We start from the raw sequence: 72,089 nt of genomic DNA, 5'->3' as shown, positions 1-72,089 counted from the left end.
AGACCATGTAAATTCTTCCTAAACTAATCGCATTCCTTTGAGTCCTTAAATTTTGCAATATTAGCTTTCCATTTTCCTTCATAATCGTTACTTTTTTTAAAAGATTTATTTATTTATTTATGCAAGCACTGGGTACAGTCAGAGGCGCTGGAGGGTGAGAGAATTCACCAGAGCCAGAGCGGGGAACAGAACAGGCAGAGTGACGAAGTACACTGCTGAGGGGAGCAGCGGGCAGCAGGAGAGGTCTGCGCGCTATGTGGGACCCTCGCCCGGTGGCCAGGGATGGAACTGGCACTGCAGAGGCTGTGGGCAGCTTCGCAACCAGCGCGCAATTGCTGCGCCACCAGGGAGGCCCATAATTGTTACTCTTCATGTTTGTGTCACTTCAACTAAAATACTGCTCTCACATTGAGGCATAGCTGAGTGCTTAAATTTAGGACGTTAACTGTTGGGTAAATGTAGGGGCAGGATGGGCACTGTGCAGGTTTTCTGATTCGTCAGACGGGTAAAGGAGAGTCTTGGAGCCCTCCGTGGCTTTCTCAGGCTTTTATTGAGCTTTACATGTAGTGTGGCAAACAGGTACATGGCAGGCAGGAGTGCCAGGGGGCCAGGAGGCTGGTAGGCCTCCAAGCCCCAGGCAAGTCTTCATCCTGGGCTTCTCTGGCTTCATTCACCCCTTCTATCTTCTGTCTCTTTCCTGCGCTGCTTCTCTCTGTGACTATCTCAGTACTCCTCCCATGGCCCACAGAAGTAAATAAGACAGTTTGCAACAATCTAACAACTGCAGGTGCCCATCAGGCAGGGCAATCCTAATGGTGGGAGGGCAGAAAAACCTGAAAAACCATTTACCCTACAGTAAAGTTCTTGTTTCAAATAGTCACATGAACCAGCTGCCTCTGTTCAAAATAAATTATTCAGGGACTGGCAGATACCTTGGTTAGATTACTCCTTTCAGCCTGTAGACGCTGCTGAGTAAGCATCGTAAAAGTCTCCCGATCCACAGCCATCATTTCTAAGTCAGTCTCCCCAGGAGCTGGAACAGCTGTGAAAGCACTTCATTGGACTTTTAAGCTTTTGAAACAAGTGGTAAGAGTCTGATTGGACAGTAATCCATATAGGTGGAGAAAACACAAGTGGTGAGACATGAAATGGCCCTTGGCCACAGCCTGCCCCTTCCAGGAAATTGTGAAACAATCATTTTTGAGGATATAGCTCCTTTTGTCTAAGTGTGGCACCTTTAGTCGGTCTACTGGGATAGGATGTTTAAACCAAATGTTCGGCTGCAACCTGTCAGCTCATGATTTAGTACACCTGTTTAAACAGGCTATTGGACAATTCCATGCTATCACTCAAAGTTTAATTCACCTACACTGTCTCATTACCCCCTGAGAGATTTCATCCTCAACTTTATGGGAACTTGGGACCAACGGGCTCTTCTTCTGCAGCTACTTCTTGCTGGACAGGGTTGTTGCCCCTGAATTCTGGAGGAGTGAAAATCTCTTGCTGACTGTTCTAGTGAGTGGTGGGATCAGCTGCCATCCTGAGTAGGGGTAGGTTGGAAGACTTCTGTAACCATCATCTTGATGTAGAACTGCTGCAATCTGGAAAAGATAAGCGGTTGAGCAGACATGACCCAAAGATCAGTAACAATAGGATTGCCACCAGTGGCCACAGCAGGGCAAAAAAAACCCTATTAGGGGTAAAAACCAATGGAAGGAATGGCTGATTTAATAGTATTCCAAATGGAAGTGGTAGAGGGGTTTGCCTACCTGATATGGTGAAGCCATTTGACTTGTTTATATATGGCCTTGATATTAACCTCCAATTTCCCTGTGCTATTTATCTAGTTGTGGCAATAAGTAACTGCACATACTTTCCCTTGTGCTGCCAGAAGATAATCCAGGCCAAGTCTATTGTTGGGGGCATATTAGCAAGGGTGTTGAGTAATTCATATAAACATGCTAGTGCCTGTCTAGCTTGCTCAGCAAGATTATTTGTTGGGGAAGATTCCTTAAAGTGACTTCATGGAAAACGAAACCTGACCACAGGGCAGCGAGTTTAACTACCAGCCCTACTCCTGCCTCCCTAATGCAGGATTACAGCATACTTCTCCCTATTCCTTTCACCCCCAGCATAGTGATATAGCAATCTCTCACACAGTGAACATTATCTATGCATTGGTAGGGGTTAACAAATGGCAGGTGTTAGAGAAGAGTAGCTGGTTGTCAGGAGGAGGGCAGGGTATGATCTCAGACATCACAGATGAAGATGTAGCCTTCAGGTGCACACACATTTGTGTAGAGGAATTCTGGAGTTTATCTATTCTGGCACTAGGATTAAGGAGGGGGAGACTGGTGAACAGTATGGGGATAGCCATTGATTCTTCTGAAATTGTTTCCCAATTTCCCTGGAGAACTTTCATACTGCCTGTCAGTGTGCCTCTTGCCATTAATCTGTCAGATTCCCATCCTGGTACCTGAGATGGAGGATGAATTGGAGACTCTGGGGTCTACTAAAGGTCATCCACCATTGAAAGGACCTATAAGAACACTCACTGGATCCATAAAAGAAGCCTCCCTGATTGTTGTATTCTTGGAGAGGGAGAGGACCCCAGTGAGTGAGGCTAGTCTGACAAGGGGTGCTTTATTAAATTTGAGACTTGGGGAAATAGAGTATTCTTAAATCTCAAAGACATTTGGGGGCAAAGGGTTCAGGGCTTTAAGAGAGCTGAGCAATCGAACAACTCAACAGTCATGGAGATTGGTTGGTTGCCTTACTCAGATTAAAAATGAAATATTGGGCCTCTCTGGTGGCGCAAGGGGTTAAGCACCGTACTATGAGGCTATCTGCAGCCAAGTTTGATCCCCGACTGGCCGGAGAGAAACCCACATGGCAAAGAAGACCTCTCCTGTCTCGCCCACTGCTCCCCTCAGCAGTGTGTTTCAGTCATTCTGCTTGTTCTGTTCCCCACACTGTCTCTGGTGAATCCTCTCACCCCCCCCCCAATCTTTGGCCTGTGCCCCAGCTCTTGTATGCATAATTAAATAAATCTTTAAAATAAAATAAAATAAAAGTGAAATGTTCTGGGTAGGGAAATTGATACCTTCATTGGTCTTGGTTGGAACATTCCCTTTTGGGTCATAAGGATCATAGAAAGGTTGGGGAGTGAGAATGCAGTAGGGAGGTGGGATTGATATGGGGGTTCTGATGGCAGACCCAGCAATTTCTGAAATTTTCTCCTAGGTTGATAATTTGAGAAAATTCTGGTTCCACACTGCTGAAACATGGAAGTTGCTCAGAGTCCACAGAAATCCTATTAAAAGAGATTGCCAGAGACTCATCTCAAAGACTCTCACACCTAGCAGGGACAAAGGAGCTATTTCCTGGTAGAAAGATGTTGAAAATTGTGGTGGAAGGTTACTAGAATGACTGTCACTGGTAGGGCAAATATCAGCTCCGCCCATCACATTACTTATCTTATTCCTGGTTGGTCCTTTTGAAAAGATGTTTGAGGTCCTCCCCCAGTCTGCAGGTATAGGATGCATCCTCCAGAAGTCCCTGTTGATCTTCAGAAGAGAGAAGATGTGCATCCAATTGGAGATTTCTTTGAGTTTTACCACAGTAGGGGTGATATGATGGCATCATATGGCCTCTTCCACTTTTCCAGGAGGTGATCTTCTAGTTATCCCTTCATCCATGTCTTAAGTAAGACCTGGTCTCCTGGCCTGAATTGTGTTGACCTGTTTTCATTTTTAGTAGGTTTTGATAGAATTTTATTTCCATAATTACATATTGCTTTATGAACTTGGCTCATATTGGTTACAATCTCTAAGTGTGGTTAAGTTCCCCATCTAACAAGAAGTCAGTATTGAGGCAGGGCTCCCCATATACCATCTCAAAGGGGCTGAGCTTTAGGTCACTCTTTGGCGCAACCCAGATCCTTAGGGGCATTTTTGGTAGTAACTTTGTCCAGGGTTCTCTTAAGAGTTTGGTTCATCTCTCTTCCACTCCCAAGGACTGCAGATGCTAAGAAGTGTGCAGTTGGTAAGTAATCCCTATGCTAGTTGAGAGGGTCTGGGTTACTTTAGCCATAAAGCAAGGCCCATTGTCATTCGGTATGAACCCAGGCAGCCCGAACCTTGGGACCACTTTCTTTAGCAAGCATTTGCAAACTTCTATTGCTTTTTACCAATGGGTGGGAAAAACCTCAATTCAAGAAGGTACTTGTAACCTAATTTGGGGTGGGGGCATTTGGTCGAAGCCCATCTGCCAATCCTTGCCAGGGGAAGGCCTGGTTTGCACAGGTTTTGTCAATAGCAGAGGGATGGGATAGGTCTGAGTGCTATTTTGGGTGCACGGTTCGCAGACCATAGAGGTCTACTTTATGGTTTTTCTGAGCCCTTTCCCAAAGAACATTTTCTGAGTCATGTTCCATGTGGTATCTCTCCTATAGTGAGTAGCCTCATGGAGGGCTTTGGTTAACTTCCACTGATGTGTCCCAGGGACAAAGACCTCACCTCCCTTGCTTAGGAGCCATCTTGGAATGTCTAGTATATACCCTCAACTCTCTGCCTCCTTCCTCTGATTGTGTGTATTGGGAGTGAGCTGGGATCAGTGTGTTCTGATCCATAGGGGCAGGATAAGTCTACAGTCCCATCACAGTATATAAGGATTCCCTTTTTTCCACATTCTTATCAATGTTTGCTTCTTGCCATTTTGATATAGGCCATTTTCACAGGTGTGAGGTAATTTCTCATTGTGATTTTGATTTGCATTTCTCTGACATAGTGATGATAAACATCTTCCATGTGCCTGTTGGGCATCTGTATGTCTTCTTTGGAAAAGTGGCTGTGTAGTGCTTCCACTCATTTTTTGATTGGGTATTTGTTTTCTTTTTGCTGAATTGTGTAAGATAGTTGTAGATATTGAATATCAGACCTTTGTGAGATGTATGATGTGCAAACATTTTCTCCAAGACAAATGGAGGAGGCAAAGGGGAGCACAGCCAGGAAAGTAAATTCCCTGGCATGTGGCATAGGCTAGGGATTGGCCATGGCACTTCAGGGTGTAGTTAATTTCCCTGGAGGGACTTTTCAAAAGGGCACTGCAGTAATGCACTAACACAAGTATGGCCTAGGTCACTGGGAGTTCCAAGGATGAGTGAGGAAAGCTCCCCTTTCACTCCTTCCCTCAGGCAGAGCCATGTCGTCATGAGCCATTGCAGTAGGAAGAACAGGTGTGAGAGATCTCGCTCTATCCTCGGAAAGAATTAAGGGCGCAGTGCCTACAGCCTGTGTTCTTGTGTGCAGGGTGAGGGCAGAAGTGGCAATAATGTTGACCATTGCTGTAGCCACCGGAAGGTAATGGAGTGTGAATGAAGAAGCATGTGCATACAAGGAACAGTAAAATTGTAACCCCAAAGTTAAATAGACACATAAACAACTTTATGAAGTAATGTAGCAATGATAAATGAGTGAATGAAAAATATGTGGTTTATATAGAGATGTAATACTGCTCAGCCATAAAAAAAAAAAAAAATCTTGCCAATACCAAGAACATTGATGAAATTGGAGGGGCTTATGCTAAATGAAATCAGAAGTAAAAAGATTATTCCACTGATTTGTAGACTATAAAAGGAACAAAACAAAGTAACAGACAAAACTAAAATGAAATAAACCCTTGAAATCTGCAGAATTGAGGCAATAGAAGGGGAGCATGGAGAGTGAGGAAGAATAGAGGGCATAGAGCGAGTGGACTGTGTTAGTGCATTATGGGTGCCTAGGTGGTGGGTGAGGTGTGAGAACATACATCTGAAGTGGTGTGAACCTATTCTCCTAAATCATATACAGTGTTGCGAACCAGTGTAACAAAATGATAAATAAAAAATATTATTTTTCATTTAAAATTTTTTTTTGAATTTTTTTTCTTGTTAAAGATGTATTTGTTTATGCATACAAGAATTGGGGTACAGGCCAGAGATGGGGGGGTGAGAGGATTCACCAGAGACAGATTGGGAAACAGAATAATAGGCAGATTGACTGAAGTACACCGCTGAGGGGAGCAGCGGTTGAGTCAGGAGAGGTCTGCTGCGCCATGTGGGTCACCTCCCTGGCTGGGGATGGAAATCAGTGCTGCAGTGGCTGCTAATAGCTTCATAGTGCTGACGCTTAACCCCTTGCGCCACCACGGAGGCCCTGAATGCTCCTTTAAAGGGCAGTGACACCAGTTTCAGATAAAAGAAACCTCCACTAGTCTTGTCCCCATGGAATCTCTACCAGTAAAGCTTGCCCCTTTCTGTCCCTTGTCAAGGCAGGAAATTTGGATGTTTATACTTTTCTTTCACTTAACATCTCCTGTAACTAATGTGGATAGATTTTAGGGGTCATATTGGTATCCCTTGTCATTTATGAGAGTAGAGAACACATTAAAAGTGCTATCTTGTTGCATTCAGTTTCCCACACGTAAGGAAAACATATTTACTTACACTACTAATTCTTCATCTTCTGCATCAACTTCTCTTTCCTCATTCCTTCTTGTTTCCCAACAAAGGCAAAATATCTTAAAACATTGGCCTCCTAATGTAGAGTCAATCTACACGTCTCAGTCAAAATGACAGTAGACTGCCTTATCGCTGATATAGAAACTATAATTAACACATTGTCTTTTCATTTTATCTGACATGGCCATGAATACAAAGTGTGAGTGTAAATTTTCATGATATTCAGAAATACTTCAATAAAAGACAATAAGATATCACTTTAATACTGCTAGAATTACAAGCATTACAAAATTGGATTATATCAAGTGTTACTGATATTAGAAAGGTGGGCTTTCTTGTATATATTAAAAGTCTTAACATTAAAGATATCAATAAGTAGCTTACTTTACTATAAAAACTACTCAGTGCCATATTTTGTTATTCTGTTCATTGTAATATTGATGTGATCATAAATGTACCAATACAAAGAATTTCCATTATGTTATGTATATGTAATTATAATATATGTAATATATAATACATTATACTCATTTATAATACATTTATATAAAATATGTAATATATATAAACAGACTATATATCATATATATTGTAGAAACTGGTGAGATATATATCTTTGCATATAGATATCTATATCTAGTTTCTATAATCAATGCTTGTTTTGTTTTTTGATTTTTAGAATTACTAATAGCATTAGAAAATATGTCCTTTGTTTATACATATGAAAATTTACAAAGGAAAGAAAACACCTATCCTCAACTATACTGTTTCTCTCCTTCCTTTGTGGCTGTCTGTGCTCTTTAGAAGAGATCAAGAAGATCCACACAAAGATGGTGTGTTGTCTTGGCCCAGAATTAAGACAAAAAGAAGGAAATAACCTTTTATTGAGCTCCACAGTGTATCAGGCATAAAGCTGGGTATTTTAAGTAGTCTTGTTGAATCTGTAATGTGTCATGAGGGCATAAGTAGTTATTGCTATTGCATTATATGGCTCAAGAAACATCCACAAATTCAGCAAGGTTAAATACTTTGTTGAAGGAGACAGGATTGAAATCCAGGTCTATCTGGGATGGTGTTTTTCTCATGACATTACTGTGAGAGACTGGGAGAACAGGTTGAAACTGGGAGGTAAAGGTGAAGAAACTTTAGGCAACACATATCACAAAATTTGACTGACATAATTATTTCTATAGTTGTATTTTCTCTCCTTACTAGGATGTCATATGTTGGCAATAGTCTTAGAGATGTAAATATAAATTGTGGTGAAATGAGTGACTCTAGAGCAAGAACTTTATATTCATTTCCATTAAGATAAAGGTGAACTGTAAATCTGGTTTTGCTTTGGTTTTGTCCTCACTATACATGATTATCTTTTAACTGGACTGAGATCTATAGACATCAAAATGTATCTCCGGTGGTAGAGTTTCAGGAATCAGTCAAAACAATCAAGGGTGGGGGGTGTTGTGTAGGTGTGAGGGGAGAGTTGCAGAGCTTCTTAATTCTCTAAATTATATCAAATACGAAATTGCCTTCTCTGCCTCCAAGTGCTAATCATTTTGATTGAAGGAAAAAGAACACTGTTCTTTGTTGATACACAGAGATTGTTTGGGAAATGAATTTATTATTGGAAGCTAACTTTGGGACAAATTTTTTAATTTTCTTGAAGAAACTATGAAATATTTATTAAGAGAGAAATTTAAACTAAATAACTCTTTTTCTTTATAAAAAAAGTCAAAATGGAAGGACCATTCTTTCAACAATGAGCATCACATGTGTGAAGGGATTTTTTTTCTTTATAATAACTCAGGCTGGGGCTGACAAGAATGATTTAGATTGCTTCCTGCCTCAACAACTTTGGCTCATTTTATTTTATCTTTTTAAAGATGCATTTATTTATGCACACAAGAACTGAGGTGCAGAGGGTGAGAAGATTCACCAGAAACAGAGTGGGGAACAGAACAGGAGGACTGACTGAAACACACTGCTGAGGGGAGCAGCAGGTGAGACAGGAGAGGTCTGCTGAGTCATGTCAGTCAGCTCCCTGGCCAGCCTGGGATCAAACTCGCACTGCAGTGGCTGCAGATAGCTTTATAGTGCTGCGACTTAACCCTGTGTGCCACGAAGGAGGCCCTGGCTAATTTTAATTGAAATTTCTTTGCTGCCTTTGGCAGAGACATATGGATTTAGTAAATGCACAACAGTATGAATTGGACATTCACCATGTGTTCTGCATTCATAAGCTCACCAACTTGACATGTCATTGGTGATATCCCTGGATACACTCCTCACCTCAACCTGACACAGAACCAAATTCAGATCCTTCCTCCCTTAGCTTCCCTAAGTCTGGAGGACTTGAGACAAGAATGGAATTCCCTTTGGAGGACTGAAGAGGGAGCCTTTTGGGGACGTGAAAACCTGACCCTTTTGAATTTAGTTGAAAATAAGATTCAAACTGTGACCAACTACTTTGTGGGATTGTCCACAAAGTAGACTTTGATCCTGAACCAAAATCAATTATCTCTATTCATAAAAAAGCCTTTTTCCCTCTTGTCAAATTGAAAGATTTAAGCTTATCTTGAAATTATATTACTAATTTCCCCAATATTCTTGAATTGGTCCAACAACTTCCACACCTGAAATACTTTGATCTTACCAATAGCAATATCGTCTCCTTGGACCACAGCCTCAGTTCATTGGTTTCCCTGACTCAGCTGAGCCTGCAGGGGAACAAGCTAATGAAATTAAATTTCTCTGCTTTGTCACTGCCTAATTTGACCACTCTAGATATCTCTCAAAACAGCCATCAAGTCATCCAAAATGTAGATCTGGAATCTCTGGCTCAGCTGAGAAGCCTGAATCTAAGTGAATCATTGGCGAAACTGAAGATGCTTCCAGCTGGAGCCTTGTATAATCTCAGGAAAATGGACCAGCGTAACCAGGAGTTTAGAGGAACTCACTTAAACTTGAGCATAGCACATCACTTTCTCAGAAATTTACCCATATCAGAGATTAGAGGGTTTGCTTTTTCAGAAAACCGCCACTGTGTAGAGGGCATCAAGGACCTTGCCAATAGTACCTGCCTTGAGTCAAAGGAATGATCTGGTTCACTTCAATGACAGTGAGTTTAATGCTATGCCCAGTCTCTGAAGGCTGAATCTAAATAAATGCCAACTTTCCTTTGTCAGCAAGATGACCTATAGTTCCCTCCAGGACTTGGCAGTCATAGACCTGAGACACAAAAGGTTTAAAAGCTTTCCAGATTTTGCATTTTCACCATTGAGACACCTACAATCTCTCTTTCTTTCTAGAAATCCCATTACAGAACTCAATAATATGACTTTCTATGGGCTATATTCATTGAAGGAGCTCAACCTGTCTGGGTGCTGAATAGTGAAAATTGAGATACTCCTTTGCTCAGTTTCCTAATTAAGAGAGTTTAGACCTGCAATACAATAATACTGGAACTCTGAAGCACAGGACTTTTCAAATTCTGATTCCTCCTAGAACCACCTGGAAGCTGTAGTGAAAAATGAGTTTTCTGACCTCAATTGCTTCAATAAACTTGTCCCTGCATATAATATTTGATGACATTTTCATACAAGCCTTTTCTTGGGACTTGAAAAATCTAGAAGTTTTGAATCTCAGTTTTAATATAATTACATGTAAAACCACTGCTTCCAGAGTCCGCCCCAGAGCTCACTAAGCTCTTCAGGGTGGGTTACCTTGGTGGGTCTGCTTCCAAGTCCCATCCTGGGGCTTGCTGAGCTCTGCTAAGTGCTTCTGCTGGTGGGGCTGCCTATAGGACTTGCCTTGGAGCTCGCTGAGGTATGTACTCATGTCTTTGGGGGTCTACTGTGGCAGGTTTGCTTCTGAGTCCTGTCCTGGCGCTTGCTGGGGTCTGCTGAGAGTTACAGTATAAGGTCCTTGCCACTTTCACTCTGCTGGTTACAGTATCTGCCAGGCCACAGGGGGTCACAGGGCCAAAGCGTCTCACCTTGTCCTCCTGAGCAGGTTACCTGCTTGGTCCATTCCATTGTTCACTGGAGTCCCATCCTCTACACCTTACGCCTAGCCTGTGCTATAATTGTGTTTTTTTCCTTTTTTATTTTTATTTATTTTTATTTTTTTAAGATTTATTTATTTTTATACAAGAACCGGGGTACAGGCCAGATGCGTGGGAGGGTGAGAGGATTCACCAGAGACAGAGCGGGGAACAGAACAGGCAGACTGAGGAAATACACTGTTGAGGGGAGCAGTGGGCGAGACACGAGAGGTCTGCCGCGCCATGTGGGCATCTTCCTGGCTGGCCGGCCAGGATCGAACCCACACTGCAGAGGCTGTGGACAGCTTCACAGTGTGGCGCTCAACCACCTGTGCCACCAAGGAGGCCCTTTTTTATTTTTAAAGCCACTTTTTTGAGGTATGATTGATGTACTGAAAGCTGCACATATTTAATACATACAATTTAATGAATTGGGAGATAAGTATAATTCCATGAAACTATGATTACAATCAATAGATCTATCCATCACCTCCAAAAGTCTCTTTCCACTGTTAGCAAAATTTTAAGTATACAATACAATGTAGTTAGCTATTCACTACAGCCTGCAGTGGATCTCTAGGATTTATTCACCTTGCATAACTGAAACTTTATAGACTTTTTCTTTTCTTTTCGTTTTTAAGATTTATTTATTTATTTATTTATTTATTTATACAAGCACTGGGTACAGTCAGAAGCACAGGAGGGTGAGAGAATTCACCAGAGCCTGAGCAGGAAGCAGAACAGGCAGACTAATGAAACACACTGCTGAAGGGAGCAGTGGGCACCGCAGGAGAGGTCTGCACCCCATGTGGGACCCTCACCCTGGGGCCAGGGATCTAAACGGCACTGCAGAGGCTGTGGGCAGCTTCACAGCACAGAGTTCAACCGCTGCGCCACCAGGGAGGCCCCTATAGCCTTTTTAAAGCAAATAAAAATTACTGTACTACAGCAGAGTGGTCTAGACTGCATTGCAATAAGAAGACAAAATAAATAGCTTTTCCCTTCACTCTGAATATTTCTTCATGTAAGATTAAAAAAAAGCTAATAAGCCTGTTTTCCTTTTCTTTTTTTCAAAAATTTTTATTTATGTATTTTTTACATCATTGTTCATATTTAAACAATGTTTGCTCTCCCCCTCCAGGTGTAGTCCCCATAGAATTTCCTTCACCAATTCGCCCATGCACCATCACCTCAGTCCCCTGTGCTCCTCCTTCCCTCCCTCCCTCTGATCCCTCTCCCTCCTCCACCCCTGCAGGATGTCTCTGGATTATAATTGTTTGTTTTTGTTTTGCTTTGTTGTGTTTTGTATTGTGATTATCTTTTTCCCCTGATGTCTTATATGGTTCCCCTATATTCCTCCTATAAGTAAAACTATCTGATATTTTTCTTTTTCCTTCTGACTTATTTCACTGAGCGTAATTCCTTGTAGCTCCATCCATGTTGCTGTGAATGGCGTGAGTTTATCCATTGTGTATATATACACCACATGTTGTTGATCCAGTCATCTGTTTTTGGGCATTTGGGTTGTTTCCGGATTTTACCTATTATAAACAGTGCTGCAATAACATAGGGATAAATTGTTTTTTCTCAAGGAGTTATTCGCTTTCTTCTGCTGCAAACTAGCTGTGAGTATGCGGAGGAGCACCTTCACTCTGTTGCCATCTTGCCCCATCCTTCTAGGGTTTTGATTTTTTAAAAAATATTTATTTATGCATACAAGAGCCGAGGTACAGGCCAGAGATGCGGGGGGTGAGAGGATTCACCAGAGACAGAGCGGGGAACAGAACAGGCAGACTGACTGAAACACACTGCTGAGGGGAGCAGCGGGCGAGACAAGAGAGATCCGCTTCGCCAAATGGGTTGCTCCCTGGCCGGCCGGGATTGAACTCGTGCCACAGAGGCTGCAGACTGCTTCATAGTGCGGTGCTTAATCCCTTGCACCACAAGGGAGGCCCTGGGGTTGTAATTATTAAAAGGATAAGTTGGGAATGATTATGTAGTTAATTTCATTTTTTTAGAATTTATTCATTTATTTTTGTGTAGAAGAACTGTGGTGTAGGCCAGAGATGCCAGGCATGAAAGGATTCACCAGAGACAGAGTGGGGAGCAGAACAGGCGTATCTACTGAAATACATTGCTGAGGGGAGCAGAGAGTGAGACAGGAGAGGTCTGCTGCACCATGTGGTCTAGCTCCCTGGCCAGGGATCAAGCTCAGGCTGCCTGAGAAGGCCATTGTGGTTGTAGCACTGAGACTTAACCCCTAGGCCACCAGGGAGGCCCCTATAGTTAATTTCTCTGTCAACCAATCTGAAGTATCAAAAGCTTTAAATTGGAACAGAAAAAAAATTAGATGAGAAAAACAAATTTTCTTGCCAGTAACAATAGAAATATTGATATATTAAGCTTAATTTATTTAAAAGATCTGAAGTTTTCATCTCTACAGATAGTGAAAAAAAGGGATAGAAATATTTCTGCTTAGAATTATTTATATGAGCCCACTTGAATGATTTTCAAGCTTATCTTCCAAAACAGAGCATCAGTGCCAGCTCTGTATTTGTAGGAAAGGGACAAGATCTACACCTTCTGAATACGTTTTATTGTTACCACACATTTATTTTCTCATGATAGTATTAGAAACTGAGCTTAAATGCCAGAGCCAAAATTATTTCTTGTCACTCAGTATGATCCACAGTCCAGAAGAAGTATGAGTATGACCTAGCAGCTTGTTGGAAATGCGGATTCTCAGGCCCTGCTCTGTAATTTTATAATTACAGACCTGCTGAACCATGTTAAGAAGGTCCCCAGGAGATTATTATGAACATTAAAGTTTGAGAATCACTGTGTGAAGCAATTACCTATATTAGGGAGGCTCTGGGAATATTCTCCATTCTCCAAGTACTAACTCCTCTTATGTGTGACATTGTGATCAAAATTTGTCATTAAATATTCTTTAGTTCTCTTTATATGACATTGCTTAAAATAATAACAGTAACAATAATATAATTTTATATGTGTGTAGTTGATTACTGTTTCCAAAGCACTTTCATACTTATGATTTCATTTCATATACCAATGTACCCTAATCATTCTACCAAAAAATATGAAGTTAGGTCAATACTGTATCACTTTTGCTTAAAGGACTTTAAAAACTCTAAGAATACTATAGTGGGTATCATTTTGCAATATATAAATGTATCAAATCAAAACATCAATACCTTAAATGTACACAATGTTATTATGTCAGTTATGTGAATACCTTCCACAAAAAATAGCAGACTAACAGACTAAAAATATTAAAATTTCAATAACATTTATGCTCTGGGTACACGTGAGAAATCCAGGAAATCTGTGTAGCTCTCTGAAATGTATGAAGCTCTCTCTTATTTAAACATTATAAGCTAAAGACAAAGGATGCCAGGGGCATGGGGAGGGCCAGTAATGTTGCTGCCTTCCTGAGTAAGAGATAAAGAGATTTGGTCATTCCCCTCTTCCCTGTACAGTAAGGGAGACACCTTTTGGAGTTTTCTCCTTTGCTATTTTGTAAAAATAACCAGCCCCAAATAATCTTTATGCCAAAAAGATTTTTTTTTTTGCTTTTTTCGGTTCTTTTTTTTCTTTTCATTTAAAAGACTTTTTTGTGGTGGCACGCTGTTCACCTTTAGACCAAATAATATGACTACAATCATCTTTGATTTTACCATGCTCTACCTTCAGGAGGAAAGTATGCCTATTAGAGGTGGCATATTGCATCCTAAATCATTTAGGAGGAACTGGGATAAAGCTATTGTGGACTATGGTAGCTCAAATTGTTATTTTATAATTTTCAAATAAAACTCTCAGTGAATCTTTCCAAATTAAAAATTTTAAGTAACACTGACAGCAGTTCTAAAGAGGGAGTATGAGGAACAGTGAGGAACAAATCCTGAGCCAGGGGGTGGCACTCATAGCCAACTAGATGGTAAAAGACAGAACTCTCCAGATTCCAACCCTTGACTTTCTGAACAGGAACTCCAGGGAACTAGGGGCAGAGCAGAGGTGCCATGTGGACATTAAAAAGATGGAGGGTCGGGACCACTCTTTTACTTCTGTCTGCTTTCTAATTGCACCCTGGTCTCTGCTCAGCTGACATTATCTACAAGTAGAACAGATAGATGGCTTCTGGCCACGAGCTGGCCATATTTTTTCTTCTCCTTCTCTCTTACTTCTCTCTTTCTTCACTTCATATATAAATAAATACTTTTAAATAATTTTTTCATGTTTTGGTGTATCTGCTTTTGAGTTTTGCCCTGTATTCTTTTTTTTTTTTTTTAAGATTTATTTATTTTTATACAAGAACCAGGGCACAGGCCAGATGCGCAGGAGGGTGAGAGGAGTCACCAGAGACAGAGTGGGGAAGAGAACAGGCAGATTGAAATACACTGCTGAGGGGAGCAGCGGGCGAGACAGGAGAGGTCTGCTTCACCATGTGGGATTCTCGCTGGCCGGCCGGGATCGAACCTGTGCTGCAGAGGCTGCGGACAGCTTCACAGTGCGGCGCTCAACCGCCTGTGCCACCAGGGAGGCCCTATTCTTTTTTTTTTTTTTTAAGTTTATATATATTTTACATCATTCTTCCTTTTTGTATAATGTCTGCTTTCTCCTCTCAGGTGTAGTCCCTGTATAATTTCCAACACCAATTCACCCATGCACCATCACCATAGTCCCTTGTGCCCTTCCCTCCCCTGTTTTTGCCCTGTATTCCTTAGCACAAACCAGCTCATCCCATTTTCCTCCAGGCTTGCCCCATAATTGCTTGAAAATAAAGTCTTAAGAGATGCATAAGATGGGCCTCCCCGGTGGCTCAGCAGTTGAGCGCTGGGTTGCGAAGCTGCCCCCGCAGCCTCTGCAGCGCCGGTTCAATCCATGGCTGCTCCCCAGCCACTGGAGGAGGGTCCCGCATGGCGCGCAGACCTCTCTTGCTGCCCATTGCTCCCCTCAGCAGTGTACTTTGGTCCTTCTGCCTGCTCTGCTCCCCGCTCTGGCTTGGTGAATTCTCTCACCCTCCCTTGCTTCTGACTGTACCCAGTGCTTGTATAAATAAATAAATAAATAAATAATAATAAAAAAGAGATGCATAAGAAAGATAGGAATCAAATGCCTTCTCGGGGTGAGAAACCAATATTAAAGGATAAAATCCTTCGAAGCCTAGAAATTTGATAGCTCTTTTCAGACACTCAAGATCTCTGAATGGTAGTTTTCAGAGGCAAGGAGGGAGTTTCCAGCTTGTAGTTTCTCCTGGCTGAACATCCTACATTCTTTCCCTTGATATCCCACTTTTTATGTCAATACAGTCTTAATGTTTTTAATTTTTTTCATAAAATCAGTATCAATCTACCTAATTAAAAATAGAATCCCCATCAGAAGTTTTCCCCCCACAAGTTGTGATATCATGAAGTACATTTATAAAATTTCAAAATCAAATGCTGTATACTACAAAGACTTTTTCAGTCTTCAATCTTCCTTGACTTTTTCTACAAGTGTACATATCAATCCTTGGTGTTACAGGTTGGTCTATTAGTTTTCTATTACTGTGTGACAAATGTAACAGCTTGAAGCACCACCCATTGATTATCTTATCATTTCCGTGGTTAGGCGCCTGGGTACTTCTTGACTGAATCATCTGCTCAAAGTCTCACCAGGTTACAATCTAGGAGTTGGCCAGGCTAGCAGTCTCATCAGAGGTTCAACTAAGGAAATATTCGCTTTTTCCAGAATGATGGCCTACTTCCTCTCCCTACATCTTTAAGACTGAGAGACTCATTTCCTTGGTGGCTGTTCATCAGGGGCCACACTCAGCTTCTAGAGGCTGCCCATAACCCCTAGTCAGAGGAACCTCTCCATAGATTGTTTCATAATGTGGCAGTTTACTTCAAAAACCAGCAAGGGGGTCTATCTAGTGTAGGGGTACAAAGGTAATCATCCTGTACCCATCCGAGTTCTTCTAGGCTGCAGATAATCAAACATCAGACAGATTGATAAGAGAAAAAGCAAAAATAAGTTTAATAATGTGTATACCATCTGTATACATGGGAGAGATCCAGCATGACTGAATGACTCACTGATCTGGCTTTAGAGACAGAAGGACTTTGTGGGGAGGATAAAAGGGAAGTTAAGTTAGGCAGGTTACCAAGAAAAGGCACAGTAGACGAAAGTATGCAGATTTAATTTCTGCATTCTCCATGGAAAAGAGATAAGGAGATTAGGTTTTCCTGGGACATGCCCTTTCAAAGAAAATTACATGTAAATATCTTTTTCAATAGCAACCTTCATCCAGTCTTCAGAGCCCCTCCCATGAAATCAACCTCTTGCCAAAAAGATCTATTTAGGGGTGGCAGATTTTTTGCTCCCTTGCACTAGCAAGAGGGAGATATATATATATATATATATATATATATATATATACACACACACACACACACACACACACACATATATATTTCATAACCTAATCATTGGAGAGAAATGATTTTTTGCCATATTTTGTTGGCTAGGAGCAAGTGACAGACCCTGTTCATAATCAAGGGGAGAGGATTTTTTTTTCTAAGATTTATTTATTTTTATACAAGAATTGGGGTACAGGCCAGAGGTGCAGGGGGTAAGAGGACTCACCAGAGACAGAGTGGGGGAACAGAACAGGCAGACAGACCGAAGTACACTGCTGAGGGGAGCAGTGGGCGAGTCAGGAGAGGTCTGCCCTGCCATGTGGGTATCTCCCTGGCCGGCCGGGAATCAAACCGGCGCTGCAGAGGCTGCAGACAGCTTCACAGCACTGCGCTCAACCTGCTGCACCACCGCCATGGGGGAGGCCCAGGGAGAGGATTATGGAAAGATATAAACACCAAAGGGTGGAGATCATGAGTACCAACTTAGAATTCTTCCCAAGGTTCCCAGGGAAACAGATCCTGGGCTAATTTGTGTGAGATGGATTACTGGGGGTTATTTTTGGGAACATCTGTAAAAGAGTGAGAAAATTGGTATCGGATAGATAGAAGAAGTTGCAATAGAGGCCTCAGTCAATCCCAGGTGAAACAGGGCAAATCAGAGGGAACCAGCATTGACCACATTGGTGAGTCCTCACCTTTGTGCTTAAGAAAGCAGGACACCTTCAGTCCTGGGTAAACCAGAAGGTTGGTTTAACCCACATAAATTAAGAAATAAAACATTACCAGCCCCCTAGATGTCTTCATATGTATTGTCAGTCACTATCCACTCCTCCTCCTCAAAGGAAATAGAATATAATATCTTGAGGTACTACATTTTAAGAAGGGCACTATAAACTAAAGCACAGAGGTTACAACTTAATGGTTCAAGGGATGAATCTAGCTGGTAGACGTGTTCTCAGTCATGCAATACTAAATTGTACACCTTTCTCTGTTTTCCTATTCGTTTATTTGGGGGACCGGTTTATGAGTTTTAATACATTCGTAGATTCATGCAACCCCTACCACATTCACCATACAGAACAATTTGATGACCAATAAAATCTTCCTCATGCATGTCCTTTTTATGAAGCCCTCCCACTCCCGGTCCCTGGTAACCAATGATCTGATCTCCAATCCCCATAGTTTTGCATTTTCCAGGAGGTCATAAAATATATACTCTTGGAGTGTGGCTACTTTCATTCAGCCTGATGCCCTTGAGGTCCATGCATATTGGCCACCAGGTATCTAGTTTCCAGCAGTGTTGTCTGTAGTATAGTTAAGTGTATATATTCCATAGTGTGATTACATAGGTTCGAATCCACCACTTACAAGCTCTGAAACCCAAAGCAAGTCACTAAGCCTCTTTGTAAGCCTCTGTTTCTTCATCTGTAAAACGAGGAAGACAGTGCCTACTTCCGCGTTTAGAGAGCATTAGTTAATATATGCAATACTGTTTGCCGTTGGCATTATGTCATAACCAGAACAATTACAATGCATTATACAAAAGGTGGGGCTCAGGGGGCACCTGAGTCATCCCCTACTTCTGAGAGGTGTCGATTATTGAAGACACTTAGTAGCTTTACCTAGGATTGCCTTTTGGGGAGCCGGGAATCGAGAGGTTTCGAAAAGGAGGTGCCATTTACATGGATACTGGTAAGGCTGCCGGGAATTCCATGGGCGGGAGTGTGGGGGGGCGAGGGTAGCGCGTTTTCTCCAGGCTGTGGTGAGTTCGCGCAGCGCAGCAGTTGCTCTGGCCGTTGCGGGGGAGCCCTGGCAGCGGCTTTGGGTCTCCTACTCATTTCCGTCCACTCAGTTGTGCCAATGGTCTTCTTTCTCCACCCCAGTCCCGCGGCGCCGCCTCCCACTCCCCGCCCTTAGTCACGAAACGGCTGCTGCGTGTGGGACGTGACAGAAGCAAACCACACAGCCCCCCACAGCGCAGACTGACAGCGCCTCGGAACAACGCCGGGCGCGCGTCGCTCAGGCCGCGGCCAATAGCGGCGGCTGTGGCGGTGCCGCGGGCGCGGCGGCCCGGAAGGGGCGGGGCGGAAGGCGGGGCGACGGGGCCCGCGCGGCGCTTCGCATTCCGCACGCTGCCTCAGCGCACCTCGGACGCATATTCCGCTGCCGTCTCAGACCCCCGCCTTTTAGCCACCGTCGCGTTGCCAAGATGTCGCTTTCCAGCAAGCTGACTCTGGACAGGCTGGACGTGAAGGGGAAGCGGGTCATCATGAGGTAATTCTACGCATTTCCCCGCGCGCCCCCCGGGCTCCGGTGCAATCTGTCGGCATGGGCTGACTTGCTTTCCTGTCTCCCCAGAGTTGCTTTTAGCCCTCGGCTGCGCCCAAAGGCTCCTAGCCTTGCTTGGTGACACTGCTCACCCTTATGGTTGAGGTTTGCTCCGATTTGACGGTTTCTAACCTCTTTTCCCCCGGCCCCGAAAGCAAACCATAGTTGCCCTTTTGGGTGGATCCACAGATGAAGGGCTCAGATTGCTGGAACCTGTTTTGACCTCATTTCGCTTCCAGAAATAGTTTCATCGTTTCTTATTTTCCAGGCGAGGCGAGATCAATGGTTTGTTATTCAAATCCCGAGGCCCCAAGGAAGGGACCTTGAAAGGTCATTTGGTTAGTTTCCCTTCCCCCACTACCCTCGACCATCCCAGAATGAGAAACCACCCACATTTCAAAGGTCCCTGCGCAAAAGGAAAGCTTTCCCAGAGGATGATGATTAATATGTTCAGGAGTAGAACCCCCTAAAGCATTGGGGGTGGCGGGTGAGATGGGGCGGGGCGCACTGAAGGAGGCTCTGATGAGCTTATGTAACCGGGCTTTGCCGATCTACCAAGTAGTTGGACTCCAGGCCATGGGGTTTGAGTCAGGATTGTGACATGCTGGGTGATGGTACAGCCGAGTGTACTTGCTCTTCTCCAACTTCACCCTTTCAGGTGGCTAGAGAAGCAGTATATTAGAAGTGGGAAGGGCTTCCCATGCACTTAACGCTCTGCACAGGTCACTTACCAACTTGGCTTCTCCTTTATCTGCTAAAATTACTAGTAGTGGTGTATGGGGTTTTTACATTAATACTTTTTGCAATGTGTGTAATAGTTTTTGCCAGGCAGATTGCGGGAGGGAGGACAGTTATGTACGTCACCGATGGACTTGACTGTTAATATATCTTGACATGATCCAAAAATGGTGCTGTTGTGGGATCATAAGGCCTTGCATTGTTAGGTTGTACAGTTTTGTCCTTTTTGGGAAGTGGTTGTTTTTTTTTTTTTTAAATAATAAATTTTATTTTTATATTCCCCATACAATTGCAACCCCCCCATTCTGACCCCAATCCCTCCCCTCCCGCCCCTCACCCCCCAAAAAGTGTCTCTGGTTCATAGTTTGGGAAGTGGTTGTTTTTGATGGGCAGTGTATGATTAGTGTGATCCAGCTCCTTTCCTCAATTTTGTTTGATTCACGTAAGGGCATCTTTTGGATATTTAGAGACACATAAAGGCAGTAGGGGATCTCCCTTTACCCTACCTTAAACATATAAGGGCACTATGACCTACTAGAGAACTGTATGGATACCCTAAAAGTTATGCCTTTACAATCTGGACAAAGTAGGAACCACAACCATCCTAATATTAGATAAGGGCCCTTTCAGATCTTAACAAAAGAGAATAGACCTTACAAAAAACTGGACAGGTGGACATTGACATGCACCTGGCTTTTAAGTTTTAATTTTCTCCTGTCTCCCCTGTGCTCAAGGCTGATCTTTCCCTATGCATGCAACAGCTAAAAGACAGGGGATGGGGTATCACTGTTGCCGTCTTGAGCTTTATCTTCTTTCTCCCCAGGGAAAACTAGCTTGAGGAATTAAATGGGTTGGCTGAGTATGGGACTAGAGGAGGTGCTTGCTTATCAGTATTCTTTCTCTGGACCTAATATGAACTATCTTTATGCTCAAGGGTTCAAAGTTTCATTGAGCACAGATTAATCGTGAGCCTTGAAGTGATTGGCTAGTCCTGTTTTGCTGATGGAAAATGGTGAGTCCAAAGTCACAGAACTTGCAAATTGGCAGAAAGCCAGGACTAGAATTTGGATTTCCTTGGCTACCAACCAGATCCTCTAAACACTCCAGCCTTGTGAACAAGGTTAAAATAGACCCATTTGTCTGCTGAAGGTTGCAGTCAGTAATTTTCTCTCAGTAATCTGGATAAACTCTACTTATTTGACCTGAGGATGGGAAGTTTCTTTGTTCTCTGACTATAAATGTATCTCTTTTGAACATAGTCATACATAATTCTTTTTGGAAGAACCTAGGCAGGCATGAATTGTCAGCTCAAATTTCTTTTTGTTTCAAATGAATGCCTTTATGTGGTGGTTGCTGGCAGTGTTTTGCAAATGGTGCCTCCTGAATAGTGGCTGCTTCTGCCTGCTCTTTGTCCTATAGTAGTCATGTTTGCCCAGTCTTCAGGTCCCTGCTTTGAATTGTTAGGGGAAATTGATTTGTGGAGGAAACTTTAGATAGCCAAGAACCTCTGACTGGTTAATTAACAGATGCCCCCTCAGATTTTTAGGAGTCCACTTGACTTTACAGCCCTTTGAGCAAACTTCCTGCTTATTTTGCAATGTCATTTCCTTTCTTCTCAAAGTCATACTCTTTTTGCTTGGGAAGTGGTGGCTTTTTTTTTTCCAGACCTCACTGTTTTTCTCTAACCTGTTCTAACTTGTTAAGCAACTACTTTGATGTAGTGGGAGGGAAAGGAAAAACTGAGATCAGAGTAAAAAAAATACTGTAAGACAGCCATAATATCCCAATTTTCCAGTCATGGGAGGTGAAGCAGTGGTGGATCTTGTTTCTTTGAGAGCTTTTAATGGAACTGGGTGTGAACGCCTGAGATTTCAGCAGATAGAGGCTTGATATTCTTCCAGTTAAGTAATTGTTTTTAAATTTTTGTTTTGAAATAATTCCAGATTCGCTGGCTTCAAAGGTAGTACATAAAGGTCTTGTGTTCACCCATTTTTCACCTTTGGATACATTTTATATAATGATAATACAATATCAAATTGGAAAGTTGACTTTAAAATAAAGTGTACAGATCTATGCTATTTTTATCATATGTATAATTTGTGTAACTCCCAACACAATCAAGATTGGAAACTTCCGGAGCATCACTAATATATCTTTATATTATTCCTTTAGAATCCTGGACCCTTTCCCTTTCTAAGTCCTGGTTACTACTAATCCATTTCCAAAGTTTTGTCAGTCCAATAATATTCTATAAGTGGAATCACAATAGTAGTTAACGTTTTGGGATTAACAACTTTTAATATATGCCCTCAAGATTTATCCAAGTTGTTGCATGTAGCAATAGTTCATTCCTTGTATTGTTGAGTAGCAGTCCATGGTATGGATGTTCCACAGTTTATCTCTTCACCCACTGAAGGACATTTGGAATGTTTCCTGTTTTGGGCTATTACAAATAGAGCTACTGTGAACATTGAACATTCTAGCACAGTCTTAGTGTGGATAAATGTTGTCATTTCTCTTGGGTGAACAGACTGTTTACCAGACTATATCCAAAGTGGCTGCACTGTTTTATATTCCCACCAGCAGTGTTTGAGTGAATCTCTGAATCTTCAGATCATTTGGTGTTGCATTATTTTTTATTTCAGCCATTCTGATTGGTGTGTAGTGATATCTGACTTTATGCCCCGGGCAAAGCTTGGGAGTGTTTCAGGGAAGTAAAAAGGGGTATGTGTGCGTGCGCAGATTTTTCATGAAATACATTAAGTGGAGTGTGTTGGCAAGATAATTTTCTGTGGTGGAGTCCTCAGAGAGGAGAAGCTAAAAGTAGAATTATTGACGAGAGTTTCGGAGATCATGAGAGGTGGTAGTAATTCATAGGCACTGAGAATAGAATGCAAGTCTAATTGTCATCAGTAAGATATGCCATGGCAGCTTGGATAGATGAGACAGATTCTTGAGGGTGTATACCCAAAGAAGCCCATCATTTAAAAGTTTGGGGATAAGGAACAGCACTGCAAGGGTTGGCTTGTGCTTAGCCTCTTGGCATTAGCCCTTTGACCATGGGCCTTCTGAGAGGCTGCTGACGAGAAAATGACTCATGGTAATAGTATACTCTACCGTCTATGGAAAGCACTTTAAGGCTGGCAAGGATATTTAAAGAAGATGCTTAGAGTCAGAATAAGTAGCCTGAAACCAAGTAGAGTATATGTATTTATTCAGAGACATACTGCTTTTATTTTTGAAGATTTCATTTAATTAAAATGTTTGAATATGGAATAATTTCCTCAACCCACCTTTGAAAAGACTCGACCAGGGTACAAACCTAGAGCATATAGAAAAATGATGAACTTAGTAAGTCTTGGATTTTGTAATTGTCTGCCAGGTCTCAGCCTTTGAGAGGAAGAATTAGTAACAGAACTTTATGATCAAGCATGGCTGCAGTGTTGATTACCTTTACATTTCCTGAACTCAGCACTTAATGCTATCTATTTTTAGTAATGGTTGCCTTTTGAATCACAGAATTATGTTTAAGAGAAGTGGTTAACATTATAAGATAGCTACCACTGTTATGGTACTTACTATGTACCAGCAATTTTGGTATTTACTATGTACCATCGCTATTTTTTTTTTAAGATTTATTTATTCATACAAGAACCGGGTACAGGCCAGATGTGCGGGAGGGTGAGAAGATTCATCAGGGACAGAGCGGGGAGCAGAACAGGCAGACTGACCGAAATACACTGTACCAGCACTATTTTTAAGCACTCTACAAATTGCTAACTCATTATTCTCATGACTATGAGGTAGCTACTGCAGTCCCATTCTAAGATGAGAAAGAAACCAGTTAAAAATGATCTTGGTAGGTAAAACTTAGACTTTTTACAAATAGATACCACACGTTGTTTTTAGTCTGATTGAAGTTGGCTGAGGTTCCAAGGAGTTTAGTAAAAGGGGGAAGGAATTATTGGTTTCTATAAGTGAAACAGGAGTACTCAGCTGGTTAAGAAAGGAGAGTCATTTATTTGCTTGTCTGTCTTGATCATTTCTAATTTCCTGTTTGTCAGATGGGCAGGGTCACATGTTCCACCCTCTATTCAGGCTTTTTGAAAGTAGATATCTTATTTCTGATTTTTATTCATTCATTGATGTTTTGTTAAGACTATGGAATGTTTATTGTCTGTGTTTTGCCTGAAGGACACTGTGTGAACTTGGTCTTAGACACTGGTTTTCTTCTTGGTCTTGAGGCCCCAGGCTTTCTCCAAAAAGAATGCTGATTTATTTTATTTTTCTAGCTATTTTTTTTTCTTTTGAGTGATGTTAGCTTTATTAGAACCCAGAAATAGTAACAAAGGAATCAGAATTAAAGATGTGTTCCTTATTACCTTTCACCCATCTAACTGCCACTTCTATTAGATACTATCATGCTAGAACCACATAGGTTTTTTTACATTCAGCTGGTTCAAGCTTCCCAGATCTTCAGGGCTACTTCCTGTGACTTAAATTAGTTTTATTTTTTTAAAAAAAATTCTCTGTTGAAGTATGAGATGCACAACTTAAAGGGCACAAATCAGTTAAAAAATTATCAAAAAACCAAATATTTTTGTTCATTCACCCCAGGTCTACAATTAAAGCTTTACTAGTACCTCCGAAGTCCCCTCTGGTGTCCTATCAGTCACTACTCTGACTCCTCTTCCCCATGACTAGTCACTATCTTGACTTCTAATAATACCTCTGATTATTTTTAAGGTGAGTTTTGAATTTCCAGTGCAATTAACTGGTTAATACTACAATCTTCTAATCTTTGAAGGAACAATTTGATCGTGTCTCTGAACCTGAACCTTTTTTTCTTTTTTTAAGAGTGGACTTCAATGTTCCTATGAAGAACAACCAGATAACAAACAACCAGAGGTAAGGTCCCTGCTAAACCTTTAGCTAGGTTTAAGCTATGCATGGGTATGGGTATATAGGATGAAATGGTTTTCTTTTATTGTGGAACTGTGGTAACTTAAGCCATGATCTTGATTTTCTACCCTACCAGGACACCATATGGTTGGCTTTCATTTTTTCTTAAAAATTTATTTATTTATACAAGAACTGGGATACAGTCAGAGGTGCGGGAGGGTGAGAGAATTCACCAGAGACAGAGCGGGGAGCAGAACAGGCAGATGGGCTGAAAACATTGCTGAGGGGAGCAGTGGGTGAGGTAGGAGAGGTCTGCCATGCCATGTAGGTTTCTCCCTGGCCGACTGGGAATCGAACTCGCGCTGCAGAGGCTGCGGACAGCTTCACAGCGCGACACTCAAACTGCTGGGCCACTGGGAAGACCCCTGGTTGGTTTTCTTTTTTAAAAAAAGATTCGTTTATAGATATAAGAACCGGGGTACAGGCCAGATGCGCGGGAGGGTGAGAGGATTCACAGGAGACAGAGTGTGGATCAGGACAGGCAGATCTACTGAAACACACTGCTGAGGGGAGCAGTGGGTGAGACAGGAGAGGTATGCTAGGCCATGTGGGTTAGCTCCCTGCCTGGCTGGGGATTGAACTCTTGCTGCAGTGGCTGGCAATAACTTGATAGCGCATTGTCTTTAACCCCTGCACCACCAGGGAGTCCCCTGGTTGGCTTTCTTAAGAGAATATACAAATGGAAAAAAAATTATCCTATATTGTGATTTCCTCTTCCTTTTTTGATTTGAAGAATTTGAGGTTATACCTTTTTTTAAAGAATTATTTATTTATGCACACAATAATGGGGGTATAGGCCAGAGGTGCAGGGTGTGAGAGGATTCACCAGAGACAGAGTGGGGAACAAAACAGGCAGACTGACTGAAATACACTGCTGAGGGGAGCAGTGGGCGAGATAGGAAAGGTCTGCTGCGCCATGTGGGTGGCTCCATGGCTGGGGATCGAACTCATGCTGCAGTGGCTGCGGATAGCTTCATCGGTTGCATCTTAACCCCTTGCGCCACTACGGAGGCCCTTGAGGTTATACATTTTTAAAGAACATAAATTTTGATATAAGGGAGAAGACTTAAGAAGTAGTTATTTTTAGCTAGTTTTGGCAGCTCCAAAGGTCTTGCTTCTAGAGTCATAAGCAGAAATTTTTAAGTGATAGTACTGTTCTGGTTTTGACTAGATTGTAAAAGAAGGTTTTTATTTTAGATTTTAAGTGATGAGATCTAGACCAGTACTGTCTAATAGAAAAGTAATTTGAGTCACATGATTTAAAATTTTCTAGTTGCCACATGAAAAACATCAACTTAATTTTAATATATATTTTTAAGATTTATTTATTTATGCATATAAAAACTGGGGTACAGGCCAGAGATGTGTGGGGTGTGGGTGAGAGGATTCACCAGAGACAGAGTGGGGAACAGAACAGGCAGATTGACTGAAATACACTGCTGAGGGGAGCAGCGGACAAGTCAGGAGAGGTCTGCTACGCCATGTGAGTTGCTCCCTGGCCGGCCTGGGATTGAACTCGTGCTGCAGAGTTGGCGATAGCTTCATAGGTTGCGTATTAACCCCTTCTGCTACCAGGGAGGCCCCGATTTTAATATATTTTTTAAGCCAGTAGATCCAAATAATCATTCTACTATGTAACCATTTAAAAATTAGTCAAAGCCTTTGAGATCCAATATGTATTTATCTTATTGCCCATCTTAATTCTTACCTAGTCACATTCCTAGTATTTTTTTAAAGATTTATTTATGCATACAAGAAGTGGGGTACAGGCCAGAGGTGTGGGAAGTGAGAGGATTTACCAGAGACAGAGTGGGGAACAGAACGGGCAGATTGAATGAAATACACTGCTGAGGGGAGCAGTGGGTGAGACAGGAGAGGTCTGCTGTGCCATGTGGGTAGCTCCCTGGCTGGGGATCAAACTCATGTTGCAATGGCTGATGATAGATAGCTTGATAGGGCTGAGACTTAACCTCTTGTGCCACCAGGGAGGCCCTAGAACAAATGCATTTTTATTTTTGCTTAATAACTTGAGAGATTTTACAAACAACTTGATTTTTTTTAATCATTGCATTCTTTGTTGAAATATCACTTTATCAGAGACTTTCTCAGGCCCCCTATCTACTACTATTCCTCAGCCATTCTTGTTTCCCCTATTTTGCTTTATTTACTCTATATCTATTTTCACTATTTCATGTATGTATCTCCCTGTTAGAATATCACTTCCATGACAGCAGAGACTTTTTATTTACTAATTTACTTTCAGAATCTAGACTGGTATGGGCACAAAAGAAGCATTCAATGTATATTTTGAATAAATAATGATCTTTGTTATCAATTTTAATTTCTTAAAGACTGGTAGAAATAGAAATTACCAGCTTTGTAACCAAAAATGGAAATATTTGAAAAATATTTAATTTTTTGATTAAACTATAGTAAATGAGATGTATTAGGTAAAGCATGTTCTATTTAATGCATTTACTTTTCCTATTACATAAAATAGTTATGTAAGATCTAAACTGGGTACAGAAAAGTTACAGCAGTTGACCCTTGAAACAACAGGTTTGAACTGTGGGGGTCTACTTATAAGTGGTTTTTTTTTCCTATCTTAGGGTTCTGCATTCAGCCAACCTCAGATGTTGGTTGGTTGAATCCAGGAGGGCCAATTATAAGTTATACATGTATTTTCAACTATGTGTGGAAGTCAGTGAGCCTGACACCCTGCATTGTTCAAGGGTCAACTGTACATATTTTTCATTTTTCGTCCATTCTTCTCTAGTGATTTAAAGATTTGGGAATTTTATATTTCTTTCATAGCCACATAAGAGAGGCATTTTAGGAGTTTCGTAAGACTACACAGATGTTTGGTCATTCACCAGAAGGAGTCAGAGGACTCAACGTATAATTTCCCCAACTAAAGTTTATTATAGTGAAAGGGTGCATGATAGAATCAGTAAGAGGGAAAAACACAGGAGAAGTCTGGAATCCATGCATAGGCTTCCAATGCTCTCCCTCCTAGGAGAGGAGATGCACTGACTGTGCTGCTTTTTCTAGCAATGAAAAATGCCGTAATTGTGCACTTTTTCTGTCCAGGGATGCTTATTAGCATCTTGACCCTCAAGAACTTTTTTAGGAGATGGTCCTGTAGGTACCTTCTGACTAGCAAATACCAAGATTCCAGATTCCTAGAGGGAACATATGCTTGTTCACCTGTGTTTCTGTGTTTTGTCCTGTGCCAAGGGATGAAACATGATGGGGACTGTGAAATCCTAGGTAGAGATTTGGCATGGTAATTAACTTAAAACATGAACCTGAAGGCCATCATTCAGTAGATTTGAAGGAATTTAGACAAGAAAAGGAACTTTATGTTTCATGAGGATATTAGTATAATTGTTCTCACTAATTCCTAGGAATAATCATGCTCTGTCTGTTGTCTCTTTGGTTGAAGGATCAAGGCTGCCATCCCAAGCATCAAATTCTGCTTGGACAATGGAGCCAAGTCAGTTGTTCTTATGAGCCACCTGGGCCGGCCTGATGGTGTTCCCATGCCTGACAAATACTCTTTGGAGCCAGTTGCTGTAGAACTCAGATCTCTGCTGGGCAAGTAAGTGCTGGGCTCTGGTGCTGGTAGATTCTGATAGGATATGTTGTCAGGCATGTTGTTACTGGTTCTTAACTTTCAGACTGCTCCAGTGTTTCCATCTCATGCTCTCCCTAGGGATGTTTTGTTCTTGAAGGACTGCGTGGGCCCAGAAGTGGAGAAAACTTGTGCTGACCCTGCTCCTGGGTCTGTCATCCTGCTGGAGAACCTCCGCTTTCATGTGGAGGAAGAAGGAAAGGGAAAAGATGCTTCTGGGAACAAGGTAGAATTTGTGATTTTGATATTAGAGGGGGTGAGGTTTGATATTAGAGGGGGTGAGGAGGGCTGAGACTGAAAGAGACTATGATTGAAGAGTAGAAAGGCTCATGTTTATTTTTCCTTAGGCACCTTTTAATTGAAGTATAACATCTGTAAATACACAATACACAGCTTGATGATTTATCACAAAGTAAATACACATGTGTAACTACCACTTAGATGAAGGAATAGATTATTTCCAGCATATCAGAAGCCCTCATGCTGAAGTGGTTTTGAACTACCTTTGACAAATAATGTGAACATCACTTGGATGTGAGAGTATTCAGTGAACATGCCGCTTTCTAAGATACATGGATTATTTTTTTCTGACAGTATGTGATAATCAGAAGGGTAAGCTTGTTCACAAGTACTTACAGCAGATTGACAGGTGGTTGTGGGGTTGAGTGCCTATGCTGTAATAGGTATTCCCAGGTGTTTAAGATTTTTTGTCAAGTTGCAACAGTTTTTCTAAGCAACAGACCTTAGTGTATTATGGAGGGACAATCTATTCTTATTTAGTTAGAAGGAGAATTGACTTAAAACTTGAACTTAGCACGTTTAAAACAGTAAATTAAATTTGATATAATTCTGGTTTTCTGTTAGAATTATGTGAACAGAAAATGTACTAAGTCAAGTGGAAAGGGACTGTTTGGGACAGTTGATTTTAATTGGGAAAATAATGATCATGATGTTATTGACTTGGATTTTAAAAGTAATTTTTCTTTAAATTTCCTTTTAAGATAAGGAAGTACATGTTTCGTCATCATTTCAAAAGAAACTAAGTCACAGAAACAGTTAATTTCACTGAAGTTGGAGGTAGTGTGCTGTAGCTGGACTTTAGGTCAGGAAACTTCTATAAAGGACCAGGCAGTAAATATTTTAGGCTTTGTAGGTCATATAGTCAATCATACCTGTGTATGATCTCTGTTGAAAGTGTTCACTTCTGCTATTGTCATGCAAAAGCAACTATAGATAACTCACAGAAGGGTACTATGACCTCACAATTCAAATACAAAATGATAAAGCTGATTCTTTGAAGATGGTTTAGAATTTGCCTATTGATAGAAGGGAAGTGGAATACAACAGCCTATAACAGTTTCCACTGCTACATTTTTTAGTGTCTTGGGGAACGAGCTGCTCTAAGGCTAGTGTCTAAATTTCCTGTTATACTTGTGACATTTCTTAAGGTCATAGGAGTGACTGTTTTCAAGCAGTTTCTTTTCTTAGCACCATAGGCCCTGGTTTTGCCTTATCCTCCCTTTGGCATGGTCTTGCTTCTGTAGTGTGAGTCAAATGCTGACCTAAAATTTGGTGCCCTTTTAAATTGAAACTCAAGCTGTACAGACTAGGGCTTAGCAGTAGCAGGAGGCAACTGGCAAATTGAGGCAAAACCTTTTATTCAGGAAGTGAGGAGCCAACTATACTAATATACAATGTTTTTTTAGTTGCCTAGCTTTATATATTTGGCATCCAGTGGCTTCCAATGCTTGAAATTTCAGAAACCAGTCATAAGTTCAAACTGGATAAAAAATTAAAGTGACGAAATGTTTCCTTTATTCTTCAGTTTATTTGCATTGGTATTTTAGGAGTGTTCTTTTCCTTCTATTTATTGGCAGATCAAAAATTAAAAAAGAATTGAGATTGTTATTTTTATGATATCTTAGTGAAAATTTTTCAGTTTTCCCCATTTTTCCTCAATTCTTAAATAGAGATGTTTTGCCTTTTGGATAGATGGTAAAATTATAGGAGATAGAATAACTTGTCAAAGGTTAATCAGTGAATCAGTGTTAGAACTAGGTCTAGAACCAGTGTCTTCTAACATTTTGGCAATGTCTCCATACCATGTACCATCTTCCAGTCACCAGAGGCAGATGACATTCCATTCTGGAGAGATTATAAGGCTCCAAAGCCTTTAGTTTTATTTAGCAATAGTGCCCCTGCATTCCTTGGTTCTTTAGAGGAAAGCTCTTTTCTTTGTGGCAGCCTCCTTCACCTCCTTGCTGGATAAGTGGTGGGTAGTGACTAAATGAACATATGTACTGTGCTGTGTACTCTTCTGTGTCATGTCCCCTTTATTTGGCTTGTGCATCTTTGCTTAGTCTCCTGCCAGAGATTTGCTTTGCTCATCCTGCCACCCTGGATAATGAGCTCATATTTCAAGATCCTGGGTATTATACTTTTTGTCCTTCTGTTTTGTAGAAATGTATTTCTTGTTTTCTCAGATGCCTAACTTCCATGGAAGACCGTATGAAATAACTTCCTTTTAATTATTATAAAATGTTTATTGTTGCTATGTTTCCACCTGCCTGTTCTGTCCTAACCTGCCCTTGTTGCTTTCATGAGGAATATATGATAGGGCATCTTTCCCCTTGCAGAAAGACCTTGGTAGTAGCCAACACCTTGAGTCAAGCATAATCCTAAGTTTTACAGGGAGAATATGTTAAGATGAGGAAGTAAATCAAGATAGGCAGAGGGAAGGATAATCAGAATCTTGTCCCACGAGTTGGGGAGCCACCAATGGGATATGATTGGCTTCATGTGATTAGAGGTTAAGCTGTAGTTTAGGAATCTTTGGTTTGCAATTTGAGGGAAAGGTAAGGGAGACAGAAAATACAAAAATGACCAAGAGACCTGAAATATTTGCATGAACAGATCCTGTTGCTAGTTGTGAAATTTGCTATCTTACTAGCTCAGGTTCTTTAGAGATGTTTAAGAGGACTCTTAGTATGAATTACTTTTATTTTTTTAAAGATTTATTTATTTATGCATAGAGGAACTGGGGAATAGGCCAGAGGTGCAGGGGGTGAGAGGATTCATCAGAGACAGAGTGGGGAGCAAAACAGGAGGATCTACTGAAATACACTGCTGAGGGGAGCAGCTGGTGAGACAGGAGAGGTCTGCTGCGCCATGTGGGTAGCTCCCTGGCTGGGGATCGATCTCAGGCTGTCGGGCCTTCACAGTGATAGTGCTAAGACTTGTCCTCTGAATAGCTTTTTGATTTGTCTTTGGAACTATCAGCATTTCCTGTTGAGTTTTTTTTTCTGTTCTTTGTTTTTCAGATTAAAGCTGAGCCAGCTAAAATAGAAGCCTTCCGAGCTTCTCTTTCCAAGTTAGGGGATGTCTATGTCAATGATGCTTTTGGCACTGCTCACCGAGCCCACAGGTACTAAGAGTCTATTTTATCAAGCTGGGAGCAATAGTCCTGTTTTACTTAAGCAGCTCCAAATTCTGGGTTGCTGTTGGAGACTTATATATTATTCTTTGATCCTGTCAGCTTCTTTCTCTAGTTGGAGCTACCACTGTGGCTCTTGTTGAGTATCCCTGATCTAAGGAGGAAATAAAAGTAGAAAATGTTAAATTTTCTTTAAGATTTATTTATTTATACAAGCACTGGGTACAGTCAGAAGCGCAGGAGGGTGAGAGAATTCACCAGAGCCAGAGTGGGGAACAGAACATGCAGACTGACGAAATACACTGCTGAGGGGAGCAGCGGGCGTTGCAAGAGAGCTCTGTGTGCCATGTAGGACCCTCACTGGTGGCTGAGGATCAAACCAACACTGCAGAGGCTGCGGGCAGCTTCGTGGCCCAGCACTCAACCGCTGCGCCACCAGGAGAGGCCCAATGTTGAATTTTTTTTAGCTGATTATTTATTATGGTTAAACCCTTGACCTGAAGGCTATTGGTTGGGTATCTTAAATTCTGTTTAACGTCATTGCTTTTGACTTGTTCTCCTGGTAGTGTTCCTGTACTGTTTTTTTTTTTTAAGATTTATTTATTTATGCATACAAGAATTGGGGTACAGGCCAGAGGTGTGGATGGTGAGAGGATTCACCAGAGCCAGAGTAGGAAACAGAACAGGCAGATTGACTGAAATACACTGCTGAGGGGAGCAGTGAGCGAGTCAGGAAAGGTCTGCTGCGCCATGTGGGTATTTCCCAGGTTGGGGATTGAACTCATGCTTCAGTGGCTGCAGATAGCTTTGTAGGGTGCGTCTTAACCCCTTGCACCACCAGGGAGGCCCATTCTGTACTGTTAAAACATTATCTTGTACCTTCTTTTTTTTTTTTTTTTGCAGTTTAGGGGTAAAAACTATGGTTTCCTGGAGTCTTAGAAGTGAAAGTATTTCAGTGATAAGAAGATGGACTTTGGGTTGGGAGAACTGGTAGAGATTAACTAAAATTTGAGTGTCTCTAATCTTTTCTAGCTCCATGGTGGGAGTCAGTCTGCCACAGAAGGCTGGAGGTTTTCTGATGAAGAAGGAGCTTAACTATTTTGCCAAGGCCTTGGAGAGCCCAGAACGACCCTTTCTGGCCATTCTGGGCGGGTATGAAGACTCTTTGTAATGTGTTTACCTTGTAGTAGGCTATACTTTGGTGTCTTTTTGTTTGACAGCACAAACTGTACCTAAGGAGAATTTAATAGAGGCATTGTCTATAAAGGTGTGGTTTGAGATTAGGGAAACCCAAAAGGGATAGTGCAGTAATCTGGGGCTAGCATCAGTCATCACCATTCCTGAAGGAACAAAAGGAGGGAAGGAATGGTTACCCAAATCGAGAGAGGATAGAGTAGTGTGCCAAGGGCCCTGTGACAGGAACTGTATGTAGCCTTTGGTTAAGGAAGGAAGGGATAGTCATCTGGCAGGGAAGGAGCCAGGGAAATAAGTACTGTGATTTCTCTTCAATCTCCTATTGGTGTGTACCCTTTCTCCCTCCCAACTGACTGTAACCAAACTGGAAGCCAGAGGGAGGCCCTTGATAGAGTACATGTAGGTTACCCGTCAGGGTAGCAGATAGGGCTGAGGAGGATAGAAAATGATTACGGAGGGAAGAATGAGAAAGATCCACCATAGGTACTAATGATTTTTGAAGCACTTGAGACTTTTATATACAACAGTCTGGCAGGATGTAGCTATGGAAACCTTCCTGTGTGTTTAATATATCCATTTCCTGGAAGCATTACCTCTCTTTACACTGGGTTATAGAACACTCTAATCTTTGATCTCTATAAGAGTGAGAGCCACCTAGTGGTTATGGTTATGTTTTGGCCTGGGCCTGAAATACCTGTTTTGGAAAAGTTGATGTGGAGGGTTTTTTCCCCACTTTAATTTCAATGTCGTTTCCTTAGACCATTAAAATTTCTGGGTAACATTTTACTACTAAAACTTCTATTGTGAAAATACTCAAACATGGAAGTGCCTAGTATAATAAACTCCTAGGTACTTATTGCCCTGCTTTAACATTATTGATATTCTTGTCAGTCTTGTAAAATATATACTCTAACCATTTTTTTCAATCACAATTTTGGTTTGCCATTCATTGGCAAAAATATATATTTGGGAGTACGACTTTGCACCTGAACATGTGCACATGCTTCACTTGCCCTCTACTAAAGCTGCATTGCTAACATAATTATGTTACCCCCATATGTACCACCTCACCTCCCCACCCTGTAACCACCATAGTTTTCACAGTCTAAGATTTTTTGTGTGTGTTTTGACAGTTTTTTTTTTTGCAATGAGAGAAATCATCTAGTAGTTGTCTTTCATGTTTTGACTGATTTCACTTAGTTTAATCACCTCAAGATTCATCCATACTATTGTAGAAGACCCTATTTCATTTTTTTATTGCTGAGTAGTATTCCACTGAGTATATACAACTTGGTTTCTTTATCCAGGGTTGTTTCTTGATGGGCTTGATTCCATGTCTTGGCTATTGTGAATAATGTTGCCATGAACATGGGGGTGCATAAATCTTTTTCTATTAGTGTTTTCATATCCTTTGGATAAATACATAGGAATGGTATTACTGGATCATGTGGTGTTACCAATTTTAGTTCTGTAAGCACTCTCCATGCTACTTTCCATAGAGACTGCACCAATTTGTAGGCCCACTGATAGACAATGAGTGTTCCTCTTTCTCCACACCTTTACCAACACTTGTTTCTAGTCTTTTTGGTATAGGCCATCCTCGCAGCAGTGAGGTGATATCTCCTGGTGGTTTTGATTTGCATTATAAGTGGCATGTTTTCATGTATTTGCTATCATCTGTATGTCTTCTTTGGGTAAGTGCTGTTTAGGTTTTTGCCCACTTTTTGATTGGTTTATTTGTTTTTGAGTTTTATGTTTTCTTTTTCTAGTTCTTTCAGGTATAAGATTGGATCATTTATTTGATACTAATTTATTGAATTGGACAGTATTGCTATGAACTTCTTTCTTAATCCTGCATTTACTGCATCCCGTAGGATGTGGTAGCTCATACCTTCATTGTTGGTCTCCAGATAATTTTTCTATTTTGACTTAGATTTCTTTATTGATCCAAGAGTTACTCAGAAACATTTTTTTTTAGTCCACATATTTGTTTTTTTCCCACATATTTGTTTTTTCTTTTTGTGGTTGATTTCTCAGTTTGTATCATTATGATCAGAAAAGATGCTTGGTATGATTTAATTTTTCATACATTTATTGAGGCTTGTTTTGTGTTCCAGCATATGATCTATCCTTGAGAATATTCCCATGTGCTCTTGAAAGGATATATATTCATTTCTTTGGGGTAGAACGTTTTATGTATGTCTATAAGGTCTACCTGATCCTTTACTTCATTTTAACCTATTATTTCCTATTTCACTCTTTAAGTTGATCCCCTGCAATTATTATCACTGTTAGTGTCTTGTTCTATATCTGTTAATTTAGGCACACCTGTATCTCTAATGATAGTTATGTATTCTTGATAGATTATCCCCATGATCATCCTGTAGTATCCATCATTGTTCCTCATTAACTATTTGACTGAATGTCTGATTTTTCAGTTACAATAATAGGTATTCCTGCTTTTTTCTGTTATTGACTTGAAATTCTTTGTGCCAGCCATTCACTTTTTTTAAGTATTTTTATTGGATCTGATATGAGAATCCTGTCTGCATAGTATAGCTGGATCATAGTTCCTTAACCAATCTGTTACTTTGTCTTTTGATTGGTAAGTTTGAATTGTTGACATTTAGTGTGATTATTGATATATGGGGCCTAACTACTGCCATTGTATCTTTTGTCTTCTGGTTGTTTTATCTTTCTCTTGTTTATGCTTTTGTGTGTTTCTATTTGCCTTTTCATTTAGATGGCTTTCCCTGATGGTTTTCCCAGTTTCTTCTATGTGTCTTAGTTGGATATTTTTGTTTTGTCATCATTAAGGTTGTTAAAACCTTTCTGTACAGTAGTCCTTGTATGCTGGTATCATCTTGACAAAACAAATACTGATGTTTTATTTCTCTCATGTTTTGTTTTATATGGTCTCATTATTGTTTCTGAGTGTATATTACTATTTATGCACCTTGCTCAAAGTTTTATGTTCTTTTATTTTATCTTTTCATTTAGAAGAACTCCTTTCAACATCTTATATAGGGTATGGTGGGTGGTGGTAAACTATTAACTTGTTTATTGGGCAAAACCTTTATTTCTCCTCTGTTTTTGAATGATGGTTTTGCAATGTATTCTTGGATGGCGGCTTTTTATCTTTTAGAATTGTGACTATGTCATTCCATTCTCATGTAGCCAGAGAGTTTGTTTTGAGAAATCTGATGATTTGATTGGGGAGCCATTGTATGTCACCCCCCAAGTGCTTAGTGTTTGTTTTTAACTTATGATAATTTCAAGATGATAGGTCTTTTCTGCATTTAGGAATTTGGATATTTTATCTTCTTGGATTTCTATGAAGAAGAAGTTCTTCTAGTTCTGTCCTTAGTTTTGGGACATTCTCAGCTATTATTTCCTGGAATAGACTCAGTTTCCTTTTCTCTGTTTCTTGTATACATAGTATCTTTAGGTTCCCACTATAGTGTATTCTGATAAGTCTGTGGAATTTTATCGTTTTTCCTAATTCTTTTTTCTCTCCCCTCTTCCAATTTAGTCATTACTTTGATTTTATCATCAATTTCTTTGATTCTTTCCTTTATAAGATTGAGCCTGCTTGTTATACTTTCCATGAAGTTTCATTTCATTCATTGAGTTTGCATATTTCACTGATAGTTTGTTATGTGTTAGAGTGCATTTGATCTCATTGATATTCTTCATAATAGTTATTTTGAATTCATTGTCCATTGGACTTCTCATCTATGTCATTTAGAATACATGTTGAAGGTTTATCTTTCTTATTCTACCATTATTTAAATTTTTGTTTTGTTATTTTTCCAGTAGGTGGTACTATGGTTTTAGTTTTGGAGTTTTGCTCCCCAACCTGGGGGTGGGGGGCTAGAGAACAAGCATGTACACGAGTGCATACGTGTGTGTGAGTGTGTGTGTAGGGAAGGGCCTGTTTGGGGTGGGGTACTTCCTTCATACACTATCTTGTGTATCAACCTGGAGAATACAACTAAGCATCTCTTACATCCCCATCAACTATCACTGGAGGATGCCTCATTATCTCATGCATCTGCATTATTGATGGTGGGTGACCACAAAAAACCTATTGGCAGAGTCAGGAGAGGGAGGATGGAGAATCAACCTGGGCCTAAAACTCCTTTTCCCCACGTGTCTGGAGCTGTTCTCAATCTGACCACAAAATCTGTGGGGTTAGAGCACTCTTCAGGTCAAGCTGGAGATGTCTGCAGCCAGTGGCAGCTTGCTTGGAGTATAGATTTCCCTGTATTGCCAAGGAGTAAAGGGAAGAGGAATGCTAGATTCTGCTGAAATTGCTGAGTTTCAGTGTCATTCGACCCTGGCAGACAGCGTGGCTCTTTCAGTCCTCTGACAAGGATCTTACCAGGATCCTAGTGAAGTGTTTCCCCAAATCTTTGGAATTTCCCCTGCTTAATCTCTGCTGCTACAGCTAGTGCCCCTGCTGGGTGGACCAGTAGGGGTTGGTTTTGTAGCACTCAGTGAGGAAGACTTGGTGGGCTGATGAACAAGCTTCCCTGCTTCTCCTAGGGGCTGGGGGAGGGGCATCCACCTACCACACCACGACTGGGAATTTGCAGGGACTTCAGTGTGCAGCCACAGCTTCCAGTTACAGGAGTTGTGGTGAGGTGTGGATCTTCCCTGACTCTGTCAAGATTTCTAGGGACTTCGGTTACCAAAGATTTGGAGTTTCCCGTTTGGTCTGTGTGGCTAGGCACCCTGCTGGGTAGACTGCTGGCAGGGGTTGAGTCTTGGTGGTCTGGGAACAAACTTCCCATCTTTGGGGGTGGGGTGGGTGGGATGGGAAGAGGCTCCACTTGTCACACTATGGCTGTGAGAATTTGTAGTTTGCAGGGTTTCAGTAGTTGACCAAGGCCTTCACCTTGGGGTGGGATGTGGTGTGGGTCTTCCTCTCTTCTTTGTACTAATTCTAGAGATGGGTGTCCCCCCAAATCTGGACTTTTCTCCACGTTTTCCCACTCATACACTGCTGTTCATGGCTGTGCCCTCCACCACTGCCGTGTTTTTGGCTCCATCCTCCCTCTCCTGACTCTGCCAATAGGTTTTTTGTGGTCACCCACCTTCAATAATGCAGATGCATGGGATAATGAGGCATCCTCCAGTGATAGTTGATGGGGATGTAAGAGATGCTTAGTTGTATTCTGGATGTGCTGAAGGAGATTTTTCCTTATGTGGCCACTCTGCCTTATTTTCTGGGTATGTCCCTCTGTAACCATTTTTTTTTTTTTTTGGTTGGGAGTATTTTAAAGCATGCCTTAGGCATCATAAAAACTCCACTTAGACTGTTTCTGTATGCATCTTGTAACTGGTTAGGAGATGTTCTTGCAAGTAACTACTATGTTAAACCTAACAAAATTTAACAATTTTGTTTCTATTATGTAGTCTGTCAGAAATTCTCCATCATATCAGAAATGTCTTTTATACGATGTGAAAAATTATATAAAATAAAATTAAAAAAACTAACAGGAAATGGAATTCCATGAACAGAGGAACAATAATTTACAGAGGGAGATTCAAGTGGTTTGTATGAAAAATATTAAAAAAAAAGAAATGTCTTTTATAGTTGGCTTGTTTGAATAAGGACCCCTATGAACTCCACACATTACATTTGGTTGTTGAGGTGTCTTTTTAAACTTTTTAAAAGGTGTCTATAATAGTCCTCTCCCTTATTTTCATTCTATTGATTTGTTGATGAAATAGGGTATTTGAGCTATAGATCATTCCCTATTTAGAAGAGGTTGAATTTTTCTCTCCTACCTCATCTCTCTCTTTCTCTATAACAGTTAATTGATTCTTACATTTAGTGGTGAACAATCTTTAAAAGTGAGGTAAATAATCTCTTGCCATCTATTCCCCCCTATCACTTTTGAAAAAAAGACTTTATTTATGCATACAAGAACTGGGTTACAGGTCAGAGGTGTGTATGGGGGTGGGGGTGAGAGGATTCGCCAGAGACAGAGTGGGGAACAGAACAGGAAGACTGACTGAAATACACTGCTGAGGGGAGCAGCGTGAGAGTCAGGAGAGGTCTGCTATGCCATGTGGGTTTCTCCCTGGCCAGCCGGGCATCAAACTCGTGCTGCAGAGGCTGTGGATAGCTTTACAGTGCTGTGCTTAACCCCTTGCACCATCAGGGAGTCCCCCCCATATCACTTTCATTTGGAACTTCCATTTCACAAATTTTAGCATAGGCATTACCTTATTTATTGAATGAAAAGCTGATTTGTTCATTTAACTAGAATTTAGATATATGGGAATGTTTATGGAAGGCAAGCTATGATGGATTTTAAAGGTTGTTTCACACAGAGATGTGACAGGTATGTCTGTATTTATTGCCTTACATTTCCTTCTATTGGAATCAAAGGAGTATAGGGATCTTTGTTTTTGCCCATTGATGTCTCTCACTCAAAGACCTACAGTGATATTTGACACAGAGTAGATGCTCAATAAATGTGTTGAATTAAGTGATCTAATAGAAAAATAAATGCTAGACATTTCCATTCCTAGGGATCTACCCAAAGGACACACAAACATTGACTCAAAAGACCACCTGTACCCCTGTGTTTATTGCAGCACTATTTACAATAGGTAAAACATGGAAACAACCCACATGCCCCAAAATAGATGACTGGATCAAGAAAATGTGGTATACATACACAATGGAATATTATTCAGCAATCAAAAAAGATAAATGCATTCCATTCGCAGCAATGTGGCTGGAGCTAGACGGAATTACTCTCAGTTAAATAAGCCAGAAGAAAAAAGAAAAAAAATCGGATGGTTTCACTTATAGCAGGAATATAGCTGAACCAAATAAGACATCAGTGTAAAAAATAATAATAGTGCAAAACACAACAAAGCAAAAATGGACAATTATAAATCAGAGACATCCTGCAGGGGAGGAGGCGGGAGAGGGATGAGAGGGAGCAGCACAGGGGACTGAGGTGATGGTGCATGGGTGCAGTGGTGAAGGAAACTATGGGGACTATACCTGAGGGGGTGGAGGGAAGCAATTATTGTTTAAAAATGAACAATGATGTAAAAAAAAAGATTAATTAAAAAAAAACAAAAAAAAATAAATGCCAGAAAGCAAATGTCCCAACAACTGAGCATAGGCCTAGAAGTGTGCAGTTAAACAAGAAATACCTAATTTTGCTCAGTATATATTTGTTTTGGTGTATAATCTGATCCCTACTTTAGGGTTAGGATAGTTCTTCATGAGCTTATGGATCCAACAATTAGCAGTCTTGACCTCGTGGTTTTTGGAGGGAGAAGGACAAAGGAGCAAAACTCATAGTTTCTTTAGACAAGTGCAGGTCTTATAAGCCCTTCTTGGTTTAGAGGCACAGCTTAAAAGGATTTCTTAGAAGTAGATTCACCTTTTGGGTTAGAGAAACAGGGCAAACCTAGCCAGCACTTTTGTCACTTTGTAGGACATTTCGTGTTACTGTGCCTTCATGTAAAACTTGGGTTCTATGTAATTTCACTTAGTCCATTGTTCTTTTGGTGATGATTCTTTCCCTTCTAGAGCTAAAGTTGCAGACAAGATCCAGCTGATCAATAATATGCTGGACAAAGTCAATGAGATGATTATTGGTGGTGGAATGGGTTTTACCTTCCTTAAGGTGCTCAACAACATGGAGGTAGGAAACCAATGCCAAGTGAAATCTATGTAAATAGCAGATTATGTAAACTTAAAAATCAGCTGCTGATGTGTACTAAAAGCTCCCATTTTTATTTATTTTGACAATTATTTTTTTGTCTTTGAATTTTACTTTTATACTGTTATCTTTTTCCTGTCTGCTTTGTGAGGTATTGTTCTGTGTAGCGGCTGATCATTATCTTGGCTCCCCTGTATAGATTGGCACTTCTTTGTTTGATGAAGAGGGAGCCAAGATTGTTAAGGACTTGATGTCCAAAGCTGAGAAGAATGGTGTGAAGATAACCTTGCCTGTTGACTTTGTCATTGCTGACAAATTTGATGAGAATGCCAAGACTGGCCAAGCCACTGTGGCCTCTGGCATACCTGCTGATTGGATGGTAAGTCACTTGGGTGGTTGGTAGTATCAGTGAACAGTAACATTTTAGTATCATTCATTCATTCAACCAGCATTTTAAAAGCATCTCTACAGATTTCTATCATAGAAGGCTTCAAATGTTGTAGTGAGGCCTTCCTTGGGGGAAAACATAGGAGGAAAGCAAAAGCAGTGGTAGCACATTTCCTCTGTCTTCATCAGTAATGTGGGGCAGAATCATTTTTGTTTCTTCAATTTAATGTATAGTAAGCACTGACTATGTGCTGGGGATGGTGCTATATACTTCTATGGTTTGGGATGTTCTGGATTATGTTGCTATGAAAAAACCTGTATATAAAATCTTTTCTTAAAACATTAAGATAGTAAAAGTATACTGATTTCAAGCAGGGAAAAATGTACATGTATATTAAAAACTAAATAATTGACTATAGTGCTTTCTATGTATTATCATTTTAATAGCTATAAAATTGTGTCATGTTGACATACTAGTTTGCACTTGGTCATTTTTCTTTTATTAGGCATGTGGGGTTTATTTAGCTCACTTTCTCAAAGTGGGATGTCTAGAATTGCAGCATCAGTATAATTTTGGAATTTGTTTTAAAATGCCAGTCTCTGGGCCCCACCTTAGGCCTCTGAAATTCTGGGGGTGGGGCCACATAATTTGTGGTCAAACAAGCCCTCCTGATAATTCTAATGCACACCAAGGTTTGAGAACCACTGATCTAGTTCATTGTTTCTCAATATTGACATTATGGACATCTTAGGTAATTTCTGTTGCTGGAGGTTGTTGGGCATTGTGGGATGTTTAAGATAACCATAGCCATTGAACACACTCCTTTGCCCCTCAAATTATGACAACAACAAATGTCTCTAGACGTGGCTACATGTCCCTTGGGGAAGGGCAGACTTAGGTTGAAAACCACCCTTCTAATTCTTCTCTATCATAGTGTGGCTAAGAATGTTTTTTTATCACATAACTTGAGGTTTTTCCCTCCTTGATCTTCCATAAAGGAACAGATTTGTAATTTTTTTTTAAAAAAAGATTTATTTATTTATTTATACAAGCACTGGGTACAGTCAGAAGCGCAGGAGGGTGAGAGAATTCACCAGAGCCAGAGCGGGAAGCAGAGCAGGCAGAAGGACCGAAGTACACTGCTGAGGGGAGCAGCGGGCGGCAGGAGAGGTCTGCGCGCCATGTGGGACCCTCCTCCAGTGGCCAGGGAGGCTTACGGGCAGCTTCGCAACCCAGCGCTTAACCTCTGCGCCACCGGGGAGGCCCCAGATTTGTAATTTTAAAGATTAGGGTATTTTTTGGTTTTAGAAGAAACTGCTGTTCAACCTTGAATTCAGGATTTGGTGGAGGTGATACTTGTTTCTGTAAGTAGCTTTTCTTGGTAGCTCATCCTCTCTTTTAACTCTTCACTTAGGGCTTGGACTGTGGGCCTGAGAGTAGCAAGAAGTATGCTGAGGCTGTTGCTCGGGCTAAGCAGATTGTATGGAATGGACCTGTGGGTGTATTTGAGTGGGAAGCTTTTGCTCGCGGAACCAAAGCCCTCATGGATGAGGTGGTAAAAGCCACATCCAGGGGCTGCATCACCATCATAGGTAAGGAGTCTTAAACTATGCTTATGTGAGCTGGCAGAATTCTAATCAGAGAAAACTAGAATGGACATGATTAACTTTTTTCCTATATTCATTGGCACTGGAAGAACCTTGAGAGCACATACAATTCATGGAGAAGCCTCTTAATGAGGTGGAGTTGGGGATTTATCAACTGTCTTTTGGACTTGAGAACACATTGCCTTATTGTTTTGGTGCTATTCCTCTTTATCTTTTCTCTCCTTTTCACTTGGCTTTAATTGAACAGGTGGTGGAGACACTGCTACTTGCTGTGCCAAATGGAACACAGAGGATAAAGTCAGCCATGTGAGCACTGGAGGCGGGGCCAGTTTAGAGCTCCTGGAAGGTGAGGGTCTTCCCTGTTTTTTGGCTTGTTTGGGGGAAGGAAGGGATTGTGCCATCAGAGGTGGGTATAATGGAGTGGAAGCAGTCATTATGGTCAGTACAAATGGAGGAACTACAAATAAAGCTCCTGGCATCCATTTGAGGTGGGCAGGGGCAGATAAGACCAATTCTCAAAAGAGGTTATGCTCTAGTAGACTTAAGACCCAAATGACCCAAAGTGCAAAAGCTACCAAATTCCTGGCTGTATATCCTAAAGATGAGCTGCCATGTTAATGGAAAGAGAGAAGGGAGCAGATCTGGCTTAGTGGGCCTTATAGTAATGATATTTCTGTGTGCTCTCTCAAAAACAGGTAAAGTCCTTCCTGGGGTGGATGCTCTCAGCAGTGTTTAGTACTTTCCTGCCTTTGGGTTCCTGTGCACAGCCCCTAGGTCAACTCAGTGCTTTCTGCATCTCCACTTGGCATTAGCTAAAATCATCCTCCATGTTACAAGATTGAGCTAGTGGCCAAGAGATGCATCACCAGGAACCCTTAAACAGTTGCACAGCATCTCAGCTCATCTTTACTGCACCCTGGATTTTCCTACATTCTTCAAGATCCCACTTGAATCACTAATCCATTGTGTAGAGTGCATATATTTATATTTTGCCTGTTAAAGGAAAGTGAGCTGTGTTTGCTTAGTCCTTGTTTTTGAAGTAGTTTGTTCGGATTAGCTTTGTCATTGTTTCACCACGCAGCATGGAAACAAGATGAAATTCTAGTTGTAGGGAAAGAGGGATATGAAGTTGGTGATCTAGTAAATAAAAATTATCCATTGAAACTGGGGTCTTTTTTTCTTGTCATCCTTTGTTGGGGTGAGAACAGAATCTTTTTTTTTTTTTTTTTAAAGATTTATTTATTTATTTATTTATTCATACAAGCACTGGGTACAGTCAGAAGCGCGGGAGGGTGAGAGAATTCACCAGAGTCAGAGCAGGATGCAGAACAGGCAGAAGGACCGCAGTACACTGCTGAGGGGAGCAGCAGGCGGCAGGAGAGGTCTGCGCGCCATGTGGGACCCTCCTCTGGTGGCCGGGGAGCAGCCGGGGATCGAACCAGCACTGCAGAGGCTGCGGGCAGCTTCGCAACCCCGCGCTCAACCGCTGCGCCACTGGGGAAGCCCGAGAGAACAGAATCTTGAAGAAGGGCTATCATCTACATTTCTGAATGTAAGAAAAAGGGCAGTAGCAGTGGAGGGTGGGTAGGGAATTACTAGATAAATGTCTTTTGATACTATTGAGGGCCTACTTTATGGCAGAAATTGTGATAGGTGCTTTATTTTTTAGTTTTATTTTTATCAGTTATACATGACTAATCAAGGTTTATAACAAAAAAATAGGCCTTGTCCATTCCTCCCATTTGTGATTCTCTTGAGGTACCCACTTGCAACTCTTTTTAAAAAGATTTATTTGTGCATACAAGAACTAGGGTGTAGGCCACAGGTGTGGGGGTGAAAGGATTCACCAGAGACAGAGTGGGGAGCAGAACAGGCAGATCTACTGAAATACACCACTGAGGGAGCAGCAGGCAAGACAGGAGAGGTCTGCTGCGCCATGTGGGTAGCTCCCTGGCCTGGGATTGAACAGGAGTTGCAGTGGCTGAGACTTAATCCCTTGCACCACCAGAGAGGTCCCCACTTTCAACTCTTAACCATTTTTTCTGGTATTTACTTCCATGTCTCTAGCACACTTACACTGTTTATTTCTTGATGTTTTAAAAAGGGTAATAGTTTCATACATGGGGAGATTTAGCTCTTACAGTCTCTGTCCCTCATATACTTCCCCTTCATCTCCTATTAGTTTTATCATAATTCTAGATTAGATAAACAATCTACATTGTGATTATAAGTATTAGTCACAGCTAAACTGTTTTATGTTACTGTATTTAAACTTTAGTACATTTTAATTAGGAATTAATGATTTTTTTTAAAGTTGTCTTTTTTCTATGTATTTACCACTGATTCATTCCAAATATAAACAGATATGAGGTAAATTTGTTAATTTTTATTGGGGACATCCCGCCTGGAGTCCTTTTTGCTCCTGTTTCAGTTTGTCCTGTTGCCCTGTAGGTTTGCTCTGCAGCTCTTTTTTTCTTTTTTTTTTTTAAGGATTTACTTATTTTAGTTATATAAGCACTGGGTACAGTCAGAAGTGCGGGAGGGTAAGAGAATTCACCAGAGCCAGAGTGGGGAACAGAACAGGCAGAATGACGAAATACACTGCTGAGGGGAGCAGCGGGTGCGGCAGGAGAGATCTGTGCGCCATGTGGGACCCTTGCTGGGGTCCGGGGATCGAACCTGCACTGCAAACTTTGGCCAGCTTCACAGCGTTGTGCTCAACTGCCTGCGCCACCAGGGAGGCCCACCTTGGGGTTTCCTTTTACATCCTGTGATGGACCTCCTGTTTCCTGGACCCCTTTACCTCTTCCTTGGTTTTCTCTCCTTTTTGTGAAACACAAGACTTCATTAGCTGCCTGAGAATGAGTACCTATAAGGCAAATTTTTTGAGACTTTGTTTCTGAAATATCTTTATTCAACCCTTACACTTGTCTCTTGTTATGAGTAGACATTAGCCTACATATCATTTTTTAGATCTGAAGGATTTGCTTCACTTCACTGTTGAAAATTTAATGACATTCTTTCATTTTCCTTTTAATTTTCCCTTCCTTTCCCTTTCCTGCCATTTTAATGGGGTTCAGGAGTGAGCAGACATAAACATGCGATTTCAGAAGGCCATGTTGAACCAGAATTTCTGTGCTGGGCATTATTTTACCTACAGATATGTATTTTTACCTTTATGAATGAAGACATAATTAAACTTTTGGGCAGGATCACAAGCTAGTAAGTGACAACAAGGATTCAAGTCCAGGTTTGTATGACTCAAAAGGCTGGTGTGGTGGTAATTTTTCATTGTGTCTCACTCCCGAAATTATACTTCTAAACTAGGACATTTTTGTTTAATTATGGAGAGACCGGCTAAAGAAAGTTTTGGTAGCAGCCTGAAACACACAAAAAAACTGAAGCTTCAAATTTTCTCTTGAAAATTCATTTTGTTTATCAACAACACATACACATTCATTTTCTATTTTAATTAATCCCCATAGTTGTAGTAAATTAAAAAAAAATTAAAATGTACCATGTTTCTTGTACAATTCTAAATGGTAATACTACCATTTGGGAATGGAGGTAGGGTTTCGGAAGTAGGAATTCTAATCTTTTGTGATGTGAGAGATTACCCATAGACCCACCAAATTAATGTCACAGCTGGGCCAGAACTTTAGCATACTGATGACTTTTCTGCCTGACTACTTACCTTCCCCAACATTTAACTTTATCAAATGTATAGAGGAACTGAAAGAACTAAACACCCATAAACCTAGCACATACTCTACAACTTCCAATTCATCCATCCATCAATTCCTGATTGTACCTTTGTAGTAGACTGTTTGAAGGGTCTTACCCCATGTTTGGTTCATTAATCTACAGCATGAGAGCGGAAATGCAAATAGCCAAATATTTGAATACCTGTCTTTAAGCTTAGGACTTAATGGGAATATAAAATAGCATTTATATCCTGAAGGAATTTATAATCTGGTCAAGAAGAATGTATATAATGAAAAACTTAGGCGCACATAAATTAGAATAGTGCAGGGTAGTGTGTCCTGATTTAATACAAATTTAAAACACTGCAAAGATTTAGGCTTCAGGGTGGCAAATTCACTTTTATCCCCCAGACAATATATGGATGTCTACATACAGAAAAAAATTAAAATCTTTATGCCATAAATAAATTCTATCCCTTTAGCCTAGTATTTCCTGCTTCCTTTTATTACCTTTTTATGTCTAAAACCTCTAGCAATAGGGCCTCCATGGTGGCACAGGTGTTAAAGTCTCAGTGTTATCAAGCTATTGCCAGCCACTATGGCTTGAGTTCGATCCCAGGCCAGGGAACTAACCCACATGGTGCAGCAGACCTCTCCTGTCTTGCCCCCTTCTCCCCTCAGCAGTGTATTTCAGGTAATCCACCTGTTCTGCTCTCTACTCTTGTCTCTGGTGAATCCTCATCCTTTGCACCTCTGGCCTACACCCCAATTCTTGTATGCATAAATAAATAAAAATGTATCTTGAAAAAACCTCTAGCAATATAAAAGTCAAAATGGGGTACATAATGAGAAGATTCCTCCCCTAGCTCCCAATTTTCTGCCTTAGAAGGAACAGTCTAAGGCTAATTTCCTTTAGTTTAGAGCTACTGAATGCATAGAAAAAGCACATCTATGTGTATATATACATATCAATATATTTAAAGTATACATGGTGCTATGTTATATATACTGTTCTGTGCCTGCTTTATTTTTTCTTTCCTACCACTTGAGTAATTCCCCTTCATTCTGGATTCCTTAGACTATAGAGTATATTGTATCTTCCATCTTCTGCCCCTGCCATCTATATTTCTATATTCATGATCAAAGACTTTTTTTCCTCCTTGAAAAGGGAACAACCTGGGACAATTATGTCCTTACACCACTCATCATCAGTAGATCTTTGAAATTTCACCTAGAAGTTAGGGGACAATGGGCCTCCCTTGTGGCGCAGGCGGTTGAGCGCCACACTGTGAAGCTGTCCGCAGTCTCTGCAACGTGGGTTCAACCCCGGCAGGCCGATGAGAATCCCACATGGCGAAGCAGACCTCTCCTGTCTCATGCGCTGCTCCCCTCAGCAGTGTATTTCAGTCATTCTGCCTGTTCTGTTCCCCACTCTGTCTCTGGTGAATCCTCTCACCCGCCCGCGCATCTGGCCTGTACCCCTGTTCTTATATAAATCAATCTAAAAAAAAAAAAGCTAGGGGACAAGAGCCTGCTTTAAGTTATAGTTGAAGCTAGATAAACCAGTCTTTATCTGAAACCACCCAAGAATTGACCTAGTACATGAATGAACAGCTTTTAATCTCAATTATATGTATGGCATCACACCAAAGATGTTACTTTAACAGATTTAAATCTGTATTCTTTACATCATCTTTCATTTTTGTACAATGTATGATTTCCCATGAAATTCCCACCACCAATTCACCCCTGCACCATCACCATAGTCCCTTATCCTGATCCCTCTCCCTCCCCCTTCCCTATAGACTGTCTCTGGTTTATGGTTGCCTGTTGATTTTGATTTTTACCTTATTATAGTTATTTTTTTCCCTGATCCCTTATTTGGTTCCTCTACATTCCTCCTATAAGTGAAACCATCCGATATTTTTCTTTTAATTTCTGGCTTATTTCGCTGAGCATAATCCCTTCCAGCTCCATCCATGTTGCTGCGAATGGCATGAGTTTATCTTTTTTGATTGCTGAATAGTATTCCAATGGTATATATATATACACATACACCACATCTTAATCCAGTCATCTATTTTTGGGCATTTGTAAACCTGCATTCTTTCACTCATTAGGCTTCACTATCTTGAGTCACATGCTGGTTCCAAATAAAAGCAAGTGATTCCCTGATTTACGATTAGTTCATCCATTTAATCTTTATTGCTGTTTGGGCCTCAGAATTACCAGGACTTGTTCATCTTTCTTGAATCTCAAGTCAATAATGAAAGGTAAAGGATGAGTTCAATTTTTTATTAAGAATCTTGGAACAAACACATTAGTAAGTCCTTAGAGATATATATATAGCATTTTACAATTTTGAAAGTTTTCACATATACCAATTATACCCTCACAACATCCTTGTGAAGTAGGCAGAGTTGGTATTATTTTTCTATTACTAGTGAGTACAAGGCTCAGAGGTGAAGTAAGGTCACACAGTTGGTAGATGAAGCTAGAACTACAACCTACGTGCTGCCTCCCTGAGAACATTCAAGTAATGATATCCTATGCTGTATAATGAACACTTATCTCCTATGATGATCAGATCTATTTATAAGTTCAATATCACCTTTTCCTAACAACCCAAAACAGTGAAAGTGTGATGAGACATTTCTTTCCTGTTATTGGACTATATCTCTGTCTCTGATGTATTTAAGCACCATCCTAAGATGAAACTTGAAGGTTTGAGGATCCTTGTCTATAAGTTCAAAATTATGATATGAAAATATATTTTAGAAAATTCTGCAAAAGTATTCCTATGTTGAATGTTACTTACTTAAAAAATCACAAATCTGTTTGTATTTTAAAACTTTGCAGTCTTTCCCAATAAGGTGTTTAGATGTACATAGATGGAAAACAGGGAAAGGGCTTTAGCAATATTCCAACATTACTGGGAAACTTAGGCAGAATGTATGAGTGTACTTAAATGCAAGTCACTTAACACTAATTTGTTTTCCTTACTGGCTGCCCAGAGAAAGGAAAAACATTAGAAAAACTTTCAGAATTGATCCCAGCTTATGTGTGACATCCTCAGATGATCTGATTTATATCAATAGGAGGGTACAAGCAGTAGTGGTCAAAGCATATGTGAATGTGATAAAAATGAAGAAAAGACTTGCTCTTCAGTGGTTTTGCCTAGGTCCAGTGTAAACATACTTATCAAGGCAGACTTTAAGCGTATGGCATTTTCTATGTTAAATTTATAAATGTGAAATAGGGTGCAGTTACAAACCTGGGATATAAGACAAACTGAATGTAACTGACCCAAAAACTACCTGTTAGAGTAAAGCTTAACGGGCATAAAAGGCAAGGGATGAAACCCAACTGTTCTGATATAGAGAAAAACAAACAAATGCCATTACAGTGAATCAGTACAGGCATTTTTAAAGCAGGCTTTAAAGATATGAAGATGACACTGGGTTGTATGATCAGGAATGACACATTTTTTTAAATTATTATTTTGGCATTTTAAGTGCAATGGGGAAAAACTTCAGCCTGTGGGGAGGTGCAGAAAATGAGTGGGATCTTGACATGGAATTGAGTAGGAGGGAAATTAAGGGAATACCAAAAAACAACTTAAATATATTCACAATGGATTTGGAATCCCTCCAAGTCTGTCTTCTCCAAAAATGTTTCCTTAATTTGAAAGATTTGGTCCAAAAAGTTGGTGGCAATAAAAGTGACTATTTCACCTTAAAAATTATTTAAATATAGTTTAAGAAATGCTGTTAAAGGTTAGTCCACTGCTGAGACTGTAGAAACTGAATCTTAGGTGCTACTATTAGTGACACATGGCAGGAAACTGTTTCCAAAAATAGAATTGCCACAGTAGGACTCAACAGTTAGTGAAACTATTACAAAAGAAATACTTTTTGTACTTGAAGCCTAATGAAAAAACATTGGTACCCTTAATTAAGAAATCTAAGAATTTTAACCATCAAGAAAAATACTGCAGCTACATTTACCATTTCTAAAATAAAACGAGAGGATCTAGAATGTTCTTACTCAGTATACAAGGCTCAAAACCAACTACACATTTGAAATGCATCAATACTAGACTATATTCCTTACATAGTATCATTATCGTCGTCATCTTCGTGTTTTCTCTTCAATGGGTTTAATTCATTGGTTGAGTTCTGTGATGAAACCATGTTGGTGGTAATAAGAATATTTTTGGGCCCAATCATGGAAGGATTAATCAGAACATTTTGAACTGCAGTTGTTGCAGGAACTGTAAATAGAGGAGCAAATATCCCAAACTATGAATTAGCCAGAATCAAAAACATAGTAAGTAGGCAATAAAACTGAATGCAATGCTAATAAATTCAACAGCATGAAGTGCAGCTATATCACAGAAGAAACTCAGGTAATTTATACTGCATTAAGAGTTGAATTAAATTTTTTAACACCTTTAATGTACTTAATACCTGGTATACAGGTAAAGAAGTTCTGTTTTTTCCTAATTTACCTATTACCACTTAATAGGTTAATTATGGAAGCAGTGCATTGGATTCATCATAAAACATACTAAAGGCATATGTTTAAGACCATGAATCATGCTTCCCTTATGGCCAGTATTTTATGTAAGTTATTTGTAGTTAGGTTTCAGAAGATGGGAAACCAAATGTATTAATAAAGTATGCTATTACTTATCCCAGCTTTATATGTATGCTTCCATGAAGTGAGTAAAGATAGAATTCTCATGTGGTGCACATTAGATTGTATGATTTTCTTGAGCTTAACCCTAAATGCTTTTCCTGAAGAGGACTTAGATCTATGGACACTCATTTTAATTCAGTATTCTTTGAGAATCTGCTGATCACACTGAACACTCCCCCCTCTCTATGAAAATGTTGCATACATATATAAAATTTCATAATTTTAGACTTTTTGTGAAGAGAACCTTTTTGCAGCATTACTGTCACCATCCCATTATAACACTTTTAACTCTTGCTGTAGGAAAATAAATTCTATGATGGCAAATTATCCACAAAAATTAAATTTCAAGCAATATTTTAAAGGAACCACTTATCCTCCCTCCGCGCCCCCGCCCCCCACCAGCCAATCACATTACCTGATTTGACAGGTGTGGACTGAGAAGGTGGAATCTGCACTGTAAATCTTTGGCTTGTCACTGACACTGGAGTTGCAGCTTTATTTGCGACAGACACCGTTTGTGGGGTCGCTGTAGTTACAGTTGACAAACCACGAAACCATGTTATAGTTAGATGACTTTTATAGGTTTATATTCTGCATTAGTTAGTTTACTAGAGAATACCCTTCAAATTAAGGGAACTAATGAAAGGTAGAAAAAAATGTGAAGAGAAAAATAACTTCAAAACTTTCCAAGCTCAATAGTTTAGATGATAAAAATTCAGGACAGTGTAAAGGATGTAGACTCTTGAGCCTATTTGCTTTAGTTTGATTCAGGCTTTATCACCTACTAGCTGAGTGTCAGTGGGGACATTACTGAAATTTTTTTGTTCCTTGTTTCATCATCTGTTACATGGGGATAACTAATTTTATGAGTCTTACGAGAATTAAAACAATCTGTAAAGCTCTTCAAACAGTGCCTGGCATTGTTTTAGCTATGTGAAGTTGAGTAAATTAGCAGAATGAAGGCTCAAGTTTTAGGTGGCACTTTTAATCTCTAACACTTGCTGAGAATCAGAAGATGTCTATTATGCCATGAAGCTAAATCAACATGCATTGGACAGAATAGTCTATGAAATACACCCTTGGGGCCCCCAATGTATCATTCCTTTTCTATATTCAGAGACTTTTTTAAGCAGAAAGGGCTTTTGGAGATAACCTAGTTTAACACCCATTCCCTCGCTCCCCCCCATCTAAATTCTACCTATTGTTCCAAGGTACAACTCAAAATATCACCTCATTTTATAAAACTTTCCTTGATTTTCTCAGTAATTGTCTGCCTCTGTCCCTTAACACATCATAGCAGTCTTAGTATCTTATCTCAGTCACTAAATTATAAGCCTTGGCTGACATTTTTTTTATCCTTGTGAGCATATGGCTTTTGTACATTGCTCCTAATAGGCACTAAGAAATGTTTGCTTAATGACTGAATTTTTCAAGGCTCAAGACTTCATAGCTTTCCCAAAAATACATTTATGGAAATGTGTCTGTTCTCCCAGTTTTTCCTTTGGGAATGGAGGCTTTCCATGCATCCCATTCCCTGGAGCCAACAGTCTACTCAGGGAAAGTTGCTGAAAAAAACTATCTTTTCTAGGTACAAAGGAGAGGAAAGCCTAAACAGGGGAGGAAAGCTAAAATTCCTCAGTTCTAGTGCTATTTCTTTTTTACGTAGAACTGGGTTGTAGGCCAGAGGTGTGGGGGTGGGGGTGAGGATTCACAAGAGACAGAGTGGGGAGCAGAATAGGTGGATTTACTGAAAATACATTCCAAGGGGAGCAGCAGGCGAGACAGGAGAGGTCTGCTGAGCCATGTGGGTTAGCTCCCTGGCTGGGAAACAAACTCAGGCCTTAGTGGTGATAGCACTGAGACTTAACCCCTAGGCCACCAGGGAGGCCCCCTAGTGTTACTTCTCTCAAACCCAGAAAAGTTGAAGTTAAGAGACTTTACTCTTAACATATTTTCATCCGTAGGTAAGTTTTCTCATCTATTTAAAAGGAGCTGTCCAAAGAGTTTGGTGAAGCTTAATGAAGCAATGTAAGTATTTTGTCAAAAGAAAACCAAAGGTAGGGTTTTCTTGGTCACAACCATAAGGAACCATTTACATTTAAATAGGTATGGAACTTAGGCTTTAAAACTGAACAGAGCCTCTGCTCCTCCCTGCATGTCCCTCAGACACCATGGTGAAGGTCAGAGTGAAGGGATTTGGCCAGATTAAAAGGGCTGCTTCTAACTCTGGAAAAGAGGATACTGTTGCCATCACTGCCCCTTCAATTGAACTCAACTACATGGTCTACATGTTCCAGTATGATTCCATCCATGGCAAGTTCAATGGCACAGTCAAGGCTGAGAATGGGAAGCTTGTCACCAACAGGAAGTCCCATCTCCATTTTCCAGGAACGAGATCCTGCCAACGTCAAGTGGGGTAATGCTGGTGCTGAATGTTATAGAGTCTACTGGTGTCTTCATTACCTTGGAAAAGGCTGGGGCCAAACCCGTCATCATCTCTGCCCCTTTCTGTTGATGCCCCCATGGTTGTGGTGGGTGTGAACCATAAGAAGTATGACGACTCTCTCAAGGTTGTCAGCAATGCCTCCTTTACCACTAACTGCTTGGCCCCACGGCCAACGTCATCCATCATGGAAGGACTAACGACCACAGGCCATCCCATTACTCCCTCTAAGACTATGGATGACCAATCTGGGAACCTACTGTAGCGTGATGGCTCATGACATCATCCCTGCTTTTACTGGCACTGCGAAGGCTGTGGGCAAGGTCATCCCTGAGCTGAATGAGAAGTCAACTTGCATGGCCTTCCATGTTCCTACCCCCAACGTGTTGGGTGTAGCTCTAACCTGCTGCTTGGAGAAAGCTGCCAAATATGATGACATCAAGAAGGCAGTAAAACAGGTGTTACAGTGCCCCCTTAAGGGCATCCTGGCCTATAGTGACGACCAGGTTGTCTCCTGTGATTTTTAACAGTGATACCCACTCCTCCACCTTTGATGCTAGGGCTGGCGTTGCCCTCAATGATTACTTTGTCAGGCTCATTTCCTGGCATGACAATGAATTTGGCTACAGCAACGAGATGGTGGACCTCATGGTCCACATGGCGTCCAAAAAAGTAAGAACCCCAAGGACCACCAGTTCCAGCAAGAATATAAGAGGAAAGAGGCACCTTCAGCTGCTGGGCAGTCCTTTCCCTACTCATTCAAACACAAGTCCTGACCTGTCATAGTTCCATCCCTGACTCCCTGGAGAAGGGGAGGGGCTTGGGAAACCTTGTTTTGTCATGTGCCATCAATAAAGTACACTGTAACCAGACAAAATAATAGTATATGCATAGGTATTACGCTTTGTAAAATTCATTTCAAACTTTTTAAAAGTTTATTTAAAACTACATCTTTAATAGTTTTTAGCAGTTCCCTCCTTCTAGATTTTAAAAATCGCTAAAACATTTACAATAAATGCCAAACTAGGAATAAAAATCACAACTGATAGTGAAAATTGGTTAAGCTGTCAAAACGCGTAACTGTTTACCACAGCCTACAGTTTTTAAACAATTCATACTCAAGTATTATGAATCCACAGAAAAAGTATATGATCAAAAAGTTGCAAATTACATATGCAAATTTATTTTTTTTTTAAGATTTATCTTTTTATGCATACAAGAGCTGGCGTACAGGCCAGAGATGCAGGGGAGTGAGAGGATTCACCAGAGACAGAGTGGGTAAAAGAACAGGCAGACTGACTGAAATACACTGCTGAGGGGAGCAGTGGGCGAGACAGGCGAGGTCTGCTTCGCCATGTGGGTTTCTCCCTGGCCGGCCGGGGATTGAACTCGTTCTGCAGAGGCTGCGGATTGCTTCATAGTGTGGTGCTTAACCCCTGAACCACCAGGGAGGCCCATACATATGTAAATTTCTATCCAGAAGGTCACATGCAGGTAATTATGAGTGTATAATACTATACCAGACTGGATTTAAAATACTGAAATGTAAATTCACTTTCTGAGAATTCTATGAAGAGATTGTCTACATACCTCAAAAATCAAATGCTGCTTACACTAGGGCTATATAACACCTGTAGGACTTAATTTATTAGCAATATGAGCTGAGAAATCAATACTGGTCGAAGCGGAGGGGATTTTTTTTTTAACATACTTTGATAATGAAAGAAGTCCAGCAGGAACTAGAATGAAAAAAATCAGGAAATCTAAATTTGTTATTTTTGTTTTCCTTATTTAAACAATAGCATTAGAAAGAAACAAATAATGGTTTCTAAATATTATTTTCCATTTAAAAAGATACAGCAGATTTGAAGAAATAGCTGATTCTGTGACTTGGGTAAGGAAAAAATATGATGAGCTTAGGACATCTTATGCCAGCAAGTAAGAAACACTCAAAGGATGATGGAGACTTGTCAAATCAGACACAGGAGACAGCCTGAAGGGGCTTGCACTGGCCAATATAGGACTATCAAGAACTACTTTAGGAGAATTTTTTTTTTTTTTGTGGGACCCTCACCGGTGGCTGGGGAACGAACTGTGCTGCAGAGGCTGCGGGCAGCCTCGCAGCCCAGTGCTCAACCACTGCGCCACCAGGGGAGGCCCTATCAGTACTACTTTAAATTTTTTTTTTTCCATTGATACTCTTAAGCTTTTTGTACATTTAAAACTTTTCCTTTTCTCTGCATTTTCTTGCCAGTTTACTCAGAAATTAATTTCTGATAAATAAGTAGGCTATTGCCAGGTGGCAACTTTATTTGTACAACAGGCAAAAGCAACAATATTGTGCAATGTCCAATTTTATACTCATTTGTGACCAGATATGTCTGTGGCTTTCTCATTTTGAAATCTGATAAAACATGTTTTTAATAATTTTATTAGATATGTAAATATATCAATGGCAACACATAAATGGGAATTTGATTCACCTTTTAATTTGGAATACAGTTCAAGATCAAGTGCTACATAAGGTACTTCTTAGTTAGGCAGAAAAGCCATTTTCCCCTTCTTACCTATAGTAGGAGTGGTAGGTCTGCTACTAACAGCACCAACACTTAACCTTGGAACTAGTCTTCCCTGGTTAGGTCCCTAGGGGATTTAAAAAACAAATTAGATTCAATGTTATAATTGGACATCAGGAATGAAATTAGGATTGTTGATGTGAATTATTTTTTTAAAGATTTATTTATGCATACAAGAACCAGAGTAGAGGCCAGAGGTGGGATGGGGGGTGAGAGGATTCACTAGAGACAGAGTGGGGAGCAGAACAGGCAGACTGACTGAAATACACTGCTGAGGGGAGCAGCGGGCGAAACAGGAGAGGTCTGCTGCACCATGTGGGTCACTTCCCTGGCTGGGGATTGAACTTGTGCTGCAGTAGCTGCAGATTGCGTCATAGTGCTGACGTTTAACCCCCTGTGCCACCAGGGAGGCCCCTGATGTGAATTATTAATGGATAATCCATGGCAAGACAGTCAGCATTCTCCCCACCACCAGTTTTATTAAAAAAATGTTGACATACATCATTGTATAAGTTTATGGTATATAGCATAAACTGATTCATATCTATTGTGAAATGATTACCACAATAGGGTCAGTTAACATCTATCTGCTCATCTAGATACAATTATATCAGTGTTCTAAAGCCAACATTTAAACTAAGGTTTTCACAAACAACTACATCTATCTATATAAACATGAATATGAATATATATATTCTATATAGTATTTAAGGTTAAGGTAAAGTCTTATTTGGGGATCGCAGGTAATTGCCTTATGATTTTTTAATCTTAACAAGTCAATATCTTGACCCAAAAAGAAGTAAACCCTTTTATAATTTCAGACAATAAAGGCAGCACAATGTGGGGAGAACTTTTATAGTGGTGGGAGAAACTTAGGTGCTATTTCAGAAACAAGTCCAATTCCTGATAGTATATAACTTACTCTGTTATTGAACTTCACTAAAAAACTATGGTATAGTGGAAGAACAGGGAATTGTAAAACCTGAGAATTGGCCCTAGCTTTGACACTAATATCGTAAAGGAGTTCTGATTCAGTTTCCTGATGTGAAATATAAGTGGTGGTTAGATGAACATTATTTGGCTCTAAAAACCTCTGATCTCATATTTTATATTTTAACATATTAGATAATTGGAGACATGATTATTTTCAAGGTAATAAATTAAAAAATCCTATTAAATCATCTTAGCCTTTAATCTACCACACTATAATGAATCTGTTTTGTATAAATTTCCCTAAAACATCTCACCTTTTTAAAAAGTGAAGCTGAATAAAATTCTTACCTTTTTAATTAAGGACTTCAGCCTATAGTTTGGAGCTGTTAAGCAGTATCTGTCAGGTGGCAGTCTGGGTCCTGCATATGGCTTAATCAGTGGTAAAGGGGTTTGATTTTTTTGCCTTGCAATATCCAGTAAAAACTAAAAAAACAAAAAAACAAAAAAAAAACACTATAACTACAATTGAAAAAAACTATAAGTAAAATGAACTTCAAATAAAAGTTTGCTCACATCTCTTGGGGGAGGAGAGGTAAAAGATTGGTCAGCACGACACTGGATGGCCAGTCTCACATCATCTGCATCAACATTAGGTTTCTTGGCATGGCTTGAATAAATTTTTGCATCATCCAGAATTGTAGTCACATATCCTTTAAAGACAAAATGTTTTTTACTTTAAAAATATGAAAACAGCTTAATATTAGTGGACAATTTTCTTAATGAAAGGTTTCACTGATTTCTAGAAAGTTTATGAATTCTGGTTCTAATATTTAATTGTCCTATCTATGAGATTAATTTTAAACATATGACAGTAATATTACTACTGGTCCTCTAGCTTGAGCTTCTTTTTACTGTTTTAGGCTAAATTCTATATTAACTGTTATAGTAATGTGGTTGAAAATGTTCTTAATGATCGTTTCATATTTACAAGTTAGGCAAATTTTTGGTGTTTTGTTAACTTACGGAAAGCAAATTCCAACATTTGATTTATAACCCTTGGTTCGTACTCTGTAATTCCCATATCCTTCAGGATCTGTGCCATCACCTGTGGATTCAAATAAAAACACCAGATGTGTAATCTAGGTGTTGGAAATCAAGACTCCACCGAAGGCAGTATTTATATTTATGATACAAGGTCCTCTTCTGTGTTCCAAACTCCTATTCATCCTTTCCCTCCCAAGATAGTGTCAGATCACACCAAGTCCAGTTTAACCTTCTTTGCTGAAAATTTTTAAATTTTTTTGGCGGGGTGGAGGCAAAGAGAAGAAAAAGGCCGGGTAGGCTTTTCCAGCAGATGTCAGGGAGGCTACCGCTGGCTGTCATTTTCGGACGTGGGGCTAGGGGAAGCTAGCATCAGAACCCGGCACGTAAGTCAGGGCGCTCAGACTGGGAGAGAAGAGGAGGCCCGGAAGACAAAGCCCGACGGCTGGCCTGCGCACTCGGGGCGGCTGGCAGCCTCCCTCTGGCGGGGTTGTTGGGGTGGCGGGAGGGCGCCCCAGGGGCCAGGACACCCCCGTCTCCCACTTCTCCCGGCCGCCTGCAGAGCTGAAGCAGGCATGCCAGCCCACCCTCAGGCCCTACTTGGGTCTCCCTCCCAAGTCCCTGGCTGCGCGGAGCTGCGCGCCCCGCCTCTCACCCTTCACACTTACCAACGCATCTCTCGGAGCGCTCTTGGGAGGCGCCATCTTACCCGACTCCATGTTATCTTGCGACTCTTCATCCGGGGAGAGAGGGCAGCTCTAGGGCTCCGCGCTCAGGCTCCACCCCTGCGGGGTGCGAAGGCGGGGCTACTGCACCGGCCCCTCCAGCCGCCGCTTGGCCGCAGCTCCCCAGCTAGGTGGCGGCGGAGGGCGGCAGGGTAGCCAGCAGGGAGCTGGGCAGCACTCGAACGGGCTAAGAACCTCGTCTTCCCACAGCCGTTCTCCCGAAAAGAGCATCAAGTGGGCCACCGTCGTCTTTCCTGGGAGGCCCTTTCACACCTCCTCTGTGCCCCCCTGGCTCCTTCCGTCTCGCTGGAATGCCTGCAGTGGCCTGCCTCCCCTGCCTCTGTGGTGGGGCTGCTTGGTCAGATACAGAACACCCAGTTAAATTTGAGTGTCAGATAAAATATCGAATAAGATTTTAGTATAAGCCTATCCCAATATTACACTAGCTATAGCTGTACTACGGAATTATGTGTTGTTGATATGACATTCAAATTTAACCGGGCTCTTTAATTTTGAAAAATATTCAACTTTACACTTTCATTTAAAAAATTAAAAAATTATGGGCCTCCCTGGTGGCGCAAGGGATTAAACACTGCTCTAGGAAGCAATCCGCAGACTCCAGCATGAGTTCGATCCCCAGCAAGAGTTGGATCCCTGGCCGGCCAGGGAGCAACCCACATGGCACGGCAGACCTCTCCTGTCTCGCCCACTGCTCCCCTCAGCAGTGGATTTCAGCCAGTCTGCCTGTTCTGTTCCCCACTCTGTCTCTGGTGGATCCACTCAACCCCTCCCCCCTGTCTCTGGCCTGTACCCAGTTCTTGTATGCATAAATAAATAAATCTTTTAAAAAATTATGTATACGTATCCCTTTGCCAGGAGACTCACAGTTCTAATTAATATTTGACCTTAAATGTTCAAGGTGGTATTTTCTCGTGGTTTTTTTTTTTTTTTTCCCCAACCACCTTCTCTTTTAACCCCCAACTGTATTTTTATTTGGTAAATCTGGCAATGCTATAGCTTGCTCTCCACACTGAGCCTTTGATCAGCTCTCACCACAAAGTCTTGTCCCATTTCATACTCCTGAAAAATGGAAGCTTTTGATGGCCTGCAGATTCCGTGTGGAGGCACCCCCACCTTGTCCCTTGGCCCTGAATAGTTCCCTCTCTGTCCAGCTTGTGGCCTGCCCTGGACCCTCACTTGCCTCCTGGGTGCTGCCTCCACCCCCTCCGCAGAACAGTCTGACTTTCTGAAAACTTGCATCAGTTAATGGTCTCTTACTTAAAACGTTCCAAACAGAACTCTCTGTTACTCCCCTACAATCCACCAACTCCCTAGCCGTCCCCATCCCAGGAAAAGGCACTTTGAGCCATTCAAGTCGGAAGCAGCAGTGAGCCATATTAGACTCTCTCTTTCCTCAACAATTCACAATCTAGTACCACGTTCCAAAGTCACATGTCTATCAGTGTCTCCACATCTTCATGCAGTACTACCATACACAGTGTAAGCCAATAGTCTTACCAAACTACAGAAATAGGTTCCTGAAATAGTGCTCCCCGACATTCTTCACACAACCATAGGAATCGCTTTGTCATCAACGAAAGCACTGTACTCCTTTCCTTAAAACCCTCAAATGGTTGCACACAAACACACACACGCATGCACACACAATCATACCGATATCTGGAGCCTAATGGGCCCTTCAGTTTGTAAACCATTTTACCTCATTGGTCTGATCTAATCAGAAGACCACTCATCAGCTGTCTTTACCTTTGCACAGTTTCTGCAAGACCCACCTGTTCTGAACATTGTTTCCAGTGGCAGTACTGATTCTCACAGTGCGCAAGCACCATTCTCTGCACATGCTTGGTAATCTCTACATAAGACAAGTTCCTTCCTTTTGAATGCATAGAGTATATTCATAGAGTACAAAAAATTTAATTTATATTTAAAAACAAGGAAAAGGAAGTATCTCTGGTTTGTCCCGGCCTCTCATTTTTCTGTCGCAGAAGGTACCACTGTTTACCTGCTAGTGTTCTTGTCTGTGCAGTTTATAAATATATCTTCATTACATCTTTTTCCCCCACCTGAGTGATACAATACCATTGGGGATGACCAATCTTTAGAGAGCAAACCCGAGACACAGCTGTACTAGATGAAAAGACTCAATATATAACGAGCAGTTGTATACATGTGTGTTACTATAAAAATGAGAAAACTGTCACTTAAAATTAATTTTCCTGTAACACAAATGCTGTTATTGAAACAAAGCAATAGGACTAATTAAAAACAATTAGTAATTAATAGAACTAGTTAAATTGTATGCATATAAACATTACAATATTATTCATATTTCTGCTCTCTGTCAGAGCAATTTAATTCTTGGATAAATAAATTTTTGTTTTTTTCTCTCTAAAGTGTCATGGACTTATAATAAAATAGCTGCTACTTCTACATTATTGCTACTACAACATTTTCTGTGTGTGTGGTTGCTCCAGTTCTTGAACTAAAATCATGAGTTGTTAGTCTATTCTGCTGACCCACACTCCCTTTCAAATTAAAGTTTCTTTTTCAGTATTTTTTAAAAAAGATTTATTTATTTATTTGTACAAGCACTGGGTACAGTCAGAAGTGTGGGAGGGTGAAAAGATTCACCAGAGCCAGAGCTGAGAAGAGAACAGGCAGAAGGACCGAAATACACTGCTGAGGGGAGCAGCGGGTGCGGCAGGAGAGGTCTGCGTGCCTTGTGGGACCCTCACCAGTGGCCGGGGATCGAACCAGTGCTGCAGAGGCTGTCGCAGCTTCGCAGCCCAGTGCTAAACCGCTGTGCCACCAGGGGAGGCCCTCTTTTTCAGTATTTTAAAAATAATTTTGAGAATCAAACATTCCTCCCCACCATTCCTAGCACCACTTTCATCCCCCCCCCTTTAACCTTTTTTTAGTGTCTACTGCTTTCTATGAGTATTTTGCTTTGTTGAATCCATTTCTGGGCAAATGTCTAGTACTTGCTTTTGTCATTTTGACTTGCTTTACTACACATAATTCCCTCAAACTCCTTCCATTTTGCTGTAAATGGGAACATTTTGTTTTTCCTTATGTTTGAATAGTATTCCATTGTGTGGATATATTACATTTTTTTGATCAGTTCTCCATCAGTGGGCACTTGGGTTGTTTCCGTGTCCTAGCTATTGTAAATAGAGTTGCAATAAACATTGAAGAGCATGTAGAGTTTTGAATTGCTGGTTTCATGTTCTTTGGATAAATAGCCAAGAGTGGGATTGCTGGGTCATATGGTATTTCCAGTTTTAGTTATTAAGGTAAATTCAGATTGCTTTCCAAAATGACTCCACCAGTTTATATTCCCAACAGTCTAATAGAATATGTTCATTTTGTAACCTGATACTTTTCTGTATTCGTTTATTGTTTCTAGTAGCTTTTTGACGGGGTCTTTAGTATTTTCTATATATAATATATTCTGAAAATAATGATAATTTAACTTCTTTTCCAACTTGTATTCCCTTTATTTCCTGTTTTCTCATTGCTTTAGCCAAAACCTCTTATACTAAATTACATAGAAGTGGTGACAGTGGGTATCCTTGTCATGTTCCTGATTTTTTTCACTTTCTCCTATCTTTAACCATTTTAATTCAACATTAATGTTAAAGACAACACAGTTTTTTTTTTTTTTTAAAGATTTATTTATTTATTTATTTATTTATACAAGCACTGGGTACAGTCAGAAGCGCGGGAGGGTGAGAGAATTCACCAGAGCCAGAGCGGGGAGCAGAGCAGGCAGTAGGACCGAAGTACACTGCTGAGGGGAGCAGCGGGAGGCAGGAGAGGTCTGAGGGCCATGTGGGACCCTCCTCCAGTGGCCGGGGAGCAGCCGGGGATTGAACTGGCGCCGCAGACACCGCGGGCAGCTTCGCAACCCAGCGCTCAACCGCTGCGCCACCGGGGAGGCCCAAGACAACACAGTTTTAAACAGCATATTCATTATAATTTTGGCAGCTTTATGTAACAAGATAAACAGCATACTAGAGGTCTATTCAGTATTCAGCATACATACAGGAAACCTGCTTAAAAAGGAATGAATTACACTTTGAAAACTATATTTTGTAAATTAAATTTTCAAAAAAATTTTAATGCTAAGTATTTTGGCAAGTGTGCAGTTTCACACAGTAATGACATTAATATGGTAAGATTAAGAAATTGCAAACTTGAAAGTTGAATCTTAAGCATAAATCATAAGAAAAGGATTACTGGTTATATAGGATATTCTTGGATAGTCAAAACTTAATAGTGTAAGACATAAAATATTTCAGAATACGTATTAATAAAAAAATACCAGGGTATTTAAAATTATTCCCCTCCGAAGAAGGGGAATTCAAATCATGTTACAAGTTAATTCAAATCATGTAACATTAACACTAAATATTACTCAATATTGTTGAAGTGGAGGTAAATTTCATAGAATCGGGAACTTCTTTATACTGTAAATTGCTGTTGTTCCTGTTCACTTGAAGCAGCATACCACTTCCCAGAATTTCATAAAGTAAAAAAGGAATGGCCATTGCTCTGTTTTCCATAGGGGTTGGACCAATGTACATTCCCACCAACGGTGTATGAAGTTTTCTTTTTCTCCACATCCTTGATGAAACTTGTAGTTTCTGGTTTTCTTGATAAGGGCCATTCTCACAGATGTGAAGTGGTTTTGATTTGCAACTCTCTGATGAATAGTGATGGTGAGCATATTTTAATGTACCTATTGGTCATCTGTGCGTCTTTGGAGAAACGTCTATTAATTCTTCTATTTTTTAAAAAGATTTATTTTTTTATTATTTGCACATAAAAGAAGTAGGGTGTAGGCCAGAGGTGCGGGGATGAGAGGATTCATCAAAGACACAATAGGCGGATTTACTGAAGTACACTGCTGAGAGGAGCAGCAGGCGGCGAAACAGGAGAGGTCTGCTGTGCCATGTGGGTCAGCTCCCTGGCTAGGGATTGAACTCAGGCAGTAGTGTCTGCTGATAGCTTGATAGCGTTGAGACTTTAACACCTGCACCACCAGGGAGGCCTTCTTCTGCCCATTTTTTTATTGTTATTTTCTTTTTGTTAAATTGTATGAGTTTTTTATAGATCTGGGTGTAGGGTAAAGAAAATATCAGGCTTTTCTGCCCTTCCGCCATCAGGATAGATGATGGATCCTTGTGGTCCTCAATGCTTGCCTGATGGCGGGCACCTGGAGTAGGGTGTGGGCATAGGTAGATGGGATTCAGCTGAGTTAAGACTGTGCTTTTAAGGGCGGCGTCACGGGGATGCCAGCAGCAGCAGCAGCACAGCAGCAGCAGCAGCAGCAGCAGCAGCAGCAGCAGCAGCAGCAGCAGCAGCAGCAGCAGCAGCAGCAGCAGCAGCAGCAGCAGCAGCAGCAAGAGAAGCCGAGAAGCAGAATGAACTCCAGAGAGCTCAGATAGAGTGAAGACTTGCTGGGGGGCTGGGAGGCCTGTCAGCCTCCCAGCCAGCACTCCTGCCTGCCATATGCCTGGTGAACCCCAATAAAAAACCTGCAAAACCACTGAGGACTCTGACTCCTCCTTTACCCGGTCTGCATGGGATCAGAAAACCTGCACTGTGTCCTGTCCTGCCTTTACACTGGGATATCAGCCCCTTGTCAGATGAATGGTATGCAAATATTTTCTCTCATTCAGGGTATCTTTTTTTAGTGATGGTTTCTTTCTCTGTGCAGCTTTTTAGTTTGATATAGTCCCAATGGTTTATATTCTCTTTTGTTTTCCTTGCTCTAGTGGCAGGAAGGGCACAGAGAAGAATCTCTAGGACCCAAACAGACGGGTGAAGGAGGAGCCCTGGAGCCCTCAGTAGCTTTTGCAGGCTTTTATTGGGATTTACCAGGTACATGGCAGGCAGGGGGGCCGGGAGGCTGGCAGGCCTCCCAGCCCCCAGCAAGTCTTTACTCTTCCTGGGCTCTCCGGCATTCTCTCGTGGTCTCTGCTTCTCTGCTGGTGTTGCTCTCTCGCTCTGCTGTTCCTTTTGCTCTCTACTGGCATCCCTGTGACACCACCCTTATAAGCCCAGTCTTAACCCAGGTGTACCTACCTACCTATGCCCAGACCCCACTCCAGGTGTCCATCAGGCATGCATTTAATCTAATGTCAGGAGGGCGCAAAAGTCTGATAATTTACTTACCCTACACTTGCTATTAGAGAAAAAAATCTACAAACATTGTTGTGGAGAATGTCCAGGTGTTGGCTGGAGTATGTGTGTGAACGTGCATAAGTGTGTGTGTGTGTGTGTGTGTGTGAAAGTTCACCAGAAACAGAGTGAAGAACAGAAAAGGCTGTAGCGGCAGGAAGGCATAGTTCAGGTTCTCTATGAACCTATGCAGACAGGTAAAGGAGAGTCCTGGAGCCCTCGGTGGCTTTTCAGGCTTTTTAAAAAAGATTTATTTTTTCATGCATACAAGAACTGGGATACAGGCCAGATGCGCGGGAGGGTGACGGGATTCACCAGAGACAGAGTGGGGAGCAGAACAGGCAGACTGACTGAAATGCACTGCTGAGGGGAGCAGCGGGCGAGACAGGAGAGGTCTGCCACGCCATGTGGGATTCTTGCCGGCAGGCCGGGATCAAACCGGCACTGCAGAGGCTGTCAACAGCTTCACAGCGCTGCACTCAACCGCCTGCGCCACCAGGGGAGGCCCCTTTTCAGGCTTTTATTGCCATTTTACCAGGTACATGGCAGGCAGGGGTGCCAGGGGACCAGGAGTCTGGCAGACCTCCCAGCCCCCAGCAAGTCTTCACTCTTCCTGGGCGCTCTGGTGTTCTCTCGTGGTCTCGCTCTCTCTCTTTTGCTCTCTCTGCTGGCTCCGTTCTCTGCTTGTTCTCTTTATAAGCCCCGTCTCAGCCCAGGTGAACCCACCTAAGCATGCCCACACCCTACTCCAGGTTCCCACCATCACGTATACATTCAGGGCTGGAGGGGTCCGTCATTAATCCTAATGGCAGGAGGGTAGAAAAACCTGACAATCATTTACCCTACAAGGCAGATGTATTGAAATATCCTGCAAGGGCGTAGGGGGTGAGAAGGGAGATATCATCTGTGAGATTAGGGCTTAAAGCCCTCTTTTGTACTCTCTTGGTTGTCAGTTTTAGCTGGTTATCTGCTGTGATATCTGTTCTTGGGTGTTGACCTTTGACACAGAATGTGTTCTGACTCTGCTTCCACATTCCTGGAGCTCTGCAGGTCATGGTCAATTTGGTTGTCTTGTGGCCTGGTTCCCATAGCAACTTTATAGCTTCCCTTTATTCAAACCTCCCAAACTTACCTACTGGACAAGGAGTGGGGGTTCAGTTTTTAGCCTTAGTAATATTACTGACATAGGTTGTTTCCATTATTTGGCTATTGCAATTAGTGCAACAATGAACTCTATAGGGGGCTATAGTTCTTTGAGTTAGTGTTTTTGTATTTTTGAGTAAATATCCAGAAGTGGGATAACTGGCTCATATGGAATTTCTTTTTTTAAATTTTTGAGGAATCTCCACAATGCTTTCCAGAATGGCTGCACAATATACATTCCCACCAGTAGGGCATAAGGGTTCCCTTCTCTCCACATCCTCTCCAACACGTTTTCCTTGATTTTTAGATAGTTTCCATTCACACTGGTGTGAGGTGGTATCTCATTGTGGCCTTGATTAGCATTGCCCTGATGATAAATGATGATGAACATTTTTTTCCTATGTCTGTTGACTATCTGTACATCTTTGGAGAAGTGCCTGTTTAGCTCTTCTGCCCATTTTTTGATTGTGTTGTTTGTTTTCTTTTTGTTGAGTTGTTGTAGTGCCAGCAAGGCGCAGAGCAGGTTCTCTATTGATTCAGGCAGATGGGTGAAGGAGGAGTCCTGGAGCCCTCAATGGCTTTTTCAGGCTTTAAATGATCTTTCTACACCTTTTGTAGTGTGGTAACCAGGTGCAGGGCTGGCAGGGGGGCCTAGAGGCAGGGAGGCTTGCAGGCCTCCTAGTCCCCATTGAATCTTTCTTTTTGGGGTCTCTGCCATTCTCTTGTCTTTTTGCTGTCCTCTACTGCTCTGTGCCACAAGGTCTTCTGCTGCCCCTATCCTCTGCTGCTGCCCTCCCGCCATTAGCATTAATGATGGATCCCTGCTGTCCTACATGCATGCCTGATGGTGGGCACCTGGAGTAGGGTGTGGTATGCATAGGTGGGAACACCTGGGCTGAGATTGGGCTTATAAGGGCAGCATCAAGGGGATGACAGCAGAAATGAGAAGAACGAAAGAGCGGAAGAACGAGAACAGAACCAGCAGAGAAGCAGAGACCACGAGAGAACGCCAGAGAGCCTAGAAAGAGTGAAGATTTGCTGGGGGCTGGGAGGCCTGCCACCCTCCTGGGCCCCCACCCCCTACACCCCTGCCTTCCGTGTACCTGGTTGTAACGGCAGGAATAGACACGGTGGAGGTTTTCTAGGATCCAGCAGACCGGGTAAAGGAGGAGTCAGAGTCCTTAGTGGTTTTGCAGGTTTTTATTGGGATTACCAGGTACACGACAGGCAGGGGTACTGGGGGGGTGGGAGGCTGGCAGCCTTCACTCTATGGGCTCTCCGGCCTTCTCTCAGTTTCTGCTTTTCTTGCTTCTCTCTCGGCTTCTCTTTCAGCTTCTCCTGCTTTTTTCTCGGCTTCTACTAGCGTCCCGTGACGCTGCCCTTAAAAGCACAGTCTTAGCCCAGGTGAATCCCATCTACCTATGCCCACACCCTATTCCAGTTGCCCGCCATCAGGCATGCATTCAGGACAAGGATCCATCATCTATCCTGATGGCGGGAGGGCAGAAAAGCCTGACATTTTCTTTACCCTACAGTCCACTATATATATATATATACAATTTTCTTATCAAACATAAACAATGCAGTCATGGCCCACAAAAGCAAATACATCACAATATAACAACAAAATACAACATAACACAAATAAGTCCAGGCTGGGCCCCAACCTAGTGGCAAAAGACAATTATTGGTACCAGCAGATGAGCCACCAAATCTGCTGCCCAAGGCACTGCTCATACGAGGGAGGGGAATCACTCACGGCATCTACTGTAACACACCAGGAGCCGTCAGGCTTCCTGGCCTTCTCTGGCTGTAGTCTCGGCTACAAGCCACACACAGCATCCACCCCCAGGATGCACTAGCTCTGGGATTGGCAATTCTATTCTGTTGGGGGTAATCGCCAACCCTCAGGGTTTCTGTCTGCAGTCGCTCCAACACTCGGCTGTCATAGCCACCAATGTGACTCGCAGACCCCTGCGCTCAGGCCAACCCACTGCACAAGCACATGGGTCGGGGATCCAAACTCTACATACGGCTTGGGCTCCACCCCAAGCCAAGTTCCCCACCCGTCCCCCAAGGACAGGTTCCTCAGCTCCTCACCCTCACTCGACAACGAGCAGGGCATCACCCACAGGTGATTTTACGAGACTCACAGGTCTTCAGCATACTCAGGCTGCTTAACAGCCCCTCAGGGCTTCCCAAACTTAGCATCAGTACCAGCTTTTGCTTTCTCAGTTGGCTTTTCTCCTCCACCTGGCTGCCGGGCACACACAGGCTGCTTTTGGCCATCAAGGCCCACTGGCCACCCCCAGATTCCCATCTCCTGGGGTGTACAAACAATAGCATCTTCCCCCAGGGTCCCCAAAACATATCAACCTGCAAGGTCCTCCGCCTTCTGGCGGGATTGTCAGTCCAACTCCGTTAGTCCAAGTCCATCAGTCCAAGTCCATTGGCATCTCCCTACATCAGCACTGGTGAGCTCCGAATCTTAGTCCTCTCTTTGCTGATGATTCTTGCTGGCTCAGGGGTCGTTGGCTGGTCCTCTCGGGCATCTCCTTCACGCAAGGTCTTGTCCTGTAGCTCCTGGACATTGTCCCTCTCCTGTACCACCATGACACCTCCAGCGTCGTCATAGGCACACAGTCTGTTACTCCTTAGTCCTTCCAGGTCTTCGGAGGGCTCCACACCCGTCTGCATAGATCATCTTGCCGACTTACGCCAATTGTAACGGCAGGAATAGACATGGTGCAGGTTTTCTAGGATCCAGCAGACCAGGTAAAGGAGGAGTCGGAGTCCTCAGTGGTTTTGCAGGTTTTTATTGGGATTACCAGGTACATGGCTGGCAGGCCTCCCAGCCCCTAACAGGTCTTCACTCTATGGGCTCTCCGGCTTTCTCTCGGTTTCTGCTTTTCTTGCTTCTCTCTTGGCTTCTCTTTCGGCTTCTCCTGCTTCTTTCTCGGCTTCTACTGGCATCCCCGTGACGCCGACCTTAAAAGCCCAGTCTTAGCCCAGGTGAATCCCATCTACCTATGCCCACACCCTACTCCAGGTGCCCGCCATCAGGCATGCATTCAGGACCACAAGGATCCATCATCTATCCTGATGGCGGGAGGGCAGAAAAGCCTGACATTTTCTTTACCCTACACTGGTAAATCCTAATAAAAGCCTGCAAAAGCCACCAAAGACTCCAGGACTCCTCCTTCACCCATCTGCTCATGCTGCAGAGGATGTGGATTGCTTCATAGTTGTAAAGCAACCAACCCATTCCGGGCAGGTTTATGAATGGTTCTAGCAGCCACATGCTCTTCGCCGTGGTTTGTAGTTGCCACACTCCTCCGTACACTCCACTCCTCCACCCTGGACACCGCACTACCACCACCACCACACTCTGCTGCACCACCCTTATAAATCAGTCTCTTAGCTCAGGTGGACCCACTTCAGGTGCCCGCCATCAGGCATGCACCCAGGATCACAGGGCTCCCTCATCTATCCTGATGGCGGGAGGGCAGAAAAGCCTGATACCTTTTACCTTACCCTACAGTCCACCCCCTCAGGGTTTTCTGCCATATAGTCCACGTATATACAATTTTTTTAAGCAAACATAAACAGTGCAGCCATGGACCACAAAAGCAAATACATCACAAAATGACTAAACTCAATTTTCCTAGGGGCGGAAAGACAGAGAAGTTACCGGTACCAGCAATGGGAGATCCCTCCCATCGGGCAATATACATGCTAATTTGGCATCTGAGGACAATATTGTCGCTGGCATCAGTGGCCTTCCAGGTCGTGAGTACCACACTCGCTTTGCCAGTGAAGAGGCATCAGTGGGTTCTACATGCAGCAGGAGTGGAGAGCTCATAATGGGCCACAGAGTTATTACAAATGTCCCCTTGAGGATTGCCCGCTGATCTGCCACTCCAGGGTGGGTAACACGCACCCGTGGGGGCCACTGCGCACTTACCCATGGTTTTATCTGTAAATCGGCCTCCAGGCCACGACCCCAAGGGGCTATCAGAGCCACCCACCGCATGTGGGGAGCCTTCACTGTCCAGGGCCATTCCCAGTCCACAGTCTGCCCTGCATCCACTCCAGTTGGGGCTGGCAATAGGATGTTGCCCTGCTGTCCAAGTCCCGGTTTTAATAAGACGTCTATTTCTGGGTGGACAGCCACCGCTGTCCAGGCTGGCTGGCCCCGGCTGGAGCCGTCCGTATACCAGGCCTCTGCTGGAATCGGTGCTCGACCAATTCTCCTTATAGGGACTAGCTTCAGGTTCGGCTTCTATACAGGCTTCTGAAGTTGGTTCCATACTAATATATGTCACAGGACCAAGAACCTCCTGCAACTCCACCCTTAAGGGGCTAGTTGACAGGGTGCAGCGCTGTTCTAAGTATGCCCCCTACTTCGCCAAAGTGGGCGTTTGAGCAGTGTCACTATGGGGCTTTGTTGTCCAGTCCCGTACCCATCCAGCTATTGGGTAAGTGGTTCTCACTGAGACAGGGGCTGTGGCACTTATACTTTCTGTGGCTAGTAAGGCTGCATACACCACAGCTAACTGTTTCTCAATTAAGGAATACCTAACCTCAGCCCCCTTCCAGAGTTGGGACCAGAACCCAATAGGCTGTCGTAGCCTCTCTGATTTCTGCCAGAGTCCCCACCCGAACCCTTCCTGAGTAACATGCACATCGAGCTCACAGGGTCGGGCTGGGTCAAAAACCTGCAAGGCCTGAGCAGTCTTTATAGTTCATTTGGCCATGGCAATGCTGAGTCTGCCTCAGATGACCAATCCCACCTGGCTCCCTTAGTATTAACATATACAAGGGTTGTAAGAGCTGGGCCATGTGAGGGTATAAATGCCCTCCAGTAACCCGCAGACCAGAAAGGCTTGCAGCTGCTTCACTGGTGGTTGGAGTGGGTAAGCTTGAACTTTATCTATCACAGCTTCAGGGATAACCTTTGTCTTACCCGACCAAACAACTCCCAGGAACTTAACTGACAGTTCAGGCCCCTGCAGTTTGCTTTCGTTGATTGCCCAGCCGCATGTTTTCAGGTATGTTAATAAGAAAGGTACTGCCTTTTCCAGATCTGTAAGAGAGTCACTTGTCAATAAATATCATCAATATAATGGTATAATGCACTGAAGATGGCCTTTCCCACCGGGCCAAATTCTGCTGCCACCAGCCGTGACACGGTCGGGCTGTGCGTATCCCTGTGGCAGCACAGTGAATGTCCACTGCCGGCCTTCCAGGTGAAGGCGAACTGGTCTTGACTTCCTGGGGCTATATCTATTGAAAAAAGCATTTGCCGATTGGCTACAAAATGGTCATTCCCAGCTCGTGGCTCAGACGATCCATCAAATCTGCCACTGGAAGGCTCTGCAGCATGCAGGGGGAACTACCTTATTCAATTCACGATAATCTACTGTCATGCGCCAAGAGCCATCGGGCTTCTTCACCGGCCACCTGGGCGAATTGTAGGGGCTGTGGGCAGTACGCACAATGCCCTTTCTCCAGCTCTGATATTGTGCCTGAATTTCTTTGTAGCCTCCGGGCAACCGATATTGCTTGGTATTAGTCACTCGCCTAGGGACTGGCAGCTGTAGGGGCGGATGCTTAGCGTGTCCTTTACCACACGCACTCTAAGGCGAACTCTCCGACTGTGGTTTCTG

General features: G+C 41.8%; 2 protein-coding genes and 1 pseudogene across 2 annotated transcripts; 2 read left to right on the top strand and 1 right to left on the bottom strand.

The window, feature by feature from the left end:
- The first annotated feature begins 19,066 nt into the window (after nt 1–19,066).
- On the top strand, nt 19,067–44,111 carry PGK1 (phosphoglycerate kinase 1). The gene is made up of 11 exons (XM_037512232.1): nt 19,067–19,237; nt 24,887–24,937; nt 28,437–28,592; nt 28,707–28,851; nt 31,946–32,049; nt 33,091–33,210; nt 40,820–40,934; nt 41,152–41,331; nt 42,755–42,932; nt 43,195–43,293; nt 43,643–44,111. The coding sequence occupies exons 1-11, from the start codon at nt 19,173–19,175 to the stop codon at nt 43,681–43,683; spliced, it is 1,254 nt and encodes a 417-aa protein (XP_037368129.1). The 5' UTR covers nt 19,067–19,172; the 3' UTR covers nt 43,684–44,111.
- Nucleotides 44,112–48,715: 4,604 nt separating this feature from the next.
- On the bottom strand, nt 48,716–59,132 carry TAF9B (TATA-box binding protein associated factor 9b). Its single transcript, XM_037512231.2, has 7 exons — nt 59,014–59,132; nt 58,328–58,409; nt 57,878–58,014; nt 57,653–57,787; nt 56,363–56,438; nt 51,768–51,878; nt 48,716–50,924 (listed from the first exon to the last, which is right to left on the bottom strand). The coding sequence occupies exons 1-7, from the start codon at nt 59,062–59,064 to the stop codon at nt 50,761–50,763; spliced, it is 756 nt and encodes a 251-aa protein (XP_037368128.1). The 5' UTR covers nt 59,065–59,132; the 3' UTR covers nt 48,716–50,760.
- On the top strand, nt 53,362–54,688 carry LOC119246052 (glyceraldehyde-3-phosphate dehydrogenase-like; annotated as a pseudogene).
- Nucleotides 59,133–72,089: the final 12,957 nt, after the last annotated feature.

Source organism: Talpa occidentalis, unplaced genomic scaffold, assembly GCF_014898055.3.
Source record: "Talpa occidentalis isolate TD23 unplaced genomic scaffold, MPIMG_talOcc4v2.1 talOcc4.15, whole genome shotgun sequence".
NCBI lineage: Eukaryota > Metazoa > Chordata > Mammalia > Eulipotyphla > Talpidae > Talpa > Talpa occidentalis.
This window is presented reverse-complemented; position numbering and strand designations above follow the sequence as displayed.

Excerpts from the sequence above, each read along its gene's own strand:
- PGK1 (XM_037512232.1), top strand. The coding sequence starts at position 19,173 with ATGTCGCTTTCCAGCAAGCTGACTCTGGACAGGCTGGACGTGAAGGGG. Across the intron at positions 28,852-31,945 it reads AAGATGCTTCTGGGAACAAG|ATTAAAGCTGAGCCAGCTAA; the intron begins GTAGAATTTGTG and ends TTTGTTTTTCAG. Across the intron at positions 42,933-43,194 it reads GGGCTGCATCACCATCATAG|GTGGTGGAGACACTGCTACT; the intron begins GTAAGGAGTCTT and ends TTAATTGAACAG.
- TAF9B (XM_037512231.2), bottom strand. The coding sequence starts at position 59,064 with ATGGAGTCGGGTAAGATGGCGCCTCCCAAGAGCGCTCCGAGAGATGCG. Across the intron at positions 56,439-57,652 it reads TGAAGTCCTTAATTAAAAAG|GGACCTAACCAGGGAAGACT; the intron begins GTAAGAATTTTA and ends TAAATCCCCTAG. Across the intron at positions 51,879-56,362 it reads ACCTACCACTCCTACTATAG|CGACCCCACAAACGGTGTCT; the intron begins GTAAGAAGGGGA and ends CTGTAACTACAG.